Genomic DNA, 71,769 nt, shown 5'->3' with positions numbered 1-71,769 from the left:
CAGTCTACCTATTCAGATGCTAATCTCTTCTAGAAATACCCTCATAGACACACCCAGAAACAATGTCTGCAAGCTGTCTGGGTGTCCTTAGCCTGGTCAGGTTGACACATAAAATGAACTGTTACATCGGCCATAGGTGATGTTAAAGATTAGTTGCCTTATATGTCTCACTCCTTTAAGCAGGGTGAGTTAACAAGGATTTTTCCATTTAAATGACAGCCTCGGTTGGGTAGCTCAGTTGCTTAGCACATCGTCCCAATAACACCAAGGTTGCAGGTTCGATCCTTGGCCAGGGCATAGATGAGAATCAACCAATGAATGCATAGATAAGTGGGACAACAAATTGATGTCTCTCTCTTTCTTCCCCCGCTTCCTTCTCCTCTCTCTCTAAAAATAAAAAAAAATGATAACTTTGAGATTGCTGTCCCTTTACAGAGTGTGCCACCTAGGATGGCCTGTTCTGTCTCGCCCAGAAAAGTCCCTGCCACCGACAAACCCTGCCTGCTTAGGGCCAAATGACTACCTACTGTTACTGCCCTGAATGCTGACTTTCTGGCCACCACTCCTCAAATTCTGGAACATCCCCACCCACTTTCCTCATCAGAAAGTTATATTATGACAGGAATTAGGACCTGCCGAGTCTGCTCTCTGGCAGCTGTGGAGACAGAAGGCTCTGGGGGGACTCCCCGGACACAAAGAGGTATTCACCACATCCTCAGCCTGCAGCAAGAGGACGTCCATGTTCTCACAAGAACCGTCATTATCATCATTAGTGTTATTATCGCTGTAGGAACAAACAGGTCCGGTTCCCCTCTAAGTAGTTCAGAGCCCTTTCCCAGGAAACAAGGACACAGTATTCTCGATCAAAATAAGGAAACTCACATTGCTGCCATATTATAAATTATAGTCGAGGCTGTCCAACCTGTTGGCGTTTCTAGGCCACACTGGAAGAAGAGTTGTCTTGGGCCACACATGAAATGCACAAACACTAATGAAAACTGAGAGCAAAGGAAAAAAAGGTTTTAAATAAATTTACGATTTTGCATTGGGCTGCATTCATAGCCACCCTGGCGGCTGGAGGCCCGCGGACGGCAGGTTGGACTCCCCCGGAGTCACCAATGGCCCTGCTAACGTCCATCATGACTACCCCGCCGCTCCCTCCGTGTGGAGGAGGGGATCCAGGGCCAGGCATGGCATTTACCTGTTACTCCTCTTGTTTCCTTTAATCTCGACATTGCACCGAGTGGACACCCAGTCCCGGCTGCCCTGCTCTCAGGCAGGGAGAGAGAACTCAGGACCCACCCAAATCCCTGCGCCTCACTCTCCACGCTGAGGCCCTGGGGCTGCTGTTCAGGTGCCTGGGGGGGTGTCTGAGTGGTCGAGGGCGTCCTGCACGGGAGCTGAGAACAGTAAATTACGTATTTGCCATAGCTGTTTGAGAACCAAGCCGTATCTTAGCCGCCCATTTCTTTCGACTTGGCAAAGACACAAACGGCCACGGAGGGCGGCAGGCGTGTCCAAGCCAAGCTTTTCAAAATGGTTCACTCTCCCTCTCTCTCTCTTTCTTTGCCTCTCTCACCACTTCTCTCCAGCCCTTCTCCCCTCCCTCCTCTCTGCTTTCTGGGCTCCAAGACCGTCTTATAAATATCTTTCCTGAACAGAGAGACCCAGGGGCTCTCTGAACCCACAGCTCCCGCCCAGCGCCGTTCTCTGTGCAGAGCCAGGCGCTTCGCTGTCGGTAGCTGGTGTCAGCCTGGTCTAAATGCGCATGGAAATCGCGTAAGTTCTGTGAAGGTCTCTTCGTAATCGAGTTTTGGAAGTTATTCGGTCATGTTACTTATTTACTCACACCTCTGCTTACGGCCCTTCCATGCGTGGCCCTGGCTCTCACCACAGTCCACAAGGCCCTGCTGACCTGGCCCCGCCCGGCCCCAGCCCCACCTGACCTCACCGTCCATCCACCTGCATTAAAATTCTCCAAGTCCCTTAGATACCTGACACTTTCCTCGCCTCTGGAGCTTCGCAGTGGCTATTTATGCTGTTTGCGCTGCTTGGAACCCTCCCTGCTACCTCCTTCCTCTGGACACATCCCACTCAGCCCTTAGGTCCCCAACCCGACCCCGCCACTAGAACAACGCTAACACTTAACATTATCACCATCATCAGACTGTGTGTGTGTGGTGTGTCTCCTCACTTGACAGCGAGTGATGTGGACCTGGGCACCTGCCTATGTCGTTCAGTGTTGCACCTTTAGGACCCAGAATGGGGCCAGCCCTGTATCCATCCATCCATCCACCTGATGAAGTACTTACTGAGCACCTACTGCATGGTGCTACATAGTGGCTAATGATGCTCATCCATGTTGGAGATTGCATATTGGGGGTGTATTTTGCACCATAAAATGTTCTTTTAGCATCAAAATATGTGGTTTTTCTCTTAATACATTTTGCCTTATAAACCACATGATTTGTTTAAACTTTTAAAAAGTTTCGTGGAAAAAGAACCCACTCCCCCAAAGAGGTTTGCCGGGCCCCAGTGTGGGACGTTGGCGCAGGGGGCAGGCTGACACTCGGATGGGGGGGCGGGGTTCTGTTCCAGGCTCCACCACGGAGCTTAGCAGCCCGGAGCAAAGAATTTAACTTCTTTAGCCCCCAGTTTTTCCCCTGGTAAAATGTGTATAATAGCAAGCGCTTTATTGGTCTCATGGGGCTTTTGAAGGATTCATGAGATCATGAATATGTGTTTTATGAACTGTGAAGAGCAATATATGGTTGTAGGGAAATACGATTATGAAGGTGATGACCAGGGCCATTATGGGAGAGGAGCAAAAGAGGTGTCAAATTGTAAAGTATTCTACAAAATCCAGACACCAAGTTAAGAAACGTGACGAACAGACAGGGGCATGTTAGGGAATGAAGAGAGACAGAGGCATAGCACCCTCCCCCGTTCCAGCTAACACAGAGAGACCCCTACAGGTGAGAGTGCAGAACCAGGGCGTCCTTTACGACCCAGCGGCCTTCCCATGACCTTCTACAGCAAATATTTAGACTTCAGGTTCGAGGACGCCATGGAGCTGTGACTCCCTCGAGGAATCTGGGCCACCATCCATGGAGGCTGAAGAGACGTTTGCCATTTCTCCTGTTCTGGAAACTTGTGGGTCCTGCCAGTCTGTGTGCAGAGCTGTCCCGCTCACGCAGATACTTAACTGTAGCCTCGGTCCCGTTTGCTCGTGTCCACAGAGGGGAGGGCTGGCTCCCCCTCTCCACCCCGCAGAGACTCAGCGGGATGGGCGCTTTGGGTCAGCAGCACTTTGTAACCCAGACAAGGTCAAAGAGCCACATGCAATCAAATCAACGCCCTGGCAGGACTGGTAAGCGTCTCTGTCTCCATTCACTGCGCATACTGGCACCCACTCAGATTCAATGCAGGAGCTGAGAGGACAGACATGTAGAAAAAGGTGAGATTGAAATCACAATGAAGTGAATAATTTAGGCACTTGCACACTAGGGTCAGGGAGTCACACACGGCCCTTTGCCATTGTTCATTGGGTGCTGCAGGCTTAGGAGCTCCAGAGAAAAGAGTGGGTTTCTTCCCAGTTTCAGAACTCAAGGGCCCTGCCCCACTGCTCCCAATCCCCAGCCCTTCCTTCTCCTAAGCAGGACCGTCTGTTAGCTTCAACCTCTCTGGCCAGAGAACCCCTGCTCTGAATTCTCCATGAAATCTTCCTGAGCAAGCTGCGCTCCAGTAAAATGAATCACAGAGTGTGGAAGCTTGAACAGATGTAAGCATCACTAAGCACAGTCTTTGCAATGATCTATTTATGAACTGACCTCCTTTGCTCTCCCATGAGGGCACCACCAGTTTCTCTATCCCGGTCCCTTTGCTTCTAGCCAGGTCTTGGAGCCTAGTAAGTACTCACAAGGTGATTACAGAATTAAATCAGAACTTGTTAACCCCACTCCTCTCACTGAAGTGCAGAAAATGAGGTCCAGGGCAGGAGTGGGGCCCAGGCCTCCTGCCTCTGCCCAGTGTTCATTCCCCTTAAGTGGGTCGGGGTGGGGGGCAGGTGTGACATTGTGGAGAAGAGCAAGAACAGGGCAGCAAGTTCAAGTTCTGGCTTCACAACTCATTAGCTGTGTAGTTAACTACTCAGAGCTTCAGTTCTATAAAATGGGATTAAATATACCTATTTTTTCAGGATGTTTTTACAGGTTAGAAATGTTAGAGTAACAGAAGTAGGCACTGAATTAATTGTAGGTATAATCATTATTATTACCCTTTCCCTCCAGGTTTGGGTCTGGGTGGTGGACATGCCATCCTGACTCTTTTAGAACAGTCATTTCTCCCTATCTACCGACAGGGTCCCCCCACCAATGGCCTAGCTAGAACCAGACCCAAGCTGATCTGGCCCCAGGCGCTTGGCTCTTGGAGGCAGAAGATGGCAGGAATCTGCGGCCAGCACAGACCCTGCACTTACACTCCCTGACTTACCTTTTGGGTCTCAGCCTGGTCTGGCCAGTGACCTTGGCTTTCCATCTGAGTCCCAGCATCTTGGAACTAAGAGGTAGAAGGAAACACGGATTTCGTGCATTCCCACCTTGCCCACCCTGCTGAGATCCCTCACACTAGGTCCTAAATTTCCTATAAAATACTTCTACCGACAGAACAGCCCCAGACCTCTCTGCCCCCACTCTCTGCTTCCAGAGGCAGCCAGATCCCAGTTCTGGTCAGCGCTGGTTAAAACCAGGTCCTTCCTTTCACTGAGTGAAGACATGCACCCTTGAAAGTCCACCTGCTGGTCCTGGTTCTGCTTTCTACAACCTCACAGAACATGGCAGCTCCTCTCCAACACGACCCCAAACGTCCCTGAGATGGTGGTCATCTCTTCCCTAATTATCTGTTTGGGGTGCAGGATGAGAAGTTGCCATGTAAGCTTTACAAGGGCACACACCTTTCCAGTTTTACCTAAGTGAGTGCCCTGCACGTCACAGGTGCTCAGTGATATGTTCTGAGTGGCAGAACCCCTGTAATAGGCTGGGCAGATCACTAGTCACTCTACCCAGTATTTCTAATCCTGACAGCAACTGTGCTGGGAAGAAAGTACTCATCCCATTTTTTAGACTCTTTTGCATAGAAATAAGGATTTTCTCTTCTTCACTCATCTTTATTTCATCTATGGTATAAATCCTTTTAAAATTTAGATAAAAGCAAATGTTCTTTTCTTTAAAATTTTTTTAACAAAACCATTTAACACAAAATATGTTATTGGCACTTTTACTTTTTGAATCCAGCCAAGTATTGGCCTTGTGCTTATTGAAGAACGTTTTTTGGAGTAATGACGTGTTGCGCCAAGTTTCCTGGTTCCGGTCTAACAGGCGCAGGGAGCTGGGACCCGGCGCTGCGGACAGTCAGGTCCATGATGTGGGCTGGGCCTCTCCCTGACTTCCTGCCGAACCTCAACATTTCTTGTGCTGTTTCTTATGCTCAAGTGGCTGGGCCAGCGAGTCACAGCCCTAGCTGCCCAGGAGGACCCAGGAAGTCTGGGACTGACCGAGGGCATAGAGTGATGACTTCTTTATGTGGCTGAGAATAAGGGGCTCCCGCACAGCGGCCTGTGACAGGCCCACGGCTCTTTCAAGGCTCAGCATTGCCTGTAAGTCATCGTTGTGCCCCTAGACTACCTGGCACCACTCCAGCGGGATATTGACACTGGGAAGAGAGTGATGGGTGGACAAGCAAAAACATGGAACCATAGCACAAAGGAGAAAAGCAGTCACACAAACTCGAAGGATTTCATGACCACCAAGAGAGCATGCCTTGACCACCATCGAATGTCCTGGTCAATGTGCACATTGTTTAGCTTGCACTTGAAGATGTTGTATTTGAAGCTCTCTCTGTACAAATGGAAGAAGATATGGAAGGGACAAAACTAAAAGCAAACATCCAGAGCAACCAGGAGTTACCTATCAGTATCCTAGAAATAGTCATAACTCAAATAAACCACTAGGGGGCGATCCAAGAATGTGCAAACAGCACAGTTGGTAAAGCAAAGTTCACTTGGGGAGAGATTTTTCACAGTATATTTTTCAAAGCTTGAAGAAATCTGAGATCGTTTAGTCTGAATCTGCAGTCCAAGGTGGTATTTCAAACTGTTATTTAATTTGGGTAGTTATTTTTTTTGACTCAGAGAGGAAAGGTCTTCCTAAATGGTCAAAAACACGCAGGAATTAGAATTTGTTCAGAATGATGTTATCATGACAAACACGAAAATTAGAACAGCGAATATTATACAGTTAGAGCCCTTCTCCAAGGCACTTGAGACACTTCTGAACGTTGGCCACCTTAAACAGATTTTAATTGACAATATACATATGATGTGAAAGAGTATAAAGAAAATCTGAGTATTCATTGCCATATAAATGAATAGAACGATGCATGATTTGTATTATACTTGTACAGAGCTTACAAGCGCTTAGGTACGTAATGCCACTTTGCAGATATTTGCACGGGTTTTCTCTAGTGCATCATCTTTCCAGATGACTCAGTATATGCTAACCAGTTGCTCACAGGGATTAGACAGAAGCTGCATCAAGACTCAAAGGTCTCCTGCTCTGTGCTGCGTACCCTGATGTCCCCTCCCCCAACCAGCACACGGTTAGTTGCTGCAGTCTCCTTAGTCCCAGGGCACCTGGCTGTAAGTCGAACAAGAGCATGCAGTCTGGAGGCAGGCTGCTGGGATGTGAATCCCAATCTTAGCTGTGCATTTTTGTCAAGTTACTCAAGTTCCCCATCTCTGAAATGGAGAAAAAATTGATGCCTGCTTCATAGGTGTATCGTGTGAAGTAAAGGAGTAATATATATATGTAAAGCACTTAGAATAATGTCTGGCATTTCAGGCACTCAATAATTGCTTGTTGATGTCATGAATGATGACCTGACACTCACCTCAACCCATGTAAATTCTGTATAAGAACAAACTCATGAGGAAATGGCAGAATCCTTAGATGGGTTATTCTGGCTATAAGAAGTCAGTGGGTTGGTGGCAAACAGGAGAGTCGAACAGTTACCCTCTACAAAAGAAACTCTAATTGGTGTTCGGGTCCATCAGACAAGCCTCTTTGTCTCTCCTCTAGAATATGGTGACAATCAGTGAGCCAGAAATATAATCACTTTAATAAAAGCACAGAATTTTGTCTCAAATTGCCAGCCACTTAGAAAAATGCTATCTGTGGTCACAGAATTTCTTGCTTTGATGTCCGTCTTTTCCATTGTAGCTATTTAATGAGCTTGAAAATAGCCAAATAACTAACTTGACTCTCTAGACAGATTGATAACATTTCAAAAGAAAAGATTTTTTTAAATGGCATCTAAAAGAAATACTAAATAAAGGAGTTACAGAACCCCAAAGTTAAGAAAAACATGATCCAAGGTACATTATAATAAAATAGGAAATATCTAGGGAAAGAGAGACTCGCAGTAAGAAGGCAATTTAAAAAATTAAATCGAAGTCTCTTTCTCTCTCCAAAGAACTATATTTTAAAGCGAAAATGGGCTGTTTGAAAAAATATGGACCACCCTGGCTGGTATGGATGGCTCAGTGAATTGAGCACCGGCCTGTGAACCAAGAGGTAGCTGGTTTGATTCCCAGTCAGGGCACATGCCTGGGTTGCGGGCCAGGTCCCTGGCCCATGAGAGACAACTGATCGATGTTTCTCTCTCTCTCTTTCTCCCTCCCTTCTCCTCTCTATAAACAATAGGTAAATAAATAAAATCTGAAAAAAATTTTTTAAAGATTTTATTTATTTATCTTTAGAGGGGAAGGGAAGGAGAGAGGGAGAGAAACATCAATGTATGGTTGCCTTTCGTGCGTCCCCTGCTGGGAACCGGCCTGCAACCCCGGTATGTGCCCTAACTGGTAATGGAACCATGATTCTCTGGTTTGCAGGCCCGCGCTCAATCCACTGAGCTACACCAGCCAGGGCTTGAAAAAAATTTTTTTAAGAAAAATATGGACTGAATAGAAATCTGATCATAAATGTTAATATACAGATTTGTAGACTCAAATGTGATCACTACATGTTTTATCATTTGACACAGTGGGTATTATAAATAATTAGATTAAAAAAATTTTTAAGTTGATTTTCAGATAGAAGGGAAGGGAAGGAGAAAAAGAGGGAGAGAAACATCAATGTGTGGTTGCCTCTCATGTGCCCCCTACAGGGTGCCCTGACATGGCCTGCAACCCAGGCATGTGCCCTGACTGGGAATCAAACCAGCAACCCCTTGGTTCCAAGGCCGGTGCTCAATCCACTGAGCCACACCAGCCAGGGCAATAGTTAGATTTTTGAGTCAAACATTTTTCCCAGATGAATGCCCATAGCATTTTCTCATTTTTGAAATCTCCAGTGAATGGAAATGAAGAGAATGTGGGCCATTAAGCAGCTTGAAAAACTTAATGTGCAGCTGATCAATAAAAATGTAATAAAGGAATTGAATGCATTCTTTCTGATATGTCATAGTTGATCGACAAACACATTTTTCCCATGAGAATAGAAAACTAGTAGCATTTTTGTGGGATCATCTAACCCCGTGTTTGGCTGGTCTGGCAAATATCCTGGAGTGGTAAATGTGTCACTTTTAAAGGACAATGTCCTATGCCTCAGAACAGCTTATCCATGGCAGACATTAGTCATGCTTCAGTTATATTTGCTTACCAAACATGGCAATTTCTCCAAGGGAACTGGATGTAGAGCAAGTATTGCTAAATCCCAGGAAAAAAAGGTACTAACCAGGCAGGACAATCTAACTCAAAAATTCATTAAAATATGAGGGGAACATTCAATTAGTTCAGTTTACATAGTGGTAATTCCACTTCACTGACACCAAAATAGTTCTGCAGTGAGGATAGTTACTGAGCCTTACCACCCTGGGAGGCAGAGTCAGAGTCCTGACCACAGGGACCTCAAGGGAGAAGACCAGGGACATCTCCAGCCCAGGGATGTGTCTCATCTGTTTCTGCAGCTCCAGTGTGAGCTCAGTGACTGGCAGCATGGATGCGTCACTGAGTGAAGAACTGAATGACTGAGTAATTGAAGAGATGGGGGAAAGGCAGCCTAGGCAGAGGAGGAGAGCTTGGGTAGTAGGAGAGCCTTGGAAACACAGATGCAATCAGAACAACTTGCTGGAGACCAGGTTACAGGACTGGGGAGCAATGGAGGACAAACCTGACCACTGTTTGGATGGGTGGTGGGTCCGAGGCTAAAAACACTAAGCTTCATCCTCTAGTGGCCAGAGTCTAGTCAACAGGATGCACTAGACAGTGACCTGCTTGGGGCTTTGCTTTAGAACATTCCTGGGGCAGCTGTGGGTGAGCTGGAAGGCTCAGGATTTAGTTTGGATTCTGCTGTGATAGTTCATAGGAGACAGGAAAAGGGCCAGAGGAACTGGAAAGGAGGAGCTGTATAGTGCAGGCATCTGAGTGGCATGTTGCCTGATTTCATGTGAGATGTGGGAGAGGAAAGCATCTCTGGGTCACAGGCTAAGTCGAAACAGACATCCATTCATTTTTCTCACCAAACGCTCCCTGTGCTTAGACTGTGGGCCTGGCAGTGAAGATGCAGGGGGAGCAGGGTTCGGTCCCTGCTCTTACAAGGCACAGAGTGGAGAGGGAGAGAGAGACACATATCCAACAGCAGAAATGCAATACATACTGGAACAGAATAGAGTAGGGTAGAACAGAATAGAATAGAGCAGAATAGGTACAAGATAAGATGAAATAAGAGTTTTATTCTGGCATGTGTTTGGACACAAGAAATATCCAAGCCCAAGAAATGTTACAGGTGTTATAGCTTGTATAAAGCTACTAGGATCATTTGCTCAAACAGTCATTTAAAAAACATTGTGTATTGAGAACTATGTGTCAGACACTGGTCTAAGGGTGGGGGTATGACAGACGAAAATCCCTGCCTACACGAAGTTACATTCTAGTGGCGGAGAAGGACAACCAAGAGAAATAAATGTAATATGGAATATGTGAGACCATGACTAGGGCTAAGCAGAGACAGTGAAGCGGGGAAGGGAGGTAAGAAGCCTCCCAGGCGGGGGCTGGGGAGGCTGACTCCTCGGGCAGACGGCGGAGGAAGGTTTTCCAGAGCAGAGAGCCCGGAGGACCGGACCGCAAGGCTGAGCCACTGTTCCCACGGCTGCTTCTCCACTTCCAGCCGCTTGCTCCGTTTACTTCATTTTCTGAGATTCTCCTCATTCCCTCCAGTGCAAACACTTCAGTCTTGATTCATTGGGTTGGAACTCCACACTCCTCCAAACTGTCCTGGCTCTTTGCGGAAGAGAGAGCCTCAGTCCTTTCTGAGTCTGAAGCCAAGGGGCAGTGATAAATCAAGACTAAGAAGCACTTGGTGTTTTTACACACTTGATACACACACACACACACACACACACACACACACTGCACTGAAGAGTCACGTTGCTCTTTCTGCCCTCAGAAAACCTCAGGCTGGACAGGAGGGGACGGCCGTGTGCCTCCCTGAGCCAACACTGTCAGGGACCTGAGAAGCCTGGGCTCCCCCAGGGAGGCAGAGGCCCTGGACCCTCGCACTTGCTACTTGGCAGAGCTGTCCCAAGGCTGGACAGGAGGCCATAGTCATGGGCCGGCCGGGCAGGCAAGCAGGCACTGACGGTGCAGCCCGTGCTCTGCCTGAGAGCACGGAGGGACAGGCGAGGTTCTGCCTGGAGGGCTAGGCAACCCCTCCTGGTCTCCTGCCCTCTGCCCACACTGGCTGTTTATTAGGCATTTCGGACCTTACGTGAAAAGTCTTGATTTTTCATTCTCCCCAGTCTTCTTTCCCGTCTCAGCAGCCAGCCCCTAGAACCTATCTGATGCTCAGACCAAAACCTGGGTGTACTCTTTTTCTTTTATTAAAAAATTTGAGATATAATTGACATATATGAGGGGGAACCCCCTCAAAAACCAGAAATATCTTGTCCACTCCCCTTGCAGTACAGGCTTCCCCTGCTAGGTGAGTGTTCTAGAAACCCATCCGTATCAGGGTACCAGCTGGTGGTGTTGTGGGAGGCTGCATTCAGCTTCGATGAATTTTTTTGAAGACTCTTTCAAAGCATTTGCCCATTTCATGATGGCTGATTTACAAGCACACCTGCCCACACCATGCTGAGTGTTCAACAGTTTTTCACCAAAAAAAACGGCATGACCTCAGTACCCCACTCTCCCTATTCACCCAGGCTCATCCCCAACAACTTTTTCTTTGTTTCCCTGGATGAAAAAATGTCCTTAAAAGAAAACATCTTGAGGCGAAACAAAAAAATGACAGAAGCACTAAAAGGCATCAAAATCGACGAGTTCAAGAACTGTTTGGGGCAGTGGGAAAACATCTCAATAGGTGTGTTGCATAAATGGAGAGTACTTTGAAGGTGAATAAAGTTTAAACATATAAGAATAATACACAATTTTTTGTAAATAAATTCCATACGTTTCTGGGTCCTCCCTCGTAATTTTAGTTTCAGGCACACACCGTGATTGGATATTTGCATACATTGCAAAATGATCAGCGCAAGTCTCATTAACACCTATCACCATATAGTTACAAATAGTTTTTTGTGATGAGAACTTTTAAGATCTTAGCAACTTCTAAATGTACAATACAGGATTACTAACTATAGCCACCATGCTCTGCATTACATCCTGACTTATTCTATATATTCCTAACTTTCTAACCCCTTTGCCCACTGAATCTCTTGAACAGACCAAATTTGATCCTGCCAGGGGCCCTTGCACTCCAGTCCTTCAGCCTGGAGCATCTCCCCGCCTCCCACATACCAAATCTTCAACAGGTGGCTCACAGTCAGGGGTAGCACGCCTGTGAGTTTCCAGTGGGAAATGCCAGCATGGGAGAGGATGGCTGCATTTGGGGCATTTTGCTGGTTCACTACTGCATGGGGCTGTCGGCCAGGCAAGGGTGCTCAACAGCAGGAGGCAGAGGGTTGCATCACCAGAGGTAAGAGCTAAGGAGGATGGAAGAGCTAGTGTTGCCTACGAGATGGTAACCACCAAGGAGAGGACGTGATGTTGGCCCTTTCTCTCCTCTGCTCTACCCCAGTTAACTGGAGGAGCTGGAACCCAGGAAAGAGAGGGCCTTTGAATGAAACAGGAGGGTTTACAGTTTTAAATTAATGGACACTGAGATTTATTCACCGAAAGGAAACACAACTACGGAAAGAGTCTGCCCAACGCCAAGGTCATCAGCTTCTCACAGCAGTCTGCTGCCCTAGCTCCCAGCTGCGTTTACTCCTGTCCTGGAAGCCTGTTTGTTTCCTTCTCCGGGAACCAGTGGACTAGGAACAGGTGTGCTGTTCATCTGCTAGAAATGGTTGTATTTTCTGCCTCTGTACTCTAGACCCCATCTCACGAAAAGGGATTTTTAAATTCCCAGCCCCTGCTGGAGGCCCTCAGAGTGCTGCCGGTCCAGGTGAAGAAGACACGCAGGAGGAACCACGCTGTGAAGCTCACAAAGAAAGAGCCACTGGCCGCAGCCCTGCTGCTGTTGCTGGGCTCACAAGGTTGGCTGCCAGCCTGCACTCCCTACCGAGCCTTGAGGGGTTTACCGATGGCGGGGACCAGACCCGCTGGATTTCCCAGGGCACACCTGGTGCACGCCTGCTGTCCTAGCCTCTTTGCTAACAGAATTCCCTTTCGGTCAGTCTCAAAAGAATACATTAAATGGCCACTCTACCGAGTATCCATAGAACTCAGGTGATGGAGGCAACTTCGAGGCGTGCTTGAGCTGGTTCATGATGAGGCCTAAGAAAAGGGCAGACCTGAACAGTAAAACTCAGACACAGCAAGAAGGGAAGTGCACGGACCGTGCGCTGGGCTCTCTGGCCCGGAGCTGCAACAGCCTCGGAGAGGAAGTGCTGAGGACTGCCGATGGAACTCCCGTGGACACCCTGGGTGGCTGTCATTTACCCTTCAGTTAGCATGTGATGGGCAGCCTAGCCAGTCATTGTTCCAGTGCAGGCTTGTCATCCTCGAGAGCTCTGAACCGAAGATGCCTGGAGGTGAGACAGAGAACCCACCACCGTACACACGGACCCAGCCGTCGCTGGGGTGTGGCCTGCCACAGGGCAGGTAAGTGGGTCACACAGTGAAGGGCTTGGCCTCCGAGTCTTTGCTTCCTCTCCAGGTTTTTAAAAATCCATCCTGGTCCCAAGAAAGAAATGAGAGAATATATGTACAACTCTGCCATTGACAGGCTCATATTTCTTTACCTCTTTAACCCCTTTTTGCCCATTTTAGGGAGCAACCAGATCCTTTACAACATTCAAAATTCCAAATAAAGTCTATGGGAAAAGTGTGTCCCACATTCTGCCACAACCTTCCTGTGTAACCCAGCGACCAATGATTTTCAAGTTTCTTCTCTGCTGTTTTGTCTGAGCATTTTCACACCTGCACCGGGGGTCCGGTTAAACCCCAAAGGCGCCGACATCTCACAGCACTCGGGGCGCATCAGACGTCGTGTGTCCTTGCCTGGACCCAAAGACTGTTACAGCGATCCCCAACATGTATTTCTCAGACACTAAATTGCTCGTAAGTATTGCTGGAGAAAACAAGGGTTCAGGGATCAAAAATGTTTATTGAAATGCAGATTTTAAAATAGTAACATGTCTCTTTAGTACACGACTTCTTGGAGTGTTTAACATGCAAACAAGCATGTGAATCCCTGACAAAGAGGGAATAGTGAAAGGCACCCCCCTGCTCCTTGACGATGGTGCCCTTTTCATTTTCGGTAGAAAATCTGGAGGGATGACTGTTTGAGGCACATACTTTGGGAAACGTTCTACTCGTCTTACTGGGAATAGATCCTTACAATGCAGAACCAATACACATAAGGCACTAATTATATTAAGAATATCATGAGCTCTTCTCCTTTTTATTCCAACTTCCACGACAGTTTAACACCATGCTTCCTTTTACTCCCCCTGAAAAGACGGACCCATCGAGTGACCTTATGTTCCTATGAGTCACACTGTACAGAGCATGCGGTTACAATTCTGTGGTGAAGTACATCTAAACATTGACATTATTTTGACTTTGTGTCATTACCTACCCAGGGTGAGGGAAGTTTAAACTTTGCAAAAATGAAAATGAAGGAATCAAGGTGTGTTTATTTTTTTCAACAATCAGTTCTATTCCAGGTGTTCAGTGGACATCTTTTTGCTGCAAGCAAAAGCAAACGCAAACAGAACCCTCGAACACCAGACATGGAGCTGGAGACCGCTCTTCTTCCTCAGGCTGGACTCTTGTCCGTTCCAAAGCAACCGCACTGGAGCTCAGAACATTCCTGGCGGCCCTGTGTCTCGCTGCTTTGCACAGTATTTCTGATGAGATTTGAAGAAAGCACTGCCGTTAGACTCTTGAGCGCCCTGTCAGGATTATCCATCTAGAAAGCTCAAGAGACACACAAGCCAAAAGCCCCCTGGAGGAGGTGTGGGCGTCAGTGCTGCACGTTCAAGTCCTCAGGGACAGTCACAAGGCTGGCTGAAACTCCCCGGGGTGCGGGGACACCCCTGCCTTGTAGCCCATTTGTAATACAGTTAGAAAGAAGCACTCGGGCTGAGAGGTGAAAAGCGAAAACGTAAGTCAGACTCTTTTCCTCACACACAATGATCGCCACGTTGAGGAACATTCCTAAAGGCATTTATTGGAGTGGTGATTCCGATCCCTTCGCATTCTCCGGCTTGTCCCTGTTGATTACGTGTGCCTGTAGCTTAGAGTAGTCCAGTAAAACAGGTCCCTTTACAGCTACTAAAAAAGAAAAAAGTCATTTTTTTCTCTTAAAGCACCTTCTAAATATTTTTACTCTGAAATAAGTAAAGCACAAAAGTGTCCTGACTGCACAAGCGTGCAGCTCCCCAAAGCGCACCAAACGCCACGCAGAGCCACTCGAATGACACTGCGTGACTGTGCCGGGCTGCCAACTAGCGGTTCCTCTGTCGTGACATCGGCCAAGCCATGTGCCCATTGTTTTCTGGAATTTAATTCATTTTCAATTACTCCGTCCAAATGATAAAACACGAGATGTGCTACCCCCCCGGGGGTAAAATGCAATGACTGTTTTTAGTGCGGCCGTGTTGTTAGCTGGGAAGCACCACAGCCTGTTCTAATTAGGCCCTGGTTACCGTCTCCTGGAAAACAGCTAGTTCAAGAAACCTGAGTGAGATCCTGCAAAATGGAAGGGCCGGCATCAACAATCTCGCCGAAGCCGGTGTGACGGCGAAGCTGGCAGAACCATATGCAAAGTCTTCCCCAGAAGCAGAGCAACAGTCTTGGGAAGGGAAAGTATTTCAAAACTAAAAACAGCTTGGGGACTGACTGGCTGGCTGTAAAATATAGTTTAATATGTGTACCAAAATAGTCAACAAATTATTCTGCTGATCAAGGACTACTGTGCAAATGTCTCACATCTGAATCATTGTAACTGCCTGTCTCTGAAGTATTGTGGAAAGTCCTGAACAGTCGTAGGTGCTGGGGAACGCCGCAATCTGAAAACGTTGGTGATTAGGCCTTAAAAATAAAAATAAGAGGACTCTTGGGGGAAATACACACATATACACACATGAGAATTTGTATCTCCTGTATGCCACATATTTAATATAAACCTTTGAAACACGTTCAGATGAAATAAAAATCATAGTTCTCGAAAAGTAAAAGATCAACTTCATGGCTAACGAGTCCCGACTGCCCCAAACATCAGTATGCTTTTTCTTTCTATGCAAAAGGATGCCTTCGGACCGCTTACATGATATGATACACAAACCCATTTTCAAATAATAAAGCCAGTCATCTTGCAATTTTAAAAAATTAGGTAAAAGATGCTATGACACATCACACACACACACACACACACACACACTCCAATGACACAATTTGACCTCTGCTAAAATAAGGACACGAAGACCTTTAAGTGCAGCGGGAAGGGCCCCTGTGGTCACCCCTCTCTACAGTCCATGTAGTTGCCTTTAATCCAATAGCAAATCTGGGCATATTTGAGAGGAGTGATTCTAACAGCGACGTTGAAATCCTGCGGAGAACCATTCATGTCCACCCACTGGTGCCCTGAAAAGATGCCGATAATCTTTCGCTCCCACTTCTGCTGCTGTCTCTTCCACATCCTCACGTAGACCCCGGACCCGCTGGCCCCGGGCTGGGCATCGCACTGCTGGTAGAGCAGGTCGTAGGTCTCGTCTTTGACGTCACAGAAACGGTACACCAAATTGCCCGGGCGGTCATTGTCGTAACCGGAGAAGTGGATTCTGCCCCCTGGCAGCTGCTTGGCGGGAGGGCTCACCCCAATCTTCATGAACTTTCTCTTGTGAAGTTTTTTGAGTTCCAGGAGGGCATAGTCGTAATCCATGCCAATGTCGTTGGCATTGCCCTTGATCCAGCCTTTGGGCACATGGGTGCGTTTCACTCGGATCCACTGAAATTTCATCTTCTCAGGCACCGTGGAGCTGGAGTTGTTGGCCCCTCGACCACCGTCCTTATACTTGGGCTTCAGGAAGCCCACTCGGAGTTTCTGGGTTCCTTTCACGTAGGTTTTCCCATCGTGTATGCAGTGGGCAGCCGTGAGGACGTGCTTTTCGGACACCAGGGTGCCAGTGCAGCCGGTCGATAACTTGACCGACGTTGAGAAGGGGTAGTTGAGCAGGAAGTCCTTCCCAAAAATGCTGAACCTGCTGTCGTAGCCGTAAATCTGCCGCTTCCTCCGAGACTTGCCCGAAGACTCAGCCCCACCGCCGCCAACGACATAAATGCCCACCTGAGTCTCGGTGCGGCTGCCATTGGCATAGAGTGTTTCGTAAGACAGGTACTGCTTGACCTCTTCATAAGTGGGCAGTGGAGTTCCCTTATGACACTGGGGTCCACATGAGGAGGACACTTCCAATTTGGCTTTGGCCCCAAAGTCGGGCTTAGGTAAGTAGAGGGTGGACTGGGGCAAGATGACAGGGAGGCGGTAAGCAGGCCAAGTGGGTTTCCAGTGGGGACCGGAGGGGCTCGCCTGGCCAACAACACTGAGGAAGAGGAGGAGGAGGAGGAGGAGGAAGAGGAGCCCTGGGATCCCCGCCATGCTGAGCACCACTCTGTGGAAACAAACACAAGGAGGTCAGGGGGGCAAGGGGCCTCAGCACTCTTCTTACCACAGAAGCAGTCGGCCGCATGCCTGTCATTGTTGCTACGTCTGCAAACCCTCCTCAGGAATCCGGGTGTGGAGAGCAATCCCCAGATAACGGTCTCACTTACAATGCAAGGGCTTGACCTTGGAGCATTCCCGCGGCTAGGTGCCCAAAATGAAATCAGGTGTTCATTCCTTTCTACGTTTAAGATGCTCCAAATGACGGCCCACGGCAGGGCAGCGTGCGTGGGGCATTCATCCCCAAGTGAACTGTTGGGCCATCCCCAATTTCCCTGTAGTTCTGAGCCTTCTTTTGTGCTTCATACGAAACCTCTATCTTTTCCTACCTCTCTCATCCCCTGACTTCCTTTCCTTCTTTCCTCTCATTCTCATTATAGCATGAACTTGGAGCATCTACAGAGCAACTTGCTCACGTAGAGGACAAATTTAAATTCCTTAGCTTCCTGAGTGACAAGGCGTCCCGAAGGGACAGCTCCACAGTGTCACACGTACGGGGACTCCCATTGCCTATAAATGGTGGGTGCATTCAGAAGGGTCTGAGACTTTTTTTTTTTGCTTTCAATTTAGAACACCCTTAACTGTAATAAATTTAGTGCCAGAGTAGTCAGGCCTCTATCAAAACATTTCTTCTTCCTTTGGGTTCTGTCTTACACTACCAGGACCTCTGTCAAGGGTCAGTCCCATTATGACTGTTGCTGTTGGTGACCTTTTCAGGTCTTGCATCTGTGGTCCCAGCTAGTCTAAATGCCTTGAATGCGGACCTAGGCTAGCACTCGACACAGATTTGTTGAATGAATGACTGTATTAGTGGAAGAATGAGGGAGGGATTACGGTGGCTCAGAAACTACTTTTGTTGAAGGATGCACAGAGAGATGAATGAGGATGATGTGGTAGCTCAGAGAAAGGGCGTGAAGTCGGCTCTAAGGGTAAGAAGAGGGAGGTGTTGTGGAGGAGGTGTTGGTTGAGGTGGGCGTTGCAGCTGAATGGAAGTTAGACAAGACAAGACAGAGTGAAGGGGACTCAGAGGAAACAAGCCCGTGAGCTCCGGGCGTCCTGCAGCAGTACGAGGCATCCCAGGAATCACGCTCAGCTCAGCTCAGCTCAGCTCAGCTCAGCTCAGCTGGGGAGGAGCAGAGGCAGAGGCAGAGTCAACAGGCGAGAGTTGGGTTACGAAGGGCTCCGTGTGCGAAGTGAAGGAGTTTGGACTTTCTCCTGAAAGGTATGTTTAAAGAGAGATCCATTGCCCCAGAAGAAAAACAAAGAAACAAACAAAAAGAAGCAGTAGAAGTAGAAAGTAAAAGTGGTGGTAGTAGAAAAAGAAATGGGAAGTAGCACTTCCACGAATGTTCAAGCATTGGTCGGCTCTGACCAGCTCTGAACCTTCTGCTCAAGAGAAACTGTCTCAGCAGGGCAGTTCATTCATAACCCAAACCCCAAAACTAGAGCAAGGAGGGGTCAGGTCTCGGGAGGCTAGTGGAACGTAGCAGGAGCCAGGAAAACCCGTTTCATTATTCTCACCCTCTCCCTCTTCGCCAGTACAGACCCGCTGGCAACTCTGGGTGCCTTTTGCTTTCTTTTACAGACGACTGAAGACTCCCGTTGAGCTGATCCAGTCCAGCTGAGTATGCCAATCTATACCCCCACTATCCCCCCGCTGTATTTCTCAAACATGTGGGTGCCCCACCCACCTCTTGGATCCTTTTGCTTGTCTCCTTGTCTTTGATTCTACTTCCATCAGGGAGATCAGGGTTAGGAAAGGAAAGGAATGAGGTCCTGGAAAAGCCTATTCCTCAGGACTTCCTGATTCTTTGAAACTGCTCCTCCACATTTTCCCCAATAGGAAGGATTCCCTGGGCCCTTTTTGAAGGAGGAAATACATCCAATTATTTCTCTAAAGCCTTGAAATCATGGGGTGCGTGTGCATACACCTTGAGGGTACTATCAAGACTGAAGTTCTAAGTAAATGTGGGAGGGGTCGCTAAGGCTGAGAGAGGCCCCCTCCCCAGTGTGGGGTAGGTGTGGTGAGGGTGACCCTTTAGGGGATTACAAGGGATGGCTCTGTACCTGATTATTCCCATGTCCTGCGCGAGGACCCAGCTCCTGGATGTATCTAGTGCTTGGACAGCCTTTCTGCTATGTAAGTTCCTGTCCAGGTGACTAAATGACCCCCCACCAGAATCCCTGCCAAGTGTGATATATACTAGGGGGGATCCTGCGTCTCCCACAGGACTGTGTCTCGGAGCCCTAGACACTCCCCCTCCTTCCTTTGACTGACACGGAGGATGTTGATGCCCGCGCTCAGGGGGCCGCAGATGTGGTAGGCCGCGTTTGACTTCAGCTCATCTTAAGACAGAAAACACAGAATTCAGACAGAGGTGCAAGCTGCCAGGTATTCCTGTTATCAAAATACTGTAGGACTCTCAGGAGAAAGACAGGAGGCAGTGAAACAATGTTACACTATTGTACAACAATGATATAATGTTATAACAATGTTATACTATCATAAGGTGTAGACAGCATTTTCCATGTGGATGACGAACATGACAGTTAAAAGATGCTTAAATTAATTATCCAGATCATGCGTTTTAAAATCCCAGCCCTGAAATGTATATGTTAACAGGATTCAGGGAATAGACAGCGAGAATTATCGACTGCGGCAGAATCGCTCCAGTGGCATCTGTCTTTAGCTCCATCCATTTGTCCCAACACTAAACCAGTCCATTGGCGAGGGTGTCAGAGAAGAGAATGGCAGGAAATTAGAGACTAGGATCTACATGGGAACCTCGTGTTAATGAGTTAACCCCCTCTCAGGCAAAAATTAACTCTAATTCCATTTTTCCAAGTGCTCTGCCCATTTAAAACACACTTCCCAAGGCCTGGAAGCATGCCTCATTTCACACGTGCGACCATGGCACACCTCTTTCACTTGTTCATTTCTCAACGGCTGTCTCTCAGAAAGGAAGGGTGTTCCTAGAAACCAGTCCGTGAGAGTTCGTGGGTGTGGAGAAATGAGAACAGGTCTCTCCCTGGGTGTGAGCAGCGCTGGGCGGGCAGCGAGGCTCCCAGACTAGGCACAGCCTCACTCCAGCCTCGCAGTGCAGAGTCTCAAATGTGTTCCGCAGCAGAACGAGGGATGACTGTGTCGGGCACCTTCTGGGACCCGTACACACCGCACAGTCTGCCAGGGCTGCTGCGGAGTCCACCACGGAGCACTACTGTTCTAGATAGAATATTACCTAATGGGTAGTAGATAATGTTACCAACTCAGAGTCTTACAACTGAACTTCTGGTCGTTTAGCCAGTTAAGATGTCAGCCATCTATAAAAAAAGAACTGCGAAACCAGAGGGCAAGGTGAAGTTCTAATCCCTTAAGAATAAGCTTTTCAAATACCCCCCAAAAACAGTGATTCTATTCATTTGAAACACTGCTTACAAGTTCCTTCTATTATTGCTTAAATCTATTCATTAACTTGTGGGGTACAATCTTGTTCTAACAACATTTTCTATCTTGATTCAAGTTTATCTATAACTGAAAGCTGCAAAACTGGATTTTAAAACCACTTTAGTTCACACTTAGAAATTAACGCAGGTCAGATTATTCCAAACTGTTTCAGTTTTTAAAAATACCTGACCAGAAATTGGAAAATAAAGTTGTGTGTTCTCAGGTCCCCAGATGGGTTTAAACTGACATGGTATTAAAGTTACAGCTTCATAAACTGCTCACTCCTTTACCAACTGTGTGTTTAGGGTGGTTTAAAGGCTGCTATGAGTACCAGGCATTCTCTTTAGTCTTTTCAGGTCCAGGCTTCTCTAATTTTACACTTTTCTAGGGTCACAAAAATCCAGGTCAAGCACTGGGTTGTTTTAAAGACCACTGTCCTTTACTACTCAGGCAGGAGCTTCTACTAATGAAATTTTGGGGGGTGGAAGCATTGGAGAAAAGAAAAAGGAAATTTTATCCTGTGTATCTCCTTATCTGGGGGATGAGATTTGGGTGCTCAGTCTCAAAGGGAACAAAGGCCTCCAGCAGAGGGCGGCTTTCAGGAGTGGAGGGGGGGTGCTGGGCGTGAAACGCTCTCAGGAAAGCCGGAGGGAGAACTGACCCCACTGCTTGCTCCCCGAAGGCCTTTCCTGAGGTGCTTGCACCTCCCCCTGACCCCTTCCCCATCGATGACACACCAAGGGTAACGGAGACTCTTTAAAATTAGGCTGGTGGCTTTGCATCAATTTCTTGGCTCACCTGATTATAGAATTAATTCCCCAGGAGACAAATAATGATTGTTTCCAGTTTTATAAACTGTAGGTAAGCCTGTGCCTTGCCCATTGAAGTATTTAAGCATAAATACTCCAGAATGTAATAAAAACATTCATAAGCTCACAACTGGAAAGGTAACTAAATAGGGTATATAATTTTAAATTCTCTGTCTTTACAAATGAATCCCATTATCCTTAATAGAACTGTCTGGAAAACTCAGACCTTAAGAAAAAGAAAGAATATTTCCAAGTCTTATCTCATTATATCTAAATCTGGATGAAGAAAATTCAGGTATACAACATTTAATTTTTAGGAATAAGCCTTTATAGGGTACGGATTCCACATATACATACTTATCTTTTAAAGTTCTCAACTGAGTATTTTCATGCATTATTTCACCTAAAAGCAAAGCAGAATGGAAAACTAAGGTAGGCAAATATTTTTTTCACCATGCTTAGTAATATGGAAACTGTATTCCTTTTGCACCTCTGTGTATCTGACTCACAAGAGGATTATACCTTCCATGCTCCATCACTCCTTGTGAGCCACTGTGCCGCCGTCCCCTGTCTAAAATTATGGACGCCTTATGAGGATGCTGCCACCTCACAAGCCCACTACTAACCTCGTGGCGAAGGAACAATGCACATGATCCGATGTGCAAACAACACTCAATCTGCTTGCAGACTGGGCGCCGAAACTGCCCTCTTCTAGTTCTGCACCGTGGTCTTCAAAACTGCAACAACACAGGTTTCCTCAAGAGGGCAAGTGTTTGGGAGAATGAAAAACTCCCATAGCAAGTAAGTGCTGGGAGGGAAAATCTAATTCATAGGACAAGGTGTAAACTACTGCACAACCTAGGAACTTCTGTGACCACTATAAACAACAACGACAGAAAGAAACAGTGGGAAAGTTTGTGAAGATAAAGGTTTTGAACACCAGTTGAAAGAATGACAAAGGGTTTTCCACGGAATCTGTGGCCAGGGATAGTGAACAGTGAAACCATGCTAATTTCTAAAGCAAATACCTAAAAACGGACAAAGCTCTGTAGCCAGGCTTGCTCTCATTTTCCAAAGTTACGGAATCTGTTACAGGAAAACAGACCTGATCACATAACGGTTTAAGAATTATAGTCTTGTACAGGACAGAAATGCAGGGCATTTCCAGTCCAGCCACCCTACACATAATCTTGTGGTCCAATGAAGCTTAACTTCTTCTCTGTCAGATTTTAGGCAAAATGAACTATCCCAGTGACCTGGAACAAACCTGGCAGAAGAACAAGAACAGAGTGCATAAAACTGTCAATGGTGAATCCATGAGAAACAAATTCCCCAGAGTCCGTGGGAGTTATGCATGAATAATGCCTGGTGAATTGAATCCTGGGGGGGTGTATGAGCGGCCATGTGCAGGAGAACCTGAGACTCTCAAACGCGGCAGAGCGGGGCCAACAGTGTTCTCAGGTCCACTAATGGGCACTTTGGCATTTATGCTACAGACAGAAAAACGCACCCACCATTCACCATCTACCTGAATAAGCTGTCAGTATTACAAAATGGGGTCCATATTAGTTACCTTGGAAAAAAGGCTTCCTTTCCAGTTCAGGCCCAAGACAGCATGACAGATTATCTCTTCACTTTATGTAGGTGGGACAAAAGCAAATGAAACAATTGATTCAAATGCAGATAGTGTGCATATGATCGCAAACACTTTCATGAGTAAATATAATGGCTTTTTGTGGCACTTCCTAAGTTTCTTCTCTCCAACCCCACCTCCAATCCACTCCTAAGAGGCTTCTTGAGAGACACAGGGATAAGGTCTATTTTAAACGCTCTATGCACAAATAAGATCCTGAAACAAGTGCTCTAAATATCGTGATATTAATTTGCCATTCAGCTTTTGGCCACGGCTAACTTCAAACTATAAATTTAACTCTTTCCCACACCACCACGCAAAAAATGATCGTCACATTGGCCTATCTGATCCTAAAAAGCGCTTGGGACCCCTCAAGTTCAATTCCAGGAGCTGGGAGAAGTCAGCCCCATGCCAACACTAACTGGGAGCTTTCCACCCACTAGGGGCTGTTTTTGAAGTCTCTTGGGTGTCGCCCAAAGGGCAGTAAAACAAACTGGATTTTCATCAGCTGTTTTCTCCTTATGCAAACCAGATTTGCAGCCCGAAGGGCAGTGGCAATTTTCCTTCACCAAAACAACTTTTCTTTCCTCTTTTGAAACACTTTTTAATTTTTTCAAGCTTTTATTTGTAAGTTAACTCATGATAAGTGTCCACGGGCTAAAGAATTATTTGCTTTCAACAACCGTTGTTCACAGACACTAGTTTCTTGGGGGAAGCACACGATCATCAACTTAAGACTCCACAGAAAAGATCCTAGTCCCCAAACTGCACTTTTTTTTGCTTGCTAAGGTGTGTTCACAATCACGTGCCTAGGATTAAAAATCAATGTTCAGGTCTTGTCGTTGGCACACATATACGCACAACTCAAGGAGAACAAGTGGTGGTGGTGATGGCGGTGCGTGCGTGCTCGCAAGAGGTGGGGGTGTTGCCACCGTCCAGCCAGAGGAGAGCCTGCCCAGAGCCAGCTTTCTCCACTCCCACCCGGCATCCAAGACAGCAGTTTTCGGGAGCCTCTCTCCCCATCCGCTTCACGGGTGACAGTGCGTGAATCCGAGCGCTCAGCAACGGCTGAGTCTCCGCACAGCTCCTTCAGGCCGCAGGTCCCAGCTCTCGAGCCCCGAGGGAGGCCCGGGCCACCTCTCGGGTGCCCCGCGCACGCACCCCACCCCGTGCGCACCCGCCCTTTGTCCCGCTCCTCCCCTCGCCGCGCTGCCCCGCGTCCGGGAGTGCGCCCGGGCCGCACCCGCACTCACCCGCGCCGGGCTGCCCGCCGGGGCAGGGGTTCCTCGCGCGGCTCAGACAGGTGTGGGCGCCGGGAGGGCGCGCTCGGCTCCCATGCCTGCCCCGCGGCGCGACCGAGTGCTAGCGGGCAGGCGGGCCGTGCCGGCAGCGGGCGGGTCCGCCCCCCGCGCCTCGCGCGGCCCGCCCGCCCCGCCTCCGCCCACGGTGAAGCCGCGCGCGCCGCCACCGCCCCCGCCCGCACCCCCGCCCCCCGCGGCCGGACGCAGCACGGAGCGGGGCGGCGCGGCCCAGCGCAGGTGGGTCCCTGCGGCGCAGCAGCGCTCGCCTGTCCCGGCCTCTCGGCGCCAGTCAGCGCCGGTTCTCGCGGAGGGCCCGCTCTGCCCAGGACCCCGAGCGCCTTCACCCTTCCAACGCCGCGCCCGCCGCGGGCGGAGTCCGCTTTCTGCTCACAAAGACAGACGCCTCCAGATCGCTGCCTGCTTGGAGAGACACGTACCGCTCCCCCTGCCCCCAGTCGACCGAGCTGGGGACGCGGGCCGCAGCTGGTGCCCAGGGAAGCCCCTCTGCCCGGCGAAATCCCTGTGCGCTCCCCACCCCACAAACCCTGGGAGAGACGACCGAGTTCCTTTCCGCTTCGCCCAGTTCCTCAGGTGCCTCCAAGGAACGGAATCCCGAATTCTGGCGTCACGACCACCAAAGCTTTGCCTCCCCTCCTGCATTGCATGGGGGCCGGAGCAGGACAGGGGCTGGGCAGCCCCGGGTGTCGGCTGCTCGGCCCACGGGCTTCGGCTCTCGCGCGGCACCAGCTGGTGGAGCCACCTCCTCGCCCAGCGGGCCTGCCTCTCAAAGTCCCTCCGAGGGGTCCACAATCGGGGTCTTCCCTCCAGCCAGGCGGGTGACTGTGCCATTTAAGAACGTAGAGGTAGAGCCTTCCTACTGTCTCCTAAATACATCAGTATTCTATTTAAATGACTATTTACCGAGCACTTGGAGCACCTCTGGGAACCGGGTTTACACGTAGGCGGTTGTGAAGAAGGAGGCGCAGATGACCACCACGTTCCAGATAAGGAACCCAGGGGCTTACGGAGGTTTAACGACTTGCCTCGGAGCACTGCGTACACACTTTTTCTATCAAGTCTTTTAGCCTTTCTCCCATCAAAGCCTGCTCTCAAAAAGGGGGCGTCTCACATACCATTTCATGCCAAAGTGTTAACGACATATCTAATATGTTTGTGTTTCTAATCTGTTTTAAACAGCAAAGCCTCAAATACATGTTATTATGTAGCGTTTCTCAAATGCGAGGGAAACTGATATTCTGCATTATTTTAAGGGCAACATTTTTTACGCCGCCTCAGTATTGGATTCAATTATTTTCTTTTAAAATGTTGCATATGTACATACAGTAAAACCAGCCATAACCTTATGGCATCTCTTTTAAACAACTCTGGAATAAAACCAAAACAAATGTATAAATTAAGCATAAAAATCTCCCCCCAGAACTATAAAATGTAAATCGGTAGTGTTTACTCAGCGACCAGCGTTATGCGGTACGGATTGTGTAGGGCGGGTACGTTTGAGTTCTGTGCGAGTCTCCCGCCGTCATGGCGTGAGAGGTGTCCTGAGCTGACCCAATTTTCTCACCTCTTTCCTGTTGCAGCTATCGCACCTCCTTTCCTCACACTCTGTGCCATTGTAATAGCAGCCGTAGAGTCTAGTACATCATTTAGAGACGGGCTTTGCGCTGTTCCTTTGTTGTTACCGTCAGAACCGAAGTGGTAACCGCTTGTGGCACTGCATAGCACTCATAGGCACTGAAGGCCAAAGCAGCTCTTGGTAATCACACATTTACCCCATTGGTCCAAACTGTGTTCACATTCGTATTTAAATCATAAATAGGAAAAAATAATGAATCTTTAAGGGTCTGTAGTTCTCAACTGGAGACACACCACTGAAAGTCAAATACTTTACCTAAGAGAGGAGCTGAGGGTGGACTTGGAAGGAGGGGAGAAGGGAGAGACTTCCCAAACTGTGCTCGAGTTTTATTAGTTTCACTCCGATTCAGCAAATGCCTTTTAGCACATAGTACATGTAAAGTTTTGTTCCAGGCTCCAAATCAAAGAGACACCCACAGGAAGGCAGACCAGGACACGATTAAGAGGGCGCCAGGGCACTCACTCAGCTATGGGAGCTCCGCTCCGGGCTCTGCCACTCACTGGCTGTGCACCTTTGACTTACCTCTCTGGGCCTCCATTTCCTCCTCTGTGAAATGAAGACCACCTCATAGGGCTGCTTTACGGATTGAGTGAATCAATGCACCTAAAATGGTACACGCACTGTTTGATGCACAGAGAGTCCTTAACCAGTGCTGGCTATTACGTTATCTGCTATGCGGCAACAATGTGCCTGAGCTCTGCTTTGGAGCCCCGGTTCTCAGCACACCTCAACCCACTCCTACACTCACTGTTCATTTGTCCCTGCAGTCTTAAAAATGACGTTGTATCCAATCCGGGGAGGTGGAATCACGGAGGATAAGATCGTTACTGCCATCATACAGAGTGGGAAACCAAGACACGGAAGGAGCCAAGAGCACATCCTTTGCCTGCAGCCGTCCCCACAGCCAGTCCCGAGCCCACCGCTCCCTTCCCAGACCGGAGCTCTAACTACAGCTGATGGAAGGGGGCTCGGGGCTGGAACAAGCACCATTGCCTCTGTTGTTTCCTGGAGCTGTCGGTGGTGCATGAGAGGATGCCACCCGGCTCTAAGGTTGTCACTGTGATTGCCCCAAGGACAATGCTGAGAACAGGTGTACAGAGTACTCTGACCTCCCACAGAAATGCCTTGTGTAAATAAATGGCATGTATTCTCGGGCTGAGCCTAGATATTTGCTTTTCCTTTGTATTTGCCCACTCCCTTCCCTAAGAAAAAAACCAAATCAAAAAACCAACATTCTCACTGCTTATTAAGAGTTCAGTTCAACGCCATAATCATAATCCTCAAATACCTTCCATGTGTATAGCCACTGAGTGGTTAAAAATCTGTGCAGGTCAAGGTCCAGACATTCACTGAGTACCAGCTCTATATAAAGTAAGTAGCTCTACAGAGGCAAATCTCACCTTTAGGAATCTATGCTATGAATATAAACAAAGCAAAACCAAAGATGGGAGAAAATGAGATAAAGGCTGATCAGGCCACAGCTAAAAAGCATGGAAGATAGAATTAATAATCCCCACTCTGGCAGGGATTGATGGCTTCCATAAGGTGGTACAATTCAAGCTCAAAGTCAGAGGATGAAGGTCTGAGCAAAGCTTTAACAAACATCCTCCTCTGTAGAAATGAGAACATCAGCGGGTACATGAAAGGGGTAGAACTGGGACTGGACTGTAATATTGTAATTATAACTATGTTTATTGAATGCATGCTATATGCCATGTAGGATACTATACACTTTATTACAAGTAATCTTCAAGGCAAACAGAAACTAGGGACTACGATCATCCATTTTGCAGAAGAGGAGACCGAGGTTTAAAGTGGTTCAGCAGGACACTCACTGCTGTACTATTGCGTCTTCTACTCAATCTCTTCCATTCATTTGCCAGGCTCCGGTTCTGTGTTATGTTGCTTCCCAGACCTGACTTTTTTTGGCTTACAGTAAGGAGGTTGAATCACTTGCTGTTGTCAATACAGCTCTAAATATTCTTTTGATCCTACCTTGCTTCTATTCCCTTGTACAATCACTGGGTAATGGCCTGTTAAATGGCCTCAGGGCCAGAGACAGGATGGGACTGAAAGATAAGTGGAAGTGTGGGCAGGCAGGGAGGTGAGAGGCCGGTGCCAACTCTGAGCTGCTAAACTCAGTTTTAGGGCTTATTTTCCAGGAGGCCAAGCTCCATACGCAGCTTCACAGTTTGTCTGTTTGAAAGTTATCAGCCAGTGAGGCTTATTTCCAAGGACATAAAATTGCATATTTAAAGATCATTTCCATATGGTTTCTTATTTTCACAATAATATAGATCCAGTGGTTTATTATTAAGTAAGGGGTTTTTCAGAGTCGCGTAGTGAGTGAAAACAGAAATAGACCGAGTGACAGCACAGAGGGCCGGGAGGAGACAGTTTATACCTGTGTCTGTGACGGTGCGTAAATCACCTCACTGGCCTGGCCTCGAGGCTGCATCTGTAAAAGAAGAACCTGGATGACCTATTACAGTCCTTCAGTTTATGACATTTTAAGACTTACGGAGGATAATCCACATACCTCTGGGCATCTCTACCATGGGGGCCCGGGGTAGCATAGGATGTGAATCCAGTTTAAAATTCATACTGACTTGGATTCAACTTAGAATTCATGCAGTTGCTGGGTGGCCATGGGCAAGTTTTGCAGCTTTCTGCACCTCACTTTTCTCATCTGTGCAGTGGAGCTAACAGAGCTGTTGTAAGGACCGGGTGAGTGAATCAGTACGAAGCACACAGCACAGGGCTCGGCACAAAGTAAGTTCCAAGGGGGCATCACCGCTTAGTAGTATCACTACTACTACTGCTACTACTGCTACTACTGCTGCTACCACAGTGAATGCTCGAGAAATGTTTTAACATTTGTTGAATGAATGAGTGAAACTGTTATAGCATCAATACCAAAAAGTTAAGCTAGATTTCCTAAGAAAAATTTATCTCAGGATTCCTGTTCAACCCCAAATCTTCTTGTCATAGGTCTGGTTTGTGGGCAACAAGGAGTTTCTTAGTATTAAATTCAGGAAAAATTACCGATTCGAACAGGTGGCAGGATTGCATTTTTGTCTTCTAATTTTCCCCTGTGGTGCCATCGGTTGTTCTTTTATTCAATAAGTATCTATTGAACCATTTATCTCATCACATCTGTATTTATCAGTGTGTTAAGGATAAAATGTAATTGTTCTCATGATGATAGCTTTAGAATATTACACAGTAGAAAAACAAAACCATGATGACCTCCCATAATTATTTTTTTAAAAGTTGGCAAAAAGAACCATGAGAAAAAGCCTTTACAGCACTGAATTTTTTTAAATGTGTTTGTATGACATTTACAACTTTAAAAAAATTTTGTTTTTGTTAAGTATAGATTACTTATTTTAAGTGTTTGGAAATAAAAGTAGTCAGTATGCTTTTTATATAAATATGTGAGGGTATAATATGTAAAAACAGTATATAAAGTAGTTGTATAGTTAAATTGTCACATATGGTGCCTTAAAAAAACTGCGCAGCTAAGAAAGCTTTAATCCTACTTAAAACAATATAGCATCTAAAATTATTAGAAAGAAAAACAGGCTTTGGCACTAGTGATTTCCTGTGCACTGTGGGCATCATTTCAAATGGAAAAACTAGAAACATTTTGAAATCACTGGGCAAAATCAGAAAGTCTCCGAAGGCCCCCACTGGAGCTCTTTGAAGTACTCTAAGTTGTGTCCTGGGTCTGGTGAACAAGAGCAAAAGGGAGAATAAAGGCGTTTCTTTCTTCTTTTAACTTAGGGAGAAGCAGCAGAGCTGCTGGCCTTAAAATGGACTTTAATAACCTTTGATATGCTCTTTACATTTATATTATAAACTTTTCTACCACATCTTCATAACTTTAAAAGGCATCTTTGTAATATGCTTTTGTTTTTAATTTATGTTTATATTTATTCATAAATATTGGATTCTCTTTTCTATACTATGTGGAGTAAGCTTTCATGTGGTTAAATGTGGGAGTCTGGGTGTTCAAATTTAGCGTCTTTCATGAGATTTCTTTTTTTCTCACTGGCCAACTCCACTCCCTCCTCAAGCTCTCTCTGAAATCCTTCTGTGCGAGAAGTGTAAGTCCAGTCTCTGTGTTTTCAGAGAGTTGTGCTGAAGTCATACCTTACATTGTAGTTATATATTTAACTGTTCAACCTCAAGTTGTCCAGAGTTCTTTACAGTGGTCCCCAAGTTTTTTGGCACCAGAACCAAGTCGTTTTGTGGATGACTGTGTTTCCAGGGACCGGGGCGATGGTTCCAGGGTGATTCGAGCGGGTCACATCCAAGCTCACCTCTTGCTGTGGTCCAGTGCCTTGGGCCACTGGCCAGTCCAAGTAGGATCTCTGCCTTGCTCTTCTTTCTAATCTTTATGACTTTCTAGTCTTTAGAGGTTTTTAAATATTTATAGTTATTGACTGATCGTATAATCTAGCAGAGAGCCTGGCTCATTTAGTTTACACTATCAGATGTGAAATAATTTGACTTGCCAGCCACTAGGAACAGGGCACATTGTATATGAAATGGAACCACTGGGGCTCCGATACTTTCTGAGATATAAACCTCAGTGGCTGTCTCGTCCATTCACCGCTGTTCTGCGTGGGTCGTGTCAGCACGACAGAGCTGACTTTCCCTCCGCCTGCTAACCGCGCCTCGCTGTGCACACGGTGGCTGCATGACGGTGCCCGGCGCCATTTGTCCACAGCTCGTGACGTTCCCACGGACTCTCCACAGAGCAACCGGAATGTTCTCTGAGTGACAGCTGCCACGGTGTGTTCTGAATCACATTGCCAAGATTCCCCCAGTTGCGGAGGCCTCCTGGACGCTACGTGTTTCCCAAACTGTCTCTTCCCCACACTCTCAGGGAGGCTAACAGACCATCCCTGAAAGAACGGTAGTCAAATAGGCGGGTTAGCCCTTCTCATGCTCTGAGAAGTCCCGAGTAGAGAAACCCGCTGAAGTTCGTTGATCTCAAAGACACCTGATCAGTCTTAGTTGACTGTGGACTCCTTTCCCCCCCCCAACATAGTAGTAACATGTCACAGAACAGCAGAGTTCTTTAGCATGCGGTTTGAGAAACAGCATCCGTAAGCTTATTCCACATCTGGAACCGAACCATTTCTGTTCCCAAATGTGGTTTGTGCTTTTACTGCTTCAGTGCTTTTGCCCACATTTGAAACTCTTTCCTTCATACCCACTTGTCTCAATCCTACTCATTTTTAAAAGGCCTAATAATGTCACATCCTCAACAAGGTATTTTTGTTGGCCTTTGATTTCTCACAACACTTTCTACCACTTTCTCATGGCTCTTTTACTTACTTTATTATCCGTTTACTTTTCCTCTCCTACTACTGAACATTACGGATTTGAATCTCTGATCTGCATCTCTTTCACTATGTGTACCAATCAGGGCCTTCACGGGAACATAATTTGCCCATGATGCGTTCCAATGAAGAGACTTTAACAAAGTGGCCACTAATGGAGGTGAGAGCAGACGGCCTTGAGCGCACAAGCAAGGACAGAGGGCACCTGCGGTCTAGCATCCTGGGGAAGCCATCGCTGCTGTGAGGGCAGGAAGTGGAAGGGAAGAAGGGAAGGAATACAGAAGAGGCTGGGGGCCAAGAGCTGTGCAGTCCAGGCAGCAATGCAGCGACCGCGGGGAGTCCGGTGCCGAAGAGGGAGGGAGTGGGAAAGACACAGCCGGACCCTCCCTTCCACCCTCTGATCTCTGGAGCCTGCCAAAATCAGCTCAAAGGGAGTCTGGTCGGCTGTCCGCAAGGCTCAGCCTCCCGTGCACAGAGCAGGGCAGTGAAGGGTGGAGAACTGCTCATGGAGAACAGCTAGCCCACTGGGGAAGCCTCTGTTTCCTTTTTGCAAAATAGAACAGTGACAAGACCCTCCTTACAGGGCTATAGGGAGGGTAAAATTAGGAAATGCATCAAAATATTAACATGGCCTATGGTGCCTGGTTCTCTAATTGTTAGCTACCCAATATGATTGTTATTTTTATTTTTACTATAGCCACTCTATGGATAGCTACCAGTGTAAAAGCTAATTGAGGAGGGTCTCATGTGTTGGCTACTCTGTAGCCCTTGCACATCCAGCACAAAACCCCGCTCATCACAGCAAGGCCCCAGATTTTCTAGGTGCATGGGAGCCCTTTTAGACAGAGGTAACAAGGAAGCAGGGTTGGCTGTTTTGACCGGCACCTTCAGCCAATCTGACCTTGAAAACAGACAACAATGAGGTAAATCTGAGACCTATTTTTAGTTTTCAACAGGTTGTTTGGGCGCTTCTTAGACAGCTAGAAGCCTCCAGCTCTCCTTCACCTTGAAAGAAGGTGCAGTTACTCAAAAACAATCCAGCTCCCCAGGACGAGCACCACACAGCCATCCCTGGAAGGGCACTGATTTCTCAGATTGGAAAACAAAGCAAGGACAGCCAGCCCAAGGGTGAAGCGGGAAGGTCTGTATCTACAGGAGCAATGTACGTCCTGCTCTTTCAGACCAGTCACCTGTTTTATTTCAGACACAGGATCCTCTGGCTCCTGCTGCCCTGGGGACACAGATTAGGGAAACCACCAGAATAATCGTCCATGTTCTGTCCACTTCGAACCTGCACAGTGGACCGGAGGAGAGGCTGCCCTTTCGCAGGGGCTGTGGGGCCGAGGTGGGACTTACCCACATGAAGGCGGGTGGATGTCACTGCTGGTGGCCGCACAGGGGCCCTTGACCGCAGCTTGTGCCCTCAGAGGAGAGACAAGTTTGGAGGGTGACAGCTCTGGGGAGCCTGTCACCCTGACAGAGCAACAAAGCTCACGCTGGGAGGAGATCCCAGTACTGACACCAGCAGCTGCAGGTGGGGACGTCCTTCAAGGAGGAGTGACATTTTATCCGGGTTTGTTAGCGAGAAGAACACTGGATCCTGTGGTGTCTGTAAGTAGTTGTTCACATTATTGCCTTGTCCTAGGAAATCAAGGCATATGCCAACACTGTAAGTGGCGCTGAAGTCACTGTGTCCACAAGCCCCACACTCTCCTGTGGGACCAGCTTTGGCTGGAGCACGCAGACATTGCCTCTCTCTGCCCAAGGCTGGCTGAGGCCCGGCTGGGACAGCAGTGTGCAGCCGGAGTGTGGGCGTCTTCTCCAAGTGCTCAGTGGGTCCACCTCCCCAACAGATGGAGAACAGGTAACAGGGCAGTTTGGGAATTACGCTGTCAATGAACATTAACTCCTCCTAGCAATGTGACAGCATTCCGAAAGGACAGGATTTATTTTTCTTTAATGTGGAAATAAAAAAGGCACTTGGCTCGAACCCAAGAAGATCCAGGAAGGCCTCGCCCAGCCCTAAACCACTATGAACTCACAGTTGTATAAATAGCATACTGGTAAAGTGGGATTATCCCAGTTATCTGCTCTTTCAGGACCAGAGATGGCAATCTCTCTCTCTCTTTTTTAACAGTGCAATCAAATGGAACTTTCAAATCTTTATGACCCTTTCTGCAGAAAAATTAAAAACAAATAAATGACAAGTCCACCCTTTGAAGGGTTCATTGCTGACTTCAAGGCAAATTCCAGTCTTGGTAGGAGCCTCCACACTTCACCTTCAATCGTAATTTTATTATCAATGCTTTTCATCCCCTGCCCATGATCTCAAAGCTTCAGGAAAAAGTTCACTCAGAGGCTGGGGACTCTTGATCTACGCTTGACAGGACTCAACCTTTGTATACACACTAACACCTGGCGGGCTGGAGGAGAAAGGATGCATGAGCCGATGACATTGTTTTGTGTTAAGTTATACTTTTGAAAGCATGTTTTCTTGTAAACATACTTATAACATTGATATAGTTAAGAGTTCATCTTAACAACAGCTACTTTATTATCTACCACGTACCAGTCACTCCCCACCATTTATTGCATCTGACCAAATAACCCTGAGCAGTAATCCCTCTCCTTACTGATAACCCGAAGCTCCCAAAGTGTTAAGTAAAAGCCCTTGTTTGACGTCTTGGAAAGGAAATTCACACCCAGGTCTCTCTCCCTGCAATCCGTATATCACAAAGTTGTCTGTGTTTTTTCTGTGAGGGTAATTTCAGATACAAGAATGGAAAACCCTGACCCGTGCTGGCTTAAACAGTAATGAGGAAATTGATTAGCTGACATATTAAGAAGTTTGAGGATGGGGAGTCTCCAGGTGAGGGGCACCCAAGGCTCCTGCTCTGCTTCTCTCGGTTCTGCCCTTTTCTTCACTGGCGCCACCCTCAGGCTTGTGCCAGCTGGGAGGGAGGAATAACAAGCAGATACCAGGTGCAGAGACACCCAGGAGAAAGAACGGGGAGGCTTCTTTTCCTATGTCTCTCACTTAGGAACAAGATTATCCCACTCCCCAGACAGCTCTTCCTACCACAAGGGCCAGGATTCAATGTTCTTAAGTCCTTTGCTGAGTCACGTACCGACAAGGGAATGGAGTTGTCTGTCAGTATAAGGTAAGTAGCATGGCATAATGGGAAGAGATCTGGATTCGAGGTCACAAACCTGGGGTTTTAGTTCTAGTTCCATCATCTACTTGCTTAGTTATGGAACCCGGCCAGTTGCTTAGCCTCTCTCAGAACTTGCCTTTTCCTTGTTGGAAAAGCAGGACTAATGGTTCTTGCCCTGCCCATCTCCCAGGGCTGCGAACAGGAATGAAGTAGTGTCTGTACGAGTGTTTTGTAAACTGAAACACAACTGAAATGCACGTCATTGCTTCTGCTGACCTAGCTCAACGAGGACCGTTGGTGATGAGATGGTTTTTCAATCACTTATACTTCGTGCTTGACCATCATTTAGAATTTGTAACGTTTTGACAAAGATTTACCTAAGTTTTACTTTTGTGTTAGAAAAGTAATAGTGTAAAAATAGGGGGAAAATGTGAAGTTTAGAACTTAAGAAAGGCAATATCATACATAATCATTATCTGAATTAAAATCAAAGAAACTAAAAAAGGGCATAGTGAGGTATTGTAGATAAGTCAGCCTCCTTAAAGCCAAGATGTTAACAACAAAAAACCAGTAAATTTGATTGGGCTATAAATAAAATATCCCAAAAAAAAAAGAAGAAAGGCAATTTTCAAACATCCTCTCGAACTCCAATAGTATCTGTTTATATACAGGCGGGTTATTTATTTTTATATTCATCAAAAAGCAAGTCTCATAAAAAATCTATTAAGCAGCCTTTCCCATTCCTTCATTTATACCAATCCAATAAGCTTATGTGGAACATTACGGGGGGGGGGGGGGAAGCAGATGCACTCAGAAATGAATGTGAACTGTAGTATCCTGTCTGAAGGGGAATAGCTATCTCGTAGGGAAGAATTCTAGAGAGCACACTCCAGAGACCAGATCTAAGGGTAGCTACAATAAAATGCAGAAAAATAAGAGGAAGTGATAGGCTGTGAGAGTTCAGTAGGCTCCCAGCTGTGGGGTTAGAAGCAAGGACAAGGCTGCATTTGACCTGAGGGTTGGAGGATTTGGACGGGGGAATAGTGACTTCACCTTGGCTCTGCATCTGACCTGCTCTGAATCTTGAATACGCAGCCAGGGTGCATACTCCTTGAGTATAAGTTGCATGGGAGAGACAGCAGAAAATAAAAGTTGGAAAGGTAAGAATTGCAGCTAGATTATAGAGGGGTTGGAATATCAGACAAAGGAATTTGAACTTTTATTCTGTAGGTGTGAAGTAATAAAAAAGTAATAAATATATATAAGATGAATATATATGAAGTGAATATATAAAATGAATATATATAAAATGAAAAAAATCTGTCCCTGGTTCCTGGCACAGAGTTTCTAAAACCCCTGTAATTTCCTACGTGATAAGAACACTAGTAGCATAGCATCTTTTGTTTTAATACTTGATCTTTGACCCCGGTTTCTGACACAGGCTTCTGAAAGTCTTGTGATTTCCTGAGCGACAGGAGTGTCTTTTGTTCTAATAGTGACTCTGGGTGGGCTCCGGGGTGGCTCCTGGGTGGGGCTGTTCACTGGAAAGAGCAAGCTGTGATTAGAAGCTTGGAATTTTCAGCTCCCACCCACCCCCCAAATTCTCTTATAAAGGGAAAGGGGCTGGATGTGGTGTTACTAATTGGTCATGACTGCACGGTAAAACCATGAATTCCCCCAAAGTGTGCTGTTCAGGGAGCTTTCAGGCTGGTGAACACATGCACATGCCAGGGAGGTCCCCTAACTCTACAGCGACCTCCCAGACCTGGCCCTATGTATCTGTTCATTGGGCTATTCATCTGTATGCTTTACCATATCCTTTATGAACTAACTGGTACACATAAGTAAATATTTTCCTGAGTTCTGTGAGCCACTCTAGCAAATTAAGTGAATTTAAGGAGGGGGTCCTGGGAACCTCTGATTTGTAGCTAAATGGCATAGAAGTCCTGGGTAATGGGAACCTGCCACTTGCAGTTGACACCTGAAGTGGAGAGGCAGCCTTGAAGGACTGAAACCTTAACCGGCAGGACTTAACCTGTGGAATCTGGTACCGTTTCTAGGTAGATGGTGTCAGAATTGAATTAAATTGTAAGACACCGGGCTGGTATCATGGAAAATTGCTCGGTGTAGGGAAAACCCACCTTTGGTCACCAGAAGTGTCAAGTAAAGTGTTCAGTGTGAGTGGTAAGGGAGACACAAAGGAGGGAAAGACTAGGTTTTTAAGTTTATTAGGCAATGGGAGGTCAGTGAGAGTTTTGGGGAAGTGGAGTGAGTGCCTTCATCATATTCGTGCTTACTGAGCAGTGTTAAGAGGAGAGCTTCTGGGAAGATAGACAGGAGAGGGGATAGTGGAGGCCGAGAGACAAATTCAGAGTCAAGCAAGAGGTCATGAGAACCCTGAACTAAATTACCTTCTTGGAGATGGAGATGAGCCAATGAAGAGATATTTTGGATGGAGAAAGCACAGGTCTTGGTAATTGATATAAAAATCAGATGGGGAGGGGTGGGGTGGTCAGGATTCTTTCATTTGCAAATAAGAAAAAACAAGCCTAAACTTGCCTAACTAAATAAGTGAATTTACCTATTCAATGAACTGACAAGTCCTGAATCGGTGTAGCCTCAGAAATTGTTGGATCCCGGAGCTCACATGGCACCGTCAGAACTTGGGCTTCTCTGACACTCAGTTTTTCTTTGTGTTGATTTCCCTCTAGGGCACCCCCTAGAACATGCTAGTTTCTATTTGCTGAGGATTAAATCCAGTGGAAATGGAGCTTGTCTGACTAAGTCCAGCCAGTCTCCCCATCGGTTCCAACACTCATCCTGGGTCTGCTTCCCGTTGCACGTGCCTGAAGCCGTGCCTCTGCTGCAGGGATTGCTGCCGATGGGCTTAGACCCGTGTGTATTCTCTTATTCCTTCTTTCAATAATCTGTCCATGAAGACAGCCTTAACTATGGGTCACTGAGAAACATCGCCCAGTGACCAAAATCAGACCTCGTTTTGATTAATTCTTTTTTTAATTTTTATTTTTTAATAGTTTACTTTCTATTATTTTTTCATCACCATTTATCCCCCTTATCCTCTTTTCTACCTCCACCCACCGTCCACCAACCCGGGCCCTGCAATCACCATGCTGGGGCTGTCCATGAGGACTTTTTCTTTTTCGGCTCAGTCCTTCCCCCCCAACCCTCCCTCCCAGAGCTGTCATCCTGCTCTTCATCTATGAGTCTGTCTCCATTTTGCTGGTTAGTTCTGTTTGTTCATTAGATTCCACTTATGAGTGAAATCATATAGTACTTGTTTTTTTCTGACTGGCTTATTTCACTTAGCTTAATGTTCTCCAGGTCCATCCATGCTGTTGCAAAGGGTAAATTTTTCTTTTTCTTCTTTTTTTTTTTTTTTTGTAGCTGTGTAGTATTTCATTGTATAAATGCACCATAGTTGTTTTATCCACTCATCTACCGATGAACACTTGGGCTGCTTCCGAATCTTGGGTATTGTACATAATGCTGCAATGAACATAGGAGTCTTATGAATTCTTGCTAAACAGAAGACACTGATTCAGAACAGTAATAGCTCCTTCTCCCTCTGTTTCATCAACTGCAATTATTTTTTAGGCAAGTCTCTTGAAGACTTGGAACATAGCTGAACTCATAAAATGAATAAAACTATGACCATTTCTAGGACACTATTCAAACTGGCCAGTACAAAATGCTACAAAATGCCAGAAAGATTTCAAGTCTGGGAAAGCAGTGAGAGTCATCTGAGAAGGCTGTGTGAAGGAAAGGAGTAACTATTGGCCGAAGCCTTGAAGCAAGTATATGCTTTGCTTCAGAACCATCTAGGCAGGGCACTGATTTACAAGCAGATTTTGACAAAATCATCTGAATTCCATTTGAAGTGGGGTAATGGCTAAAATGACATGGGGGCATCTGTCCGACCTGAGCAGTCTGCTCTTTACCACAAATGCATGTGATGCCTAAACCGCATTTTTAAATGAAAACTTTACAAAGTGTTCAGGTACTCAAGGAAAGCGTGTAGCTTTCAGACAACCCAGTGGACATCCTTCTGGTAAAGAAAAGAATCATTCTGTGAAGTGAATCCATCAATCTGTAAAGCTAGTCTCTTGACCCCTGATTTGATGGGTGCGCATCCTTTCTCGCACATTGCATTTCCTTTAAAGCCAGATACATGCACCTGAACTGCGTTAGGGAAAAATGTTGAATCCCTCTATGAGATTTTTATATTTGGGGTCTGTTTTTATGAATGAGGAATGTCAATTTGGAGAGTGTTAGAGGCATAAATGCAGCCCGAATCAAGTCATTACCCAAATCACACTGTTGTGTGCACATTGGTAAACATATGGCCAAGCTGCTCTTCCAGCTTTCCAGGGTGATCTCCATCAGCCTGCTGGTGCAAATTGCTATAACATGTAATTTGAAATGAGATCAAAAGTTCTAAAATGAGAAAAGACAATCTGGGTGGAGCACTTGAGTTTTACTCAGCAAAGCAGGCTGGTGCACTAGTCTGGCCAGCACTGGTCCTCTGGCCAACAATCAGCAGGTCCCTCAAGGCCATGGGCCTGCTGCTGTTTTTCAGCTAAATTTGCAAAGTCCAGGGAACCTCTTGGCCCTCTATTAGGCTCTTAAAAGTCACCCTGAATCAAGCACAAGAATTAACAATGATACTGAGAGAAGACCCAGGTTGGGAGGGATCATTTTTTCCCTCAATTAGGTCGCTTTCTAATGAGACTGGAGAGACTGGAAGCAGCTGGAAGGGAAAGATGACTTTAGAGATGTGTATTCTCTTCTTTCATTTGAGTGCCCCCACTGAGAAATAAGGAGGAGGGATAAGAGAAGAAAGAGTGAACCAGCAAAGTGCCTGACACATAGTCCACACTCAATAACAACCTGTTGAGTAAGTGAGTGAACGAATGAGTGATTCGGGTGAATGAAGAGTGGAGTGTGAAAAGTTTCATCTGTGTGACTTTTCTGTGGGTGGTGGGTGGGCTATACTTGAACTTTTCGTGGAGCCTGGAATTTTGGGTACTAATTGGTTGGGAGACCAAGAGTTATGCAGTAAATTTACTCATCTTACTCATCTTAAATCTTCAGTCGTCCCAGGCAGGGCCTTTCGAAACTTACTCTGAAATGCTTTAAACTCTTTTCCCACAGAAAACAAGTTCTATGGAAAGAATTCAGGAGCCAAATTCAATACATAAAAAAAATTGTCCAACCTTCTGTTGAATATACAACACAAAAACATTTGAAAGTTGAAGAAATCACTAGTGATTTAACAATAAAAACTAGAAAAGCTGTTTAAGGTCTTCCCTTCACCCCTATCTATAGCTGTACAAGTTAGAAGGTTAGGATCTGGAGGATGTTAAATGCAGGAGGAAATATTGAGATATAGCTCGGATGCCCGGGTTGATTTCAGATGTCTCTGAATCTGTAGGTGGGTGATAAAACTCCACAGTAGGGGCCTCTGTCTGTCCACATGAGGATGGGAGGACTGGTGTGACCCCTGGGCTGCTGTCTGCATGGAGCTGGTGTCCTACTGTGCTATTTGTACAGATAAACTTGAGGCAGGATCTGGAGAGAGAGAGAGAGAGAATGAAAATGAATGAGAATCAGGATAACGCCTTCTCTTTTCTTCCCACTGCCCACTGTTTTTATTTTATTTCAGTGGAGGATCAGGTTCACAACTTCTAGTTTTGTCATTAAGTCTGAATACCAAGAATCAAAACATTTTGAAGACAGAAAAAATAGTAGGAAAAAACAGAGGTATTTCAAGAATCAGGAGGAGTCTAACCCACAGTCAGACCTTGTTGGAGCATGAGAAAGAACATTCCAAAGCAAGCCTTGTGTGTGTGTGTGTGTGTGTGTGTGTGTGTGTGTGTGTGTGTGTGTGAGTGTGTGTGTGTGTGTGTGAGAGAGAGAGAGAGAATTTCTGAAGGCCTTCTAGGAGGGACACTCATCCTGTTGGGAACAGCTAACTCAGTGACTAAGGTCCATGAGGCCCCTCTCTTTTTGCTCTGAAAGCCTGTTTGCTCTAGTGGTTTAGTAACCAGAAGTTCTGCACCTGCATCCATGGACTTTTCTCCCTCTGAGTCTTCAGGGCCCCACCTCAGGCATTGGGAGTTTACAAACCCTGTTTTGCCTATATCCAGAAGGCCAGTTGGTGACTCAGTTGACATTCTGCTCTCCCCACCTCCAGACCACTGCCACCCACGGTGTCCCTGGTGGTTCTGGTGACCTAGATATCCTTCTCAGTTCTGTTGCCCTTGTTATTCTCAAACATGCACACACAAATTGGTTTTGTTTTAAGAGTTTTACTGCTAAACAGTCTTACAGTGTTTCTCAGTGCTCAGAGGCTGGCATGAGAAAGACCAGGACTATTTATTTAAAACTGCCACGACTGTCCTAATAACACCTTTTTCTTGATCTAGGTCTGGGTGCATCTGTATATTCAGGTTGTGAAAATTCAGCAAGCTGTACACTTATGTCTCCTTTTCCAGTTTTATATTATATTCCAATAAAGTGGTTTTCAAAAAACCCACCTGAACCAAACAAATCTCATGGGTCTGAGGACTGGGAATATGCATTCTTACCAAACTCTTTAGGTAACTCAAGTTTCAGGGCCTTTGCACTAAGTGGAAATATGCAGAAGTTAAAGGAATTGCAGATATGCAAAGCCATGGTGCCAGTGCTCACTGTGGTGTCTGCTGGCCTTCTTCATCTGCTCCCTCGAATGCTTGCCTGTCCTCTGAGTGCATTGTTTCAGGCCCAAGGTCAGTCACATCATTCAGTGATGAGCCAGGATCCTGCCCTGCTGCTACTGAGGCACCACGGAACTGACCTAGACACCTGGAGAACTCACTGCCTCCTGGAGGAGATAATGAGCTAACAGTCCCAATGCAGGCTGCTCGGTGCTGAGAGGGAGAAAGCAAGGGTGATCTGGGAGCCCTGGGGCAGCACCAACCCCAACTCCCCTAGGTGGTCACTGTACCCACAGACTTCTGGTTTCTGCTTTTTATCCTAGAAGGGTGCTTTCTGACTTTTTCCCCTTTCATGTGTCCTGTGCTTTCTTTTCCTGTCTTCACAGGTGGCTCTGTCTGCCAGCACTTGGGATTACAGAACATACAGAGAAGAACAACAGATAACAGAATAAGCCTTGTGTTGTTATGGCTAAGAGCATGGACTCTAGAGCCAGAGTTCCCCAGTTCAGATCCCAGCTTAGCTGCTAGTTAGCTGTGGTCATGATTATTATAGTATCTACCCAGTAGTATTGTCTACTTGTAGGTATGGGTACTATGGAGAATAAGTGAATTCATGTAGTATTTAGAACAGTGAGTGCTGTATAAATGTTAGCTATTCTGGTTGTTACTGTCGTTGCTACTTAGTTTACCATTAGACATTCATTGATCTTGAATAGATAAATTACATTCCTGACAACTTCCAGACAGGGTGACACCCATCCCAGTGGGATTGGGCTACCTGCTGGAATGATTCCCCTGAGGCAATTCCTCCCAGCCTGTAGAGCAAATGAGCCAAAAACACTTAATTCAAACAGAACAAAGCATGATGATTCAACATGAGGAGGAAGAAGAAAATATTGGTCACAGCCTTGGAAGGGCCCTCCCCACGGGCTGGATCACCACGCTGGGGTGGAGACCGCTTTCTTCCGCTCCTGCCCATGCAGCTGTGTTACTCAGGGAAATAGGTGTAACAACAAGAACTGGGAATCAGGCAGTGTTTCTGCTCCAAAACATTCAGCAGATGCACATATTCAGAGAGTGTGTTCTTCTCTCTCACCACCTTACAGAAGTTCCTGGATGCACCCCCTGTTACTACCCATATTTCGTTGATAAGGAAACTGAGGCACATCCAGGGTTGCTAGGCTATTGGCTCCAGGTCATTAAGGTAGTGAAGAGGGGAGCCAAGCTTTGCATTCTTGGCTCCTAACTCCGGTTAAGGTGTGCATCAGGAGAGAACCAGACATGCAACCGCTGGCAATGGACAGGTTGAGGACAGGGGCAGGGCTAGTGGCCTGGAGGCAACATGATTCAGAAATAAAGAGTATGAGCTTTGAATTAGACAAGTCTGGGTTTGAATTCTGGCTCTGTCAGCATTATGGACTGAATGTTTTGTGTCCCTCACCACCCCCCACCCAAATTCATATGTTGAAGCTCTAACCCCCATCGTAACTGTATTTGGGGATGGGATCTCTAGGGAAGTAATTAGGGTTAAATGATGTCAGGAGGGTGAGGTCCGAATCTAATAGAATCAGTCTCTTTAGAAGAAGGACGCCGGAGAACCAAGGCTCTGCCTCCATCCATGTACATCCATTTAGGAGAGGCCATGTGAGGACATACAAGAAGAAAACTATCTTCAAGCCAGGAAGAGAGGCTGCATCAGAAACTGAATCAACTGGAATCTTGATGTTGAACTTGTAGCCTTCAGAACTGTGAGAAAATAAATTCCTGTTGTTTAAGTCACCCAGTCTACGGTATTTTGTTTTGGCAGCCTGAGCTAAGACAGTTGTTACTGGCTGTGTGACTCTTCTGAAACTTTGTCCTCATCTGTCAAATGAAGATAATAGTAATCATACCTTCTAAGATTGTTGTGGTTTTTAAACAAGAAAATGCATTTGAAGAGCACAGCTGAGGGGTCAGCATATAAATGTTAAACACTCATTCGTTTACCCTCTCTATTTAACACATGTTGTTTTGACTACCTGCTTTCTGACAAGCATTGTTCTCTGTGCTGCAAACCCAGGGATGACCAAGAGCATCAAGGCCCCTGTCTTCATGGAGTTCACAGTCTACTTAGGGAGGTAGAGCAGAAATTAGGAAACAGATAAATAACTGGATTATGGGGGGCTTCCAGGATGGAGACAGTAGGACGGAGCGGATTCCATTTTCCTGTACACATGGGAGAAAATCATGGCCGACCCACAGAGGAACAGCACAAATAACTGCAGATTGTAATGAACGTCATGAAGGAAATAACTGAGTAATTAGATAGGAAGTAATCAGAAGAGGCCACTTAAGATATGATTGTCAGGGAAGGTCTCTCTGAGTAAGATGTTTGAATGGAGATAGAAAGAATGAGAATGTGCCAGTCGGAGGAGCTGGCGGACAAGCGTTCCAGGGAGAGAAAACAAGTGCGAGATCCAGGAGGTGGGAAGAGCAAAGTGCTCCAAAGGAGGGAAGGAAGAGTATCTGCGCTCTGTAATTAAAATGCGGTCAGCTTGGAGAGGTAGGCAGGAGCCACAGTTTGTAATACCTCGTGTTTTTTCTGTGAGCAATGGATAACTATCAACTGATTCATTAGGGGGAATGACATGTTCTGATACGGAGTTTTAGGAGATCACTCTGGCTGTTGTGTGGAGAATAGATTATGGGGGATACGAACAGAAACAGTGAAACTTGTTAGGCGAGTATTACACCAGTTCAGGGGAGAGATGCTAATGACTTAGACTAGAGGTAGATAGGAAAGGTCAGACACCTGATCATGATGGAAGAAGACTTTGTGTGTGTTAGCAATGCATTTGAAGTAGGGGTGAGGGGAGGGAGGAATCAAGGACGATTCCTAAGTTTTAGCGTGGTGCTGTTAACTGACTACCAATGGGAGGGTGGGAAAGACGGGGGGGAAGAATGGGATTAAAAACTTCAGAGACCCCCCAGAAGTCTGCAGATCACACATTGAAAAGTGCTGATGTAGGGAATAACAGGACCATAGTCCTTAAAAAGCCCAGAGGGAATAAGGTGGAGAGCACAGTAGAGGGGTGGAGCATTGATAGAAAAGTGGCAGTTCTTTCATTTCAATAGGCAAGGGGGCCAGAAGTAATTACTTTGTCTGGAGTAATTTGGGGCAGTTCATCTCTGGTAGCAGGTACTTTCTCAGTGAAGTATTAGCCAAGGTCTTTGATTAAGAAGGGAAAATGCTAAGGCTAGATATGGGAAGTTCTCAGAGAAAGAAAAAGGAGTTGGCTTCGAGAGCGGGAAATGAATTTGCTAGAGAAGCACAGTAAGTTTTTCAGACAGTTCTCATTTAGGGTTTGTGGGCATGAATTTAAAGAGAAACCAATGGGCTCTGTCTTCATTCTTTTGTTCCCAGGAATGTTCAGCTCCTTGAGAGCTGCCGCAGAAAAGCCTGATCACTTGATTCAACCCTGCTGAAGTTTTTCTAGGTTAGTGTGATGGAGAGAGAAAGGGAGGGGAAAATCAGAGACAGAGGTGAGCAAGGCGTTGAGGGTGATTGCAAGGAGTGGTTGCTTAAACTTAGTAAAAAGAATGTGAGGATGGGGTGAAGGATAGTAGGAAAGTGAGGGGCCCAGTAGATTGGAAGTTTTGATAAGATGGCTGTTGAGGGATGTCTGAAATCAGGGCAGGACTGCCAGCAATGGCAAAGTCAAGGGCATGATGATGGGAGTAGTTGTCTGTGGCTGGGGAAAGTGAGAAAATCGAGAAATGAAGAGGCCAGGGATTTGGGTAATCCACTCACGTGTATGTTGAAGGCATCTAGAAGGTGATAGAGGTGGGGGAGGAGAATGAGACCTAGTGCCCACAACCAAAACCTTTGATAAAAGAAGGACAATGAGTGACTGGTGACTGGAAGGACAGATATTTGACAGCTATAAAGCATCTGAGCAGCCTGAATGCAGGAGCTGCAATTTTGAGAGAAGAAGGGGGAGAAAGTGCAATAGGTGCAGAGAGGACACTCACCCACCCCCAGTCCTGAGGTGCACGTGGTATGGGATAGGACAGAACAGGGCCTTGAGATGCCATGGTAAAGCAGTGGTCTCAGGGAAGTGCCAGCTTTCAGCAAAGCCAGGACAAGAGGGACAGTCAGAGCAATGAGGACACATAGGAGCTCGTTGATCACAGAACTAGTTCACAGGGCTCTAGAAAAGGGTTTGGGAGGAAAGGGAAGGGTGAGGGGTTGGGTTGGGTGATGGAAAATACACAGTGCCAGCCTTGAATTTCTGTGGGCTCCTGAGATGACCCAGTGACTCATTTCCCTGTGAACCTCAATGAGACAGTAAGCTAGAGGGCTATGAAGCATCTCTCGGGTCAGCCTGGTAGTATTATCACTCAGCTCATCTCCCTGCATCTGGGCATAACTAAACATAGATTGTCCTACTTTTTAAAGTTCTCCAAGAGAAAGTAATTTTATAATTTCTCTCTATAGTGCATTCCATGGTTTAACAAGCAGTACCAAGACACATAGTAGGTATGCAATAAATATTATTTGAATTAATTGAATGAATTCACAGTATCTAGCTTTTTATAAATCTCATTTAATGTACACATGCTGTAGTAAATTACAACATGGCCATTATACTAACTTAATACAATGGATCCCACAATTCTTTTTTCATTTTGTAATTTCCAGTATCGCACATAAACAGTCCTATATAATCTTTTGCTCAAAAGTTTTCCATTGTTATTTAGTGTTGTCATATCTGTATCTTGGGTCTCCTCCACTGGATTTAAATTCCCACATCGGTAGATAGTGGTTTGCTAATTTGTATTCCTACATCACCACTAGGACCATATTTTTTGGACCATAAGATGTCATACCTAGGTTTTATAGGAGGAAAATAGGAAAAAAGTTTTTGAAGCAAAAAATGTGGTAAATTATTTAATAACATAATATTTAGCCAATGTAAAGGCAAACAGAACTCAACATTAACAGCAGCATTAACAACCACTGTTCCTCCCAAATTTGGGGGCACGGAGTGCATCGTATAGTCCAAAAAATACAGTTAGTATCTCTTCACCTCCACATCCTTGTTTTTAAAGACAGTTATCACAAACTTATTGTGATAAATAAATCCACAATATTAAGGGCTTAGAGCAATGCCTGGAACACAGTAAACACTCAGAAAATGCTATTATTGGCGTTATTATGCATGTAGCACAATGGAATAACTGATCAAATGATAAATAAGCTGGACCATCAATAAATATCGGTTGGCCTATCAATAGACTCTATTGTGACATAACAGTTAGGCACACTTTCTACAAATAAAATTTCATTAAATGTTTCACTTTTCAGGTAATTAAAGTATGACCATCTCTGTGAGGTTAGCGCAGAAAAAGCAATGCCTTCACTTGATAAAAAGGAGGCATGTGAGAAAACCTAGTAAACTAGGCTGAAGCATCCTAAAATAGGGTCAGAAATTGCCCTTCCCCCCCAAAAAATGAGGAAGCCCATAGCAGGAGGCTGCGAGCCTTGAGAAAATGTTTATTACATCTAATTACAAAACCAGAAAATGCTGCCTGCAGTGAGTCAAACTCTACAGATGAAAAAGAGTGGAAATAAAGGAAAATGCCACAGCACTGATTATTATTTGCTTCCTCTCATGGAGAGCCCAGAGCCCAGGAGTACAGAGCATTACTAGCAGGTAATGAAAACACTGTCGAGACTTTTGATGAAAAGCAGGCTGGGGAGCACTTAGCAAAGTGAACTTTGCGGAATCTGCAGAGCTGGATGTATGTTCTCAGGGGCATTAGAAATGGGTATTTGCATTAATGTGTGTCAAGTAAGAAAAACAGGCCATTCTAGAGGTTAGAATCAGAAAGGTGATTTATATTCAGGGAGGAATATAGATCCTGTTTCTAGTAGTTAAATTAATAAAGCAACTATGAAACTTAAAAAGGAAGCCCAGAGACTTTAAGAAAAAAATACAGCAAACTTCAATAATTTTGCTGTCTTTCTTTCTTTTTTCTTTCTTTCTTTTTCTTTCTTTCTCTTTTTCATTCTACCTTTCTTTCCTAAAGAAAGTATGTCAAACCAAACAAATCACATTTAGTATTAGATATAGAATACCTAAGCTTCCTTTAGAAACATTTCAACTGAAAGGTAATGTCCTTTGCTGGGTAGTGAAATTAAATATGGTATTTATTTTCTTTTTAACAGTTGGCTAAAATAGCTGGTTAGAAATAATGGTTGGCGTGAGCCCTGGCTGGTATGGCTCAGTGGATTAAGTCCCAGCCTGTGAGCCAAAGGGTCACCAGTTCAATTCCCAGTCAGGGCACATGTCTGGGTTGCAGGCCAGGTCCCCAGTTTGGGGTGTTTGAGAGGCAACTGATTGATATTTCTCTGGCACATCAATGTTTCCATCCTTCCCTTTTACCCTCCCTTCCCCTCTCTCTAAAAATAAATAAATAAAAATAAAAAAGACAGTTGGTGTGCTATTTTACTTTTAAAAACTAATTTGGACTAAAAATTTACACAAAGATTCTACATAAAGGGGGACTTGAGCTGCTTTGCCTGTGTTGGAGGAGAAGAAGGTGGGGCTTGGAACTTCAGGCGCTGGCGTCAGAATCTTTTCATTCCCTAACTGGGTGTGTAAGTTGGAAGAAGTCGGAGTGACATAAATGCAACTTGCAGCTGACCCAGCCTTGGGAAGTGTGGCATGTATAATCAAGAAAGAGAAACAGCAGGAATCTGACTCAGAGATGCTAGAAATACTGCCTTGCAGTAAGAAATTTTAGAAAAGAGAGAGAGCTACACAACTTCGTAAACATTGATTTGGGGCTAGCTGTGGTATGGTAGAAAGCACATTGAAGTGTTTTTGCAGTCGGAACTCCTGAGCTCAAATTCTAATTGTGTTCCTCAGGGACTGTGTGAACTTGGGCAGAACATCTAAACTCCCTGAGCTTCGATTTTCTCATCTTTAAAATTAGGACAATAAAACTTTGCTCAAAATGCTATGAGTGAGCATGAGCTGCTTTCTGAAGGGCCGTCGGGCTTTCCATTGAGATGATGGCAAAGATGGTATTTATGACGCCATAAGACAAGGGAAAGAGCAACAGATTTAGAATCAGGTGCACCTCAATCTACTGGAAATCAAATCATAGCTTTTCTTCTAGCAGCGGTTAGACTTTGGGCAAGTTTGTGTCACTAAAAGGACGTATGACTCTGGCCAGTGTGGCTCAGTTGGTTAGAGCATTCATTGGCCTATGCTCTGAAAGGCTGCGGGTTCGATTTCTGGTCAGGGTATACACCTAGGCTGCGGGTTTGGTTCCCGGTCGGGGCATGTATGGAAGGCAGCTGATCAATGTTTCTCTTACATAGATGTTCTGTTCTCCCCCTCTCACTTGTTCCCTTCCTCTGTTTCTAGAATCAATGGATATCCCTTCGGGTGAGGATTTAAAAGAGAGAAGAAAAGACTGGAATGTATATATCTGCCCCACAGGGTTCCTACAAGAATTAAATAAAATAATTTATTTTTATGTGCACAGGGCCCAACACAGAAAAACCTCAGAGTATCAGTTCCCATTTTCTGCCCCGCATACCCCAGAGGGAGTCTGAGAAATGTGTTGGGCAAACTACAGATGACTATGTCATGGAGACTTTCCTGTAGGAGTCACCGTGTTGTTGGCAAGTAGGTAGGTAGGTAAGTAGCTCTTAAAAAAGCAGATTTTGGAAGAAGTGAAGCAGGTAATACTTTTTTCTGGAAGCTCAAGAGTCATTGATTCTCATGGAAGGATCATGAAGACATGATGGAGGAGGTGAGTTTGAAGGTGGCTGCTTCGGGGAAAGAACTCTCCTGGACTGGGGGGAGCAGGATGTCGGTGATATGGAGAATCTCAGGTAGTCTCACCTTGGGACAGCTCTGTCCTTCACATCCCAGTGGCGGGTCCTCCTCGGGTTTCAGATCTCTCTGATTTCTTCTGCTGCACCTTTTCTGCATCTAGCCAGAGAAAGTTCTGGCTAGAGCTCAAGATATTAAATAAACCAAGATTGACCCTCAGGCTCTCTCGCATTCTCTGGAGAGTGTTCGTATTTCCCTTTAGTTCATGGTCATAGTTCTGCACTGGATTCCTTGACAGACCACCACACTGGATTCCTTCCAAGAATACAATTTCTTGGAATACAATATAGAGCAAACTAGATTTGGGCCATGCAGATTATCCAGGATAATCTCCCCATGTGAATGTCCTTAACTTAATGATATCTGTGCTATTTCCCCAGTTTTAGGGATTAGGGCATAGATACTTGGGTAGGTGGAGTAGGGGGACAATTCTTTCTACCACACACTTTCTGTGGGCCAGGCACAGAAATGCTAAATGCTTTCTGTGTGTTGTAGCATTTAATCCTCACTGTAACTCCATGACAGAGGAAAGAGACCCAGAGATACTATTTAGCTTACCTAAGTTAGAAAATGTAAGAGCCAGAATTTGAATGTAGGGCCTCTGAGTCTGTAGTCATGTCCCTGTAGGGGACAAACATTTCGAAGGAAAAGGCGTCACATTGTCAAGCCTTGCATGCTGGAGTGAGATGCATGGACCCTCCTTTGTGTACAGCAATGCCCCATGAATCACGTGGGGAGACAATATCTGCAACACAGATACTCTGTGGAAGATCAAGTGGTATTTGGAAAGCATTGGTCAAAAATATTTATGGGTAACAGGAGGCAGATTAAAATTTTAATGGGATATTGAATTGGCCTCAAGAAATTGTATTCTTGGAAGGAATCCAGTGTAGTAGTCTGTCAAGGAATCCAGTGCAGAACTATGACCATGAACTAAAGGGAAATGCAAACACTCTCCAGAGAATGCGAGAGAGCCTGAGGGTCAATCTTGGTTTATTTAATATCTCTGTTAGTGATCTTGGAACACAGGATCATCGGCCCTTTTTGGTGAAATGCACTGAAAACAACAAAATTGCTGGACAAGTTACCAGAGAGGACAGAAAAAAATGTTGACAGGAAACACTTCCCATTAAACTTGAGGGGGGTCGGGGGAGGCAAGGAATTCAAAACATAGTTAGTCACTAAGATAAAGGGGCTCTGGACAGAGTCACCATGATTTAAGAGGCCTGCAATAGACAGACAGGACAGAAGGAAATCATATTGAAAATAAAGTGTGGTAGCTGTCCTGATCACTGTTTCCCAGAAGTGCAAGTTTCCAGATGTCACCAACTTCTGTGCTTTGGGGCCCAGCTGAAGAGAGGCTGGCTTTGGTACCAGAGAGCTGGGGTAGTGCTGGGAGAAGAGCACAGGAGAGGGTTGGGAGAACAGGCTAAGGGATGAATTTGTATCATAGAGAGCAGCTATACCTCCTAACTTGCCTGCTGGCCCTCCCCACCCAAAGGGAAGTAAGACTGTTTTCAGTGGCCCAAAGGGCAGTGTGAAGTAGACCCTCTGTATCTCCTTGAAGAATCTCTCAGGAACCTCCTCATGACATCACTGCATGTGCCAGGCTGGTTGATAACTGCTGGGTGATGTGACTTTCTCCTTCTCCAAACCATGAGTTCCACAAGGTCACTCGACGAAAACACAGGTTAGGAAACTCTCTGCAGAAGTGGCTCTTCCTCTTTTCTTGGGTTCCAGATTCCTTTAAATATTTAATACAAGCTATGGTTTTTCCTTTTAGAAAGCTGCACGATCACAAATATTTGCCCTCAACTTCAGGGGATTTGTGAAGCTCCTGGGTCACTTTGGAACTCCCAGGGAAGTCTCTTGACTGATTTCCTCCCGGTCGAGAACATCTGGTTACAGCAATAGCAAATGCTTGACGGTATTGCTACAGTCTTTTCCACTTCCCACATTAGACAGCCCCTCCCACCCAGGGCCTCAGTGCACTGGTAAACACTGCTAATTGATCACACATTCTCAAACGTCTATCTTCACCCAGCACTCCCAGGAGTCCCACTAATACTTCTGAACTGGCATCCAGGTTAAGTCCAGAAGTAGGAAGTAGGAGGAGTAAGGAGACTCATAGAAGTCTAAGGTGCTTTTCTAAGTGGAAGGAGTGAGAAAGGGCTGAGTAAGGTGAAGATGGAGAAAAGGATTATTGGCATCATTCGGCATTTGGATGTTTGGTGACCTAGGAAAGGGCAATTTCAGCAGAGCTGTGGAGTTTCAGGCAGAGTGCAGTAAGTTAAATCGATAGATTTATTTGAATGTATTCTCTACAAGACATGAGAATGTATTCTAAATAATCTGTTGAATCTATTTTTAAATAATCAGTCATATGCACAGGGATATATGTAAAGGATGTTCACTATGGTGTTAAAATAGTACTAGTACAGATTTGAAACAGTCTAAAGGCAAAATATTAGAGTATTTGGTCAATTTGATTTTAATGTATCCATATTAGGGAATAATGCCATATTAGTAAGGATTCTTTATTTTTAAAGGACAGAAACCTGAATCAAACTAGTTCAAGCAAAGAGAGAAAAAAGGAGTTTATTGAGTGATTCAATTGAAGTGTCCAGAAGTTGCCTAGCTTTCAGCAGGTGTGAAACTAAATGCTCAGATGATATCCTCAGATCTTGGAACCTCTCTCTCTCTCTGTCTCTCTCTCTCTCTCTCAGTGTGTGTGTGCCTTTCTCTCCTCTTTTCTGGGATGGCTTTATTCTTAGACAGGATCTCTCTATGCAATGGGAAGGATGGCCCCCGGTGGGTACAGCATTTCTAGGGCTCACAGTCTCCATGAGAAAGAAAACTTCCTTGTCTCAGCATCCAGATCGGCCCCTGCTCCTTATCTTATTGGGCTTCCTTGGCTCTCCTGCCCATCCCTCAACCAACTGCTGTGCCCACAGGGCACAGGACTGTGCCTTCCTCCACAAACCCACTGGAAGCATGTGCTTTGGGAAAAGCTGTCTTCCAAAAGGAAGTAAGAGGGAGTTGACCAAAAAAAAAGGTGTACTTGCAAACATGTTTTTAAAAAAGATAGTTCAGATCTATATTTATGGGCATGGAGGCTTTGGAGAATGGGGAAAGACTGCGGTCACATCAGAGCTCTGCTGTTCCCTGAACTTGGAATCCCCAACATTCCACTCCAATGCCTTCCACTTCCCTAGGCTAATGACCACTTTGGACAGAACAATGCCCCCTGCCCCCAAAGATTTCCATACACAAATTCCTAGAGCCTGTGAACATATTACTTCACAGGGCAAAAGGGACTATGCAGGTGGGATTAAGTTAAGACTTTTAAGATGGGAGATCACCCTTCATTATCTGGGTGGGTCCAATGAAAAGATGCTCCAATCACACTGAAATAAGCAAAGCGAGTTATAGGACACAATGTAGAACATGATTTTATGTTTATTTTAAAATCTGTTTAATTTCATGTACATATATGCATGGGAAAAGTTTGGAAGATACATTCCAAGATGATAACAGAGCTATTTCTGAGGGGGTATAATAGTAGAAGGGTACTCCCCTTTTTATTTATATGCAATTTCTAATTTTTACCATGCACATAAGTTATTGGTATAGTTCAAAATTATGTAACCAAGAGACAAAGAGGAAGCTGGCTTTAAAGGTAAGGGGGGGGATGGTGTTTTGAGTGGGCAGCATATTGGGTAAAATGTTATGTATTTATCTGTGTGGGAAACTTTGAAGCTGTTTATAAGCTGGGGTGATGGGCCTGGGGTACTGAGGAAGGAGGAGATGCATGAACAAGGGGAAGATTCTGGGAGCAGGATCTCTAGTATGAAGATGAGGGGGATATTTCACGAGGGCTGGGCCATAGGCCTTCCAAGGGGGCAGAGGGGCTGGGGAGAACCCAGGAGGCTTTTAACGAAGGGAAGGGTGGAAGCCAACAACCTTAGTCTTCCAAGCAAAAAGGGTGATGTGTGCAAAGGAGCTGAAGTGAGGTGGAGCCTTAAGGAAAATGGAAAGAGTTAGAAAATGTGCTCTGAGGAATAAGGCATTTTTTAATCCTCACCCAGGGATATGTTAATACATTTATTAATTTCAGAGATGGAGGATGGGGAAGAGAAAGAAGGAGAGAAAGAGAGAGAAACAGTGATGTAAGAGAGAAACATCAATTTGTTGCCTTCCGTGTGTGCCCCAACTGGGTATTGAACCCTTTACCCAACCAGGAATCAGACTCACAACCTTTTGATGTATGGGAAAATGCTCCAACCAACTGAGCCACCCAACCAAGGCAGGAATGAACCTTTCTAAGTGGTCCTGATGGCTTGGCTGAAATCAGACAACAGGGATTTGTCATCATGCTAATCTCGGAAGTTGCATGACTTTCTGTTGACACTGAGCAGCTCGGAAACAGAGGCTAAAGGCAACAGAGATTAACAGAGACTGCCTGGCTGCCCCAAGGCTTCCCCACTGGGTCTCAGTGACTCCAGGAGCTTCCTAATTCAGTTAATTGAATAGGAATCCACTGCACTGCTGTGCCCTGTGCTGCACTGGTGCTGTTGAGCCCAGGATGGAGTGGGCAAACACTGGGAGAGAAAGAGAGAGGAAACAGCGTAGTTTTTTAAACACAGAGTAAATCCAGGCTGACCTTTTAACAATGAGTAAGAGTGAGCCAGGCAAAGTAAAGGGAAGGACATCCCTGAATGGGCATGCCCTTCACGCCTGACCAAAGGCACGCAGGCGTGAAGCCTTGTGGTATATGTAGACAGTGACACACAACTCATTACAGGGTGACGTAAAAAGGAGGGCATGGTGGGAGATGGGGCTGGAGAGGTGAGCCAGGGCCTCACCCTGCAGGGCTGAGGGAAAGGGGCCTGTGAAGGAGCTTGAGAGAGCAGCATGAGCGAAATAAAAGGAGAGAAAGAGAAGTCTGCAGGCTCCCAAGTCAGCTGGTGAAGAGGTTATTAGAAAGGAAGAAATGGTTAACAGTGATCAGGGGGAAAGAGAGCCATTCTCGTCAACTTGCCTCCATTTCCACTATGAAGTATGAGCGTGGGGACCTTGTGGAAGGGAAGGGTGAGGAAAACGGTGGAGTTAGAAAGAGGAGGCCTGTCTAGCAAGGCACAGGACCCATGCGGGCTGCAGAAAGTACATGAGGTCAAGTGTGCAGAGGGCACAGCCAGGGCCTGGCAAAGACAGGCTCTCAGTGAATGGTAGAAACTGTTTCTGACGAGTCTTGAGGGAGCATATTCAGGGCCTAACTAACCTCAAAGGGACAAAGTCCTGAGTGGGTACAATGGTGGGTCTAAAGGTCAATCACAAATGGGAGTTGAAGGCAGATGTTTAAAGAAAAAAATAATTTTCCTAGTATGTTGCTTTTCAGCATCTGGGTTTCGAGATTTGGGGGGTAAAAAGAGCTAGTTCTACAAAATAAGGAATAGCTATAAATTCAGGGGTCATGTTATGTATAATCCCAGAGGTGGAAACACTTCCAGCTTAGGCTGTGCTGTCAGAGATGGACTCTTCCGCTGCATTGCCTGCACGGTAAGAAAGGCAAACTGGCAACGTTGACACCACAGCAATCCGAGGTGCTCTGGTTCAAAACAGGAAGAATCCACTATATTATCAGGCTTGGTTGGGTGGCTGGCTCATCTTTAATCTGTTTCTTTTCTTTACCTTCATTTTCTTAAATAAATGTTTATTCAGTGTTCTAATAGGCCCTCAAAGACAGCAAAAACAAAGTTTGGCACAGATTTTGTTAGTGGGTTTCTGATTTGGTTGGATGTGCCTAGGTGTGAGCAGCCTTTCTTCTTTCTTTCTTTCTTTCTTTTTTTTAAATTTTAAAAAATTTTATCTTTATTGTATATATTTTTTCATTGCAATTTAGTCCCCTTAGATACCCCTCCCCCAGCAGTCACCACACTGGGGTCCATGTCCATGAGTCCTTTTTCCTTTTTCCTCAGTCCTTCCACCCCCTAACCTCCCCACCCACACTAGCTGTCTCCCACTTTCCATCTATGAGTCTGCCTCTGTTTTGCTTATTAGTTCATTTGTTTTTTAGATTCCACATATGAGCAAAATCATATGCTATTTGTCTTTCTCTGACTGGCTTATGTCACTTAGCATGATGTTCTCCAGGTCCATCCATAATGTTGCAATGGGTAAAATTTTCCGCTTTTATATGGCTGAGTAGTATTCCATTGTAGAAATTTCCCATAGTTGTTTTATCCACTCATCTATTGATGGACACTTGGGCTGCTTCCATATCTAGGCAATTGTTAATAATGCTGCAATGAACATAAGGCTCTTCCTTCCTTCCTCCCTCCCTCCCTCCCTCCCTCCCTCCCTCCCTCCCTCCCTTCCTTCCTTCCTTCCTTCCTTCCTTCCTTCCTTCCTTCCTTTCCTGCCTCTTTGCTTTCTTGTGGCACTGTAGTTAAGAGGTTAAGAGTACCAGTTCTGCTGTTGCACTACTTGGGTTTGATCCCAAATACCCTTGACTAAAAGTGTCAAATTACTCGTCAAGCCTCAGTTTTCTCACATGTAAAATGTGGACACTATCGGTATCTACTTTTAAGGATCCTTGTAAGGATTATATGAGTTACTGCATGTACAGCACTTAGCGAAATGTCTGGCAAATAGAACATGATTGATAACTGTTAATCATCATTATTATTAGCCTGACTTCCCTTAACTTGTTCTTGGCTTTTTAATGCCCTCTCACCTGCTAAGCTGTGCCATTGTTCTATGAACCACGCAATGAGATGTGATCCCAGAAGATAAGGCAGCCTTTTGTATTTACAATATTACAAGTTGCCCAGCTCTGTGTGATGAAAAATAGATGCCATCCAGACAGGCTTTCCAACTAAGACAGGTGGGTGGGTCTCTTCAGCAGCATGACCCCCTCCTGGACTAGAGGTAAGGGAAGCCATGTAATACTAGCTGACCCCACCGAAAATCTCCCAAGGTCAAGTCAGAATCAGGCTGCAGAATTACTCTCTGTACAGTGTGGGGAACAAGATTATTAAGGCACACACACTTAAAATGATCTCACATATTATCAGTTGTATGTCTCCCATGCTACACTCTAAGGCAGTAAATAGACTTTTCTCCATGCTGGGGAAGCCCTGGATTTGGGGGGTAGAAAGTGAGGTGTGTCAAGATGGAGAAGTAGCAGGTGGGGTTATGAGGCTACACCCCTAAGTTAGAGCAGTTTCACTTTTATTTGGTTTGTGAAATATTCTTTTTTTTTTCTTGAAGGGTTACACTGCTGGAAAAGAAAAATCTTGAAAGCCACCAGCCTACTGATTTAATACCGTCCATTTATTTAAGATACACATACTATAGGCCAGGTACTTTATGTACTTTAAACTTCTCTGTGCAAAGTAGTTGTTATAAACGAATGAGACAGTTGACATGGAAAGATTAAGGAACCTGTCCAAAGTTATGCAGCCAGTGAATGGCAGACTTGGCATGCCGACCTCGTCTGTCTGTTCCCTTTCTATTTTCCATCCCGCTTTGAAATTCTCCCAATTCAGCAAACATTTATTGAGATTCTATTACTCTTTAAGCATTTGCTCAGTGCTGGGGTTAGAAACTCAGACAGGGAAAGCATGTAAATAAATGTTGACATCAAGTGTTTTGAAATGCTATACTCTGAAGAGATGTGGAGTTAAGAGGGGCCAGTCCCACCGGGTTGGGTTAGAGAATGGTCATTTAGGCCTCTTCAAGGTGGTGGTGCTCCAGCGCACAGTAACGAGTAGGAGAGCTGGGAGAGATGACAATGGACTGTAGGGGAGGCCAGATTTTAATGGACTTTGTGGTGTCATCCATACAAGGATTCAAAGCTGTGGTCTGGGAATTGCATCACTTAGTTGATTTATACTCATGTTCCCCATCCCCGTTTGCTCTTCCCTATTTAGTTGTTTTGAAAATTCCAGTCTTAGCTAAGGAATCTGTGTAAGAGATTTGTTGTCACTTTGGTAGGAATACGGAAAGAGAAGCCAAGAAAGATGGAAAGGTATTTGGAGAAGCCCCTCTCCCACCAAGGAGTGGGGCCTTTAGACGATGAGAAGCCAGTGAAGGATTGTGGTGCTAATTTTTCATAGTGTAGCTCCGAAATCAGCTGGGCCTCCTTGTCCCACAGGATCCAGCTGAACTCTCCTCTCAGCCCTCTGTCTCCCCCAGTACTTGTTTCCCGAGGACTAGTTCCTTCGTGGTCCGTTAGTCTTTAGAGTTTGTCTTCCTCCAGTGCTGCCATTGTGTTGCACCAAGGATGACCCCAGCCAGACATCCAAAAGAATTCACTCACACAAAGGTAAAAATAAGCATTGTAGATTTTTACCAAAGATTTCTTGAAGGAGTTAGAGGAAGAATTTACAGCAGCATGCCAAAGTCCTCTTTTAGACAAGGTTGTTCTCTCCAAATCTTTTCTTCATGCAGTATCCAGCCTAAGGCACCTTTCTTCATTTCCTGATTATCTGTTTAAACCCTAAATTTTTCCCTTTATTACTAAAAATTGCATCCATTGCCCAGGCCTAAGAACAGGCCTGGACTGAGGCCCAGAAATTAAGAAAAACTTCATGCCCCAACCACTTATAAAAACTTTTTCCCACCCCATCTTCCATAACCTTCAGGCCAAAATACAATGCTCCCCATAAGGGGAATCCTGGCACATAGTTTCCCCCATATGGTTATAAAAAGATTAAGATAACAGTAGACTCTTTGACTTGAAAGGGCAGAGTTCTAGCAATGTTTGTGATGTGTAATCTCCCTTGAAGACTAAATCATCTTTGTCAATCCCTGGGGGGAAAATACGTGTCAGAACTAAGCTTAGATAGACAAGAGAGGGGCCCTCTTTTCATCTTGTCAATGCAAAGATTTAAGACGTATAAGAAAAAGAGTCTAAGTGGGGGGCATCAATATGGCATCTCCCATGTGGCAATAGGGTGGGAACTTTAAAGTGAGGGCCTAGGCAAAGGCCCTGGGAAGCAGTGTCAGCCCTTCAGATTGCTAACTCTTTGCCTTCATGCATCTACTTCCAACTTCAAGCACATATATCCCCTTCCTCAAGGTCCATCTGAGCATGGGGAAGGGGGAGGGATATTGAGATGCATCCTCTGCCTTAAGGGTTTCAAAATAATTGCTTCTAGAAAGCACTGGGATCCTTTCTCAAGTAGAATTTTACTTGTAAGCCCCCACCTCAAAGCAGATAAAATAAATTGCTCTAATTTCATTGCAACTGGGGATCAGGAGCCCATCTATCCCTTTGGCTACATCCCCCCTCCCAACTCATGTCAGACTCCAAAGACCCTTCTGGGGTTCTAGATGGCCACCAGCAAACCCCTTGCTCCATGAGTCTGGAGACAGTCTGTGGATAAGCTATTGAAATACCCTTCAGTGGTAAGACCAGATACCACTGGGAAAGGTAACAAAGGGTCTGAATTGTGGGGCCTTTTTAACAGTTTCTCCCTCTAGGTGACCTTAAGGCTTTCAGGAGAAGATTTTTGCATCTTACTGGTCTGCCAAGTGGTCTGATAAGGCACTTTCATGGTACCCAAGTCCACGAGTAAGGCTGGGTAAGGGAAATTGCTCTCTCCTTTCTCTCCATCAGGCCACCATGCAGAAAGTAGAATTTATCAGGGTATCTTCTCTGGCTTTCTTTTGGTTCTTTCTCCCTTATCAGACTTTCTTAAGGGGCATGACCTCAGTTACCCTACCCTATTAGCTAAGATTTTTTTTTATACACTGGCCATCTGGTATATCTTTTCATTCAAATGAATCATGGTATGGAGCTTTTGGGGGAAGAGGAGGAGAAGGGGAGGGGCAATGTCTCTCTGCTCTATGCATGCTGGATGACATGGTCTTGCTGTAGCTCTAAGATTTACAAGATCCATGGGAGTGACATGTAATCAGACCAGGCTTCTGGAGTTTTTCTGGTTCTAGGAATAAACTTGGTACTGACTCCAGGAGCATAGCCTAAAGAGCTGGTGGCAGAGAACAGAACCTCACTGGCGGGAACTTTGTGTTTAAACTTGGCCTAAACCAGCTATGGGGACCAGCTGTCTCCCCTGCCCCAGTTCCTTCAGACAGAAGGAAACGAGGGTGCAGGGTGGGAATTACATTGCAAATGACCCCTTGAGCTTCTAGGAAATTTCCAAAAGTATTTCACAGAAGAAGAAGGCTCATAGGTTCAAAGATGTAGGGAGAAAGAAGAACTCATTCTGAGGTAGTTTGGTCTCATGCACAGCAAATAAGCTGTGAATGACTAGACCTTCCCCAAATGTTTGCTTTATTCCTATATCCCAAGGACTATGTTACAATAGTACAGCCCTGTTTTACTTTTCTGTTTCCCAGCCAGAAAACTGGTGTGACAGGTCAAGCTGTCATCAAGGCTGAAGGCTAGGACCTCAGGCCCTTAACACCAGATTGGACTACATGGGGGACCTGAGAGTCCCTCTGGCCCTCAGTTAGATAAATCCAGAGAGGAGTCAAGGTCAGCAAATAGTGCCATGCTGTGTGCAGGTGTGGCTGAAGTTCCCAGGGGGCAAAGGGCCACATTCACCTGGAAACACTCAGCCAGGCAGTGGGGGCTGGGGGCTCCCTGGGAACAATAAGAACCATTCATGCCAGAGCTCACCCCTCCCCCTGAGGCCATCCTCACATTCTTGTTTAAAGATCAGTGTCCAGGGATGGGTCGTTCATGGAGACAGATGCTGTGTAAGTGAATGAGCTAAATGATAACCAGCACTGCATTAATTTTAACCCTGCAGGTTTGCAACAAGTGGCTGCAGTCAGTCCAACCCAGGGTAATGATGGGAAGGAGGAAGATGAGGATTGCTGCCTTTACTTAAGAAATGAAGCAGCTCCCTCACTTCCTGCAGAAAATCAGGGCCAGTAATAAGAGCAGAGAGCTTTTAGGATACATTTACTATGTGTTAGAGACTTTGTAGACATGATCACATTTATTTATCAAGGTCACCCCATGAGGTGGGCCTATTATTGTCCTCCTCAAATTACCAATGAGGAAACAGGCACAGGGTGATTTAAGTCTCATGTTCTATATATAACACAAATGCAGCAGCAAGATTTAAACCCAGCCAGTGTAAATCCAAAGACTGTGCTCTTCACCACTGCATCATATGGCATTTCCAGGCAAAATAACACGGAGGGTCATTATAATGAATCACAGCTCCTTGTGTCCACACCCCTTTGCAACCTGTCATTGCTGCTTCCCTCATCAAGAGATGGAGACTATTGCTCTACTTTTTTTTCCCCTCTGAATCAGGGATAATCCTATGACTTACTTTGACTAGCAGATTATGGCTGAAGTAACATGGTTAGAGTTGCAGAGCCTGGATCTCAGGAGACCTCGCATCTCCCACTCTTACCTCCTTGGAGTTCTGAGACTGCCCTGTGAGGAGGGCGCCTAGGCTGCCCTCCTGGGAGGATGAGCGGCCATGTGCAGCAGAACAAGGGCTCTCCAGCCCACAGCCAGCACCAACGCCAGTTCAGTGAGACCCTCTTGGATGTGCCAAATTCAGCTGAGCTCCCTCTGTCTGCAGCTGTGTCTGTGGGCCCAGGCAAAGCCAGCAGCAGAACCTCCCGGTCAATAGAATCAGCAAAAATAAATCATTGGCTTAAGCCACTAAGTTTTGAGGCAATCTATAATGCAGCAATAGATAACTGAAATAGGTAGGTTTTAAGTTTATTATCTATCTCAGACTACCTGCTTTTTAGTAATCTAGGCTTACATGATGGAGAGTCACAGGAAATTTGAGCTGGAGGGACCATAAGGCGACATCTAATTAGACCCTTTTATTTTATAGAGGAAGAAACTGAGAACTAAAGAAAAATGACTTGTCCCAAACCACAGTTCCTTAGAGCCTGAGTCAGGGCTAAATCTGTCTTCAGGGTATCATGCCCAGAGTTCTCTTTGCTACACAGTACTGCCTGGTACCACATGCAGTGAGAAGATGAAAAGCAATTTTCAACTAATTTAAAGGATAAATATAGCCTTACATTTATGGTCTTATATTCTCACATCATCCATGCAAGGAGATCTGTATGCCAAAGTCCTATTAAGTGTCAGGAAGCAATTACTGGAAACAAGGCAGTGAATTTTTGTAATTGAGTATGTATTGTCTCTCATGGGGTCTGGGCATTCATGGATGGGCCAGCTCCTGACAGATAAGTTGTTCTCATCTTGGCTGCACATTGGAATCATCTGAGGGGTTTTAAAGAACATCTGAGGTATGGTGCAGGCATCAAGAGATTTAAAAGCGGCCCAGGGTGAATCTAATGAGCAGCTGGGACGGAGAGCCCCCATTCAGAGCTCTGAGCTCCTGGGCGACAGGATTTTCATCTTTGCACCCTCCTGGGGGGCCATGCCACAGAGCATTGTTGATTGAAACCAGGGGCGTGATGATGGAAGTACTTACAGAGAGCAGCTATGGCAGAGTGGAATGTATGTGGGCTTTGACTTCAAAAACATCTGCCGTTGCCTCTCAATTCTGATATTTAGTAGCTGTGTAAGGTTGAATACAACAGACCATCGGAGCCCTCTATAGAGAGGGTATAAAGATGACACCGCCCACTCGGGGATGTTAACAGTTCAGCTGAGATGGCTTAGCTTCTGAAAAGCTCCTTGATAACAGTCAAGACTTCATCACATATTTGATTTTCATTCAAAATGGAAAGAGAGAAGCTTTTTAAAAACAGAACTGCTAAAAGCAATGCAAGGTGATTATAAGGATTTAAGGAATATAAAGAGTTTTTAAACACCAAGTACAACCACCTATGGCTCCTCCGTTAAGTGTGATTAAGTATTTAATTTTTTCTCCTTCCAGATTGTTTCTTTTTTTTATATATGTACAGCGGCACATGTGCAAATGGACACATGCCAAAAATATCATATAAAACCATATACAGGATTGTATTGTGTTTATATTCCATGTTAATGACTATAGTTGTTCATAACCATGAACTGTAATTATTGTGATGTTTTTCTAACCTACTGATTTGGTGAGCAATTGAAGGAGGTAGAATGGCCTCGATGAAATGGAAACAAGAGCAAAGCCAGTGCAAATTTGCAGAATTACACATCTCAGGGAACTAATGATTACTAAAGATTATTTGCACGTTTCCATTGAGGCTTAGCCTTTTCCTCCTCCGAGAGCACTGATCTTCCCACAAGAGCTTGAGCACTGACAGGGCTGGAATGAGCTGCCTGGTCCTGCCCATCTGAGAACTTTCCCTCTCCAGAAAGGCCTTGGTCACAGCCCCAGATTCCTTTTGGCCAGTAACATTTATGTGCACGTGGTTCCAAAGGTAGTAAGAAAAAGAATGGAAAGAAGACCGAAAAATGCTTATTCAAGTGAACTATTAATTTAGAGAATGTAGGTTTTACACTCAAGCCAACCTAGAGTCTATCAAAAAGTCAACAGTAAAAAGAGCCAAAGCAAACACGTGGGCCAAATCTCTGAGGGTGACATTGCCTGGCAAGGAACCCAGCTTTAGGAAGGACATGAAGACAATGGAACACTTTCTGGCTCAAGCTTTCTTGTTTGCTGGACTTAATTCCTAACAGCACATAAGCATCTATGTGTCTGTTGGCTAGGGACCTTGCCGATAAAGAGACAGTGTTTACAGAATCAATGAGGAAGAGAGGAAGGGTAACTGTAAATGTCAAACAAGAGGCCCCTTTTAAGGACGTCCCCAGCATGGGCATGGCTAGTGAGTGCAGTGCCATCAAAATAAGGTTTTTGCTAGAGTGGTGTCCTTTTCTGCCCGGACAACACTGCTCAGAGAACAGCCTTGAAATTCTCCTTTGCAAACTGCCTTTAGAGGCCCAGCAGAGAAATCCAATTCATTTTTTTATAGCACACTCTGATTTTTTGGGGCACAAGAATCTTGTTTAGAATAAAAAGAATGAGGCTTGGAGTTGGAGAAACCTGTGTGTGAATTTCAGCTAATCCCCTCAATATCAGCTGCGTGATATTGGACAAATTGGGTACCCTTTATGTTTGTTAATTTCCTTATCTATCAAGAGGGATCATGGTCCTCTACCTTCCATCACATGCGACACTGCCTTGATGCAATGGTAACCTCCAGAGGTCACTGCCATGCAAGGTGGTAGTCCCTACCTGAGGTCACAGAACAGAAAGGCTCACTAACTAAATTAAAATGCTCAAATCATACAGATTATAAAATTGATTTAAAATGCACAGTGAGAAGTATAAAGTACGGCCCTGGCTGGTATAGCTCAGTGGATTGAGCACGGGCCTGTGAAGCAAAGGGTTGCTGGTTCAATTCCCAGTCAGGGAACATGCCTGGGTTGCAGGCCGGGTCCTCAGTAGGGGACACGTGAGAGGCAACCACACATTGATGTTTCTCTCCCACTCTTTCTCCTTCCCGTCTCCTCTCTCTAAAAATAAATAAATAAATAAAGTATTTTAAAAATGCACAGTGAGAAACAGGAGAAATACATTAGCACTCTGTGATAGGTGTGAGTAGGGTGGAAGGACCACACTACATGAATCTGGGGGTGTCTCTCACTACCACATCAGGCTTCCCCACTGATGGTTTGGTAACGGGAACGGAGTTGAGGTTCCAGCTAAGGAGTATGCGCGTGGAGAGTGCCCTGGCCAAGAACACACACTTGTTGTACCAGAGACTCAGGGACAAGAATACCAGGCCCACAGCGGTGCTTGGCAATTAGCCTGCTGAGCAGCCAAGAGCTGGGAGAAGACATGGAGCCAGATGGGTGCCCACCAGTGTATGGCCCAATCGAGGCCTCATGAATATTGAATGCTTTTGTATATTTAGTGCACCCAGAATATTTAGTGCCTCAGAGGTCTCATGCATACCTATATGCAGTGCACAGTTGTCTCGTGAGTATTTAGTACCTCATAAATGTTATGTACCTCTTGGTCTGTTCATGCTGTTCTATCTATGTTAAATATTCATATGCTATAATATATATAGGTATAATGAGTGACAATATATTTTTATATTTTTGTGAATTTTATTTACCTAACATGTTTTCTTCTTTTGAAGAATTGAATGTTTTCAAACAAATACACATTACAGCATTCTAGTATAAGGCTAAAAGTGAAAAAGCCATTTATAAACTATAATATTCTACACAATTTTAAGGGATTATTATTATTCCTCCTATTATAATTAAACAAAAATAATGGTGGCCATTTATAAAAATTAAATCTATCTTGAAAGAGTGGAGAGGAGGCAGTGTAGTCTAATGGCCGAGAGCTGTGAGCTCTGCCAATAAGCGACTTCGCTGGCCTGTGGGAAGTTACGAAGCCTCCCTAAGACAGAGGAGTCCCCTCCTCTGTTAATGGGAATGGCAGTCGCTACTTGATAATGCTGTTGTGAAGACTGAATGAGATTATGCATGGAAAAAGACACGGCAAACTACTTGGCTTATAAAAATGATGATACTTAACCTTTCTTGAATGCTGACTCTGTGCCAGGTACTTTCTGATTATATGATGGGTATGATTGTCACACCTACTTTACAGATGAGGACTTTGCACAGAACCAGAATCCAGATCCAGGCACCCTGACTACCAGCCCATGCTCTTAACCACTTTGCAATGCTAATTATCGCACAGTAAGTAGTCAACCCATGTTGTACCATCACATTAATAAGATTGTCCACTAAAGCAGATACTCAGTATACGTGCTAGTGGTTAATTCTATTGTTGCCTCAAAATCATTTTAGGGGAAAGGAGAATAGAGCAGGTTCTTGAATAATGTTGCCATTGAAACATAACTCTGGTTTATATCAATTAGCCTAGGGTAAAATTTATTTCCTTACATGTTGTTTTGCTTCAAGTTGCAGAACTTATTGATGTCAATGAGGACTTCCTTTCTTAGGATATCAAGAGAGAGAGGGAATGATAATTACTGAGCAAGGCTTTCTTTGAATAGCAGCCACAGCAACCCTGTAAGGAAGGTAACATTAATCCTATTTTTGCACAGAAGAAAACTGAAATCTCAAGTGGTTCACCCGAGAATGCCATTTCATGAAAGCACACCTGGGATGCATTCTAAGTCGAGTGGACACCTGACTGCACATTCTTTCCAGTGAGCCATGTGCTAAGAATACCCTGGGTTCTTATATGTCCCTTTGCTCATTCATTTCTCAGATTTCTGTCTCATGTCTACCATGTGTTCAGTGCTTTGCTAAGCACAGGGAGAACTCATGGACTTACCCTTTCAGAGCTCATAATCCACTGGGGCAATTAATGAGAAAATGGACCATGACAAAACAGGGTTGCGTCAAGTTCTGCAATGGAGGTCAGCACAGAATGATCAGGGGAGAGTAGAGAGGGGCCTCACACACCTGACTTGGGGGGTCAGAGAAGTCTTCCAGGAGGAAGGGGCTTATGGTGGCTTGGTTCATAGCTTTCCCTGCAGGCTGCATCGTGAATCACTGTGGAACCCCAGAGCAATGTTGCCAGGCAGGGACACTGGGATAAATGCTCATATGACTTGATGAGACCTTGAGTACTTTTGAGTGGACCCAGAGCTGATGGCGTTCCATCCATACTACAGAGCCACTGTCTGGTCCCTGGAGGCCCCTCATGTGTTCTCCAAGGCTGACCGGCTGGCAAGTTCCCACAAGCCACAGGCTTGTTTTAATTAGTTAATGGCTCTTTGGAATGCCTGTATTTCTCATTAACTGTGGTTTTCAAAAATTAAATGAAAACCTTTGATTTACTTTAAAGATATTTTTGGCCAACTTTCATAAAAGTGTACCCAGCTTTCCTGTCAGGAGAGAAAACAAGATTTGAGAGTTTAAATCTTAGAAAGAATTTAAATTATTTCCAATGCTAAACTCTGTCAGCTTTCAGGGCTCATGGGCAATTTTTTGGAGCCTTCTAAACCTCAATTTCCTCATGAGGAAAATGGGATAACAGTAATTTGACCTGAGTGTGTGACTGTTTGTGTATGGACTATATGAAGTAATATGAATGCTCCAGTCCCCGATCTGTTTGTCCTTCGCAATGTTCCATGCCTCCCCCCTTCTTGATTCTACATGGCGCAGGATGCACCCTGCATTCCCCAGCTCCCGTATCAGCTGGCCTCCACCTGGTGTGGTGAGTGGGAGCTCCTGATGGGAGATTATGGGGTAGGAGAAAGGAGCAGGGGTATTCCTCCTCCCGCCTTCTCTGGGTGAAATGTTCAGAGCAGCTGCTTCCTCTCCTTGGCACCAGCTCCCTTCAGGCACGTCCACCGTGGTCTGGGTTCAGCAAGTGAGGCCAGCGCCGCAGCCTGGGGAACTTCACCTCCTCCTTTTTCCCCTTCAGCTGAGGGTGCCAGCAGCCTCCTGTTGAGGTGAGCTTCTGGGTGGCCTCATCACCTCCCTCCGTCCTTCTCTGCTGTAGCCATTTTCTGGAATTAGATTCCCTCTGTTTTAAATACATAGAGAGCTTCTATTTTGTGGTCAGACTCTGATTTCTGCAGTGAGTGAAATGCATTTGCCCGATAGGATTTATTTTCTCAATGAATGAATAGGCAAAAAATCAAGTGAAAAGAGGGGGAGTAAAGCTTAGACCATGGAAAAGATTGGTTGTGCATGTTGGTCTTTCCTAGCCCAGCATCTAGTGAATGTTCAGTCAATGTGGCAATGGGGATGAGAATTACTCACTTTCTGCTATGGAGAAACATGCCTTTGACTGGAAGAGAGGGGCAGAACGATCCAATGGTTTCTGTTAATAATTGGCAGCCCCCTGCAATTCCCTGGAGCCTGGTTCTGAGTGCTGGGAATAGCTGTCCTCAGCAGGGTTTGCCTGGAAGGGCTGGTCCCTCTGCACTTAGTATAATCAAGAGCGGGTTTTCCAACCCTCACAGTCTGGAGTGAGAACTCATCCTCCCCACCCTAAGGACAGAGGGAGAATGTTTCAAGAATATTTGCCATAGCTCTTCAACCAAGGTCTTGTTTTCACATTCTTCTGATGGCTTCCGAGCCCCACGCCAATCTGTTGCTATGTCCCGCGGCCATGTTCCTTTAATTCCCAGCACAATCCCAGTCATAGTTATCCAGATGGGCCCTGCCCAGAGGCAGAAAGAGTTCATTAAACCCAGTGTATGCTACCAGGAAGGAGTCTGGACAGGCACTGGACTGGGCCTCCAGCATGAGGGAGGGGAGACAAGAGGTGGGTTTCATGCCTCCTTGGACTCAAGTGCCCAACGTGGTGCTTGGCACAACAGGGATGCGGGAAGGCAGATGCGTCCTGTGGTGCAGGCTCTGTAATAGGCCTCCCTCGCTGGCGTCCTAACAACGCCACACTGGCCCAGCAATGACCGTGCCGGCCACCCTCCATACACTGCTTCTAACCCTCACGACAACCCCGTGAGGTAGGGTTGCCAAATCCAGTTTACAGATTATGAATTAACCTCTGAGAGATTAAGTGATTTCTACAAGTCTGCACAGCTGGTCAGTGTCAGAACTGGGATTCAAAGCCACATTTTCAGGTTCTACGATCTGCATTTTTTCAATAATTCTGTCCCGCCCCCCCGGACATCTTTGTGGCAGGAGTTTAAGAATACTCTGGGGGCACACCATACATTTTGTAGTTGCCCTCACCAAAAGCCTGGGTGGACCCCAGCTGGCAGCGTGAGAGGGGAATGCCTCCAAGCCCCATGGAATGAATCCTCAGGAATCAATCCCAGGGTCTTTCCTACAGCTCTGAGGCTAAACACCAGCCATTACCCAGGAAACCAGAAGCCACCTGCAGAGGTCAGGGGCATCAGAGAGGGAGGGTTCACTTGGATACACCGCCAACACCCTGAGATTGAGTGACGTGAAAAGAGATAGGCGCTATGGGCACCTCAAGGGCTGGCGCGAGAAACAGGCTTCTGTTTTTGAGGCCAGTTACCGCTACAGTGAAGAACCATTAAACCAAAAGAAACCTGAAGAGCAGAGCCACAGCCTTTTGATGACATTGTTCTTGTCCTTACATCGCTGTGATCTGAACATCCCTGACATCGCCAAGGCAATCACATCACCGTGCGGTGCCCAAGTCTCTAGCGCACTGAGCCTGTGCCTGCTTGAATGTAAGACGACCAGTCTTGGACAGAAACCCCTCTGAAGTATTTCTGAGAAGCCCCAGAATGCTTACATGTTTCCAAGAATCAGGGCTGGCGCTGGTTTCTTGCCAGACATCGCAGCTGCTGCTTGAGTCCAGATGCTGCCACCACCCTCATGAAGAGAAAGAGAAAGTTTCTTACACATCACCCTCAGCCAGGGCTCCACAACTTGGCCCCTTCGCGTTGGCGTGTTAAGTAAAAGACCTATTTAAGTGCATACACATATTCCCCTTCCAGCTGTGCATTCGGGGGTTGGGGGCAGGCCCCCAACATCTAATATGAGCTCACAGAGTAGATCTGGAAACATGGCTTCCTTCTAGCCCTTGCTGTGCTGGGCATGGCTACCCACAGAACCTCTCTTTCTCTGATGGATGATTCCGTTCAGGAGAATCCATAGTTCCCCTTGGCAAAACTGGCTCTTATCTGACTGTCATATGTATTATGTTGAAACCTCATAGGTCAATAGAATTCAAGTCCTTTTTTTAAAAATCTCCAAGTGAATTCCCCAGCTCTCTTGCATATGGGGGGCAAAAACTATATATATGGGGAAAGGAAGAGAGTTGCTTCTTCTTCTTTCTTTCTTTTTTTTTCTCTCTTTCTTTCCTCCCCCTTCTCTCCCCCAGCCCCATCCCAGGAACTGAAGCAGTGGTTCTTTCTCAACCAGGATTTCACATTAGATTTCTTTTGGAAAGGCAAAAATAACCAGTATTTAACTAATTAGCCATAAAACCTTGGACTAGAACCATAGATTACTACTTTTGAGAAGGGAATTTACAGATAATTTAGGTCAGTGGTTTTCAGTTTGTGAGCAGTGTGTGAGCTATATACTTGGGTGTCTGTGGATTATAACACTCTGGTCCAAACACTGTCAAGATTCTGAATAAACAGTGCATCCCCATCACATATAATACTATTTTTCAAACATCTGTGCCCTTGTTGAGATGAACAAACTATAAGAGCATCTCAAATTAACTGAATTCATTACAGTTTTTAGTGTTACATATTTTTCTCAAGCAACCAATGTAAAAATACATTTACATTTATATGGCAATAATTTACAAAAGTTTTTGATATAAAAAAAGGCATCCCACATTCAAAGAAGGTTATGACACTTTTCCTCTAGGCCTGCATTTCTGAGAATTACCTGGGGGTGCTTGTAAAATGCATCCCAGATCTAGGAGTACACATCTATCAGCAGGGCCCAGGAATCTGCATTTTAACACATTCTCCTGGTCATTCACTTATACACTGCACTGTGAGAAAATCAGCTCAGGTCAACCCGCTTATTTTATGGATGAAAGAATTCAAGCTCAGAGCGGGGATGTGATTGGGACAAGGTCATAAAACCCTAGTCAATCCCCATCTATCCCACCCATGTCTTGCTTCTCTCGGTCCCAGCAAAGGGCCGAACAAGCTCACTCCTCTCCCAAAAAGGGACCAGCTAATGAAGACCATAGGGCCTCAGCATTACAGCAAAACACTGCTTCCAGTGGGTGAAACTGTTCTCTCTCCTAGGCCCTTAGGCTTCACCCTCAGCTCGTGTAAACTCCACCCCCCACCTCCCATCAAGCAGGCAGGCCAGTGGCCTCGCTACCACTGCCGTCCCAGAAGCTGTGCCCGAGCTCCTCCCACTTCCTGATCCAGCCCACCACTCCCTCCCATCCTGCCTGTTGGCAGATTTCACCAGTTCTCTCCAGTCCCACTTCCCAATTCTGCCCCAGGAATGTTTTTCAAGACCATCCTAACCTTTCTGGTCACTTCAGGGCCTTGGATCCCTCTGCACCTGAATGCGTGCTTGTTTTTATGTTGCTCTGTGTGTGGACAGTCAAGGTGTGTCTCAGAGAATGTCTGGTGCAGACCTGTGCACGTGGGTTCTTGCCTGATGAATGAAGGTGTTCAAATATGCATGACACGAACTTCAAACATGTTTAGTATGAACATACACATTATTCGGCCTTTTATTTATTTATAGCCACTCTCCAGACACTTTTTGCCAGGACCTGCCAAAACACAATGGACCCAGTTGCGAGCCTTCTCTCAAGGAGTTTGTGTGCGGTGAGTGGTTTAAATTCTTCCTGATGTTTGATTTTTTTTAATATTGGCACAAAGTTAATTTTTTGGTCCCAAAATGAATTATAGTTATCTAACTTTGTAATACAATTGCAAATATGCGAGGGAAAGCAATCACCATTAGAACACAAATTCTTAATAAATAATATATTTATCCAGTTACAGAACACGACCTACATTCTGGGCGATTTATAAATAGTATCTCATTTATTCCTCCATGCGACCCTTCAAGCACACCGTTATTTCTGTTTTAATGATGGAAAAAATGAAGCAAGTGACTTGCCCAAGATCCTGTCAAATGTGATGTCAGGTGTCAAACCCAGTTTTGTGTAATAAGCAAGCCTGTGCTCTTAACCACTGCTCTACATCACCACCCCATCCCCTGGCAGTACTTCTGCATCCAGCATTTCATAAACGCTGAAGTGCAAGCAGTTGCTAGAGGATAACAAAATAAACAGGATGAGTCACGAGGGGCAGGCAGCAGGCCTGATGAGATTGATGAATTCATTATCAGTAACCTGGGTCAGGAATTACAAAACAACATCAGTATCTGTCGCACAAAATTCCAAGCTCTTGGGAGTTGTGCAAAAAAAAAACTCAGACACATTATTGTTCTCAAATGCTGAGTGTGGTGGCTTGACCTACATTCCCACCCATTTATCCTGGTGCCTTCTCTCCACCAAGGGTGGTTCTCTAGAAGCAGTCTAGAGAATTCAGATTTAAAAAACTTATCCCAGGCCTCCTGTGCCTGACTCATTGTGTGGTCTCTCACTGGTGAGTCAGTCACCACTCTGTGACTCAGTTTTCATGTCCTATACTTGGCTCCGAGACTGACTGTTCAAATTCTGGAGATAGATTTCTAGAAGGTGGCATAATATTAGCGATGTGCTAGGCTCAAAAAATTAGCTGGTGAGGACCATAGACTAGATCTGGGGAATAACTAGGCCCTCAAGTGGACCCCTGCCTCTGTTTCCAAGTGGGACATAGCTCAGTTGAGCATTCTGGGAGACACCATTCCCAGAACAGGCTGTTACAGAGATGGGACATAACAAGATCTTGGAATGGGATTTTTCTTGCCACTAGCTCACCTGAGATTTCAGTATGATAAACATCAAGATTCAAAAATGAGCTTCCTGGACCTAGTGGAGCAGAAAGCACCATCACTGGAGTCAACGTCAGCCACAGCAGAGACCAAGAGTTTTGGCACAAGAAACCCATAGCCAGCACATTTACCTAAGGCTGTTGGTCAAGCTGTATAGGTTCTCGTGAAACACACCAACTCCTCCTTCAACCGGGTGGTGCAGAAGAGGTTGTTCACATGTGCCACCACAGCTGTCCTTGCCCTTTCCTAGATGATCCTCTTGGAGCCTGACCATATCCTGACCTTTCC

The 71,769-nt window shown here is 45.6% G+C and overlaps 1 protein-coding gene across 8 annotated transcripts; it reads right to left on the bottom strand.

Annotated features, from left to right (window-relative positions):
- Nucleotides 1–13,644: 13,644 nt before the first annotated feature.
- Nucleotides 13,645–25,088, bottom strand: PRSS23 (serine protease 23). 8 transcript variants are annotated; one of them, XM_037142821.2, is made up of 5 exons: nt 24,363–24,513; nt 23,050–23,110; nt 22,103–22,213; nt 18,914–19,082; nt 13,645–17,172 (listed from the first exon to the last, which is right to left on the bottom strand). In XM_037142821.2, exons 4-5 carry the CDS (start codon nt 18,958–18,960, stop codon nt 16,020–16,022), a joined length of 1,200 nt encoding a protein of 399 aa, XP_036998716.1. In that variant the 5' UTR covers nt 18,961–19,082; nt 22,103–22,213; nt 23,050–23,110; nt 24,363–24,513; the 3' UTR covers nt 13,645–16,019. The 8 variants fall into 8 exon arrangements, with proteins under 8 accessions (XP_036998716.1, XP_053526797.1, XP_036998717.1 ...); XM_053670822.1 differs by lacking the exon at nt 24,363–24,513 and adding an exon at nt 23,971–24,211; XM_037142822.2 differs by lacking the exon at nt 23,050–23,110.
- Nucleotides 25,089–71,769: the final 46,681 nt, after the last annotated feature.

Source organism: Artibeus jamaicensis, unplaced genomic scaffold, assembly GCF_021234435.1.
Source record: "Artibeus jamaicensis isolate MK-2021 breed Jamaican fruit bat unplaced genomic scaffold, CSHL_Jam_final contig_64, whole genome shotgun sequence".
Taxonomy (NCBI): domain Eukaryota; kingdom Metazoa; phylum Chordata; class Mammalia; order Chiroptera; family Phyllostomidae; genus Artibeus; species Artibeus jamaicensis.
Note: the sequence above shows the minus strand (reverse complement) of the source record. Positions and strands in the feature narration are given on the sequence as shown.

Coding starts and splice junctions, on each gene's coding strand:
- PRSS23 (XM_037142820.2), bottom strand. CDS start 25,070: ATGCAGGAGGGGAGGCAAAGCTTTGGTGGTCGTGACGCCAGAATTCGG. Junction 17,173..24,954: donor ACTCGGTCGTCTCTCCCAGG/GTTTGTGGGGTG, acceptor TTGTTTCCACAG/AGTGGTGCTCAGCATGGCGG.